Below are 72,089 nucleotides of genomic sequence, written 5' to 3'. Positions count from 1 at the left end.
ATTTTGCAGTGAATTTGCAGAGGATCCACGAATCCATGGTAAAATTGAAAAAAACATCAAGACCGGTCACCCATACTTGTTTATATTTTAGCCTCTGGATGGGCTAGGTCTAGAGGGCATACAGGATTAAAAAATGTATGGAGGGGGTGCATGCGGTCTAGACCTGGGTGGAGCTTGCAGAGTTCTGCTATGTAGCACTCTGCAAATTGACCAAAAACTCTGCTGTGCTACATGGAGTTCCGCAAAGTGGAGGAGTGTGTTAGGTCACACCATTCGCACTGATTTTTAGTGGCAGGTGTCCTGCACTATAAAATCAGTGAGCACAGCAGCACATGCAGTGCAAGAGGGTGCTGTTTCTTTTCTGCCGCCCAAGTAGTCTTTCTACGTGAGTAGAAGCTTCCTCAATACGAACGGAAAGTTTCTTAACATGAACGGTAGCGACCAGACCGCCCACGTTGAGAAATATCACCGGGTGGTGGTCTTGCGTAAGATTTTCCTTGCTGATGCTCGCAAACTTAAAATTGCCGTGTGCAAGCAAGGAAAAAACTTCACTACACAAACTCTGTGAGTGGAGCAGAGTTCACTGCCCACCCCAGTGCAGACCCCTTCTTAAGGCTCTTTTGAGCCCCAGGGACAGCACCTCCACAGGGCTTTATTTAAATATTGGTGGGGGTCCATGGAGACCCCCTTCCATAGGCTCTTTAGAGCCCCAGGGACCACCACCTCCTTGGGGCTTGATTTAAAAAATTGGAGGGGGCGCACAAACCCCCATCCTTAGCACTTAGGGACCCAGGGACCAGTACGTCACTGGCACCCAAAATCAGAATAAAGGGGGAGGAAGGCCACACTTTGACAGCTCCCACCAAGACAGAGAAAACTGTGAGTCTGCTCCCAGCGGGAGGGAGCAGGAAAGCTACTCCCACTCACTGGGAGCTGACTTTCATCTGTTTTCCTGGCCGCTGTCAAGGGGGCTGGAAAACAGATGAAAGGATTGCTCACGCAAGCATCGAAGTGGTACTTCTAGCTGCTTCCTACATGCTGTAACGGTGCCAGCTCCCACTGAAGGAGGAGAATCCAGCAGGGACCATTGGGGCCATTAGGCTCCCCACAGGGTTCCCATCTGAAATCTATAATGGAGGAGTTTGCATAGTGGCTCTTTTGCACATAATATTTTATGTAGCGACTGTAACGAGTGGGTTCCTTCTTGTAACCTTCTGTTAAGAGGAGGGATGGTAGTTCTCACTTTTAACAACTAAAAATATGTAAAATAACCTAGAAACCCCACCTTTTTGTCCATGCCACATATTCCTTAGACACTATTTTAAGAGTCTTGTCTTAATTATTTATGAAACTTTTTATGTAGTTTTATGAACCCTTTTTTTATATAAGCAGTGTACTAATTGCTAATGTCTCTTTTTACCTGATGGTCTGTGGTTTTTATCCTTCTGTATGTATGATTATTTTTTAATTTCTCAAATGGTCCAAACCTGGACCGAATAAACTATTGATTGATTATTCCTTAGTTGCATGCAGTGTCTTCCTGCTTTTTGCCAGGATGACAGACAGCTTACTAGCAAGCCCTCGAACACATTTCCCACTGATTATGGAGATGCATTCCTGATGCAGAGGAATATGAGCACAACTCCACCAAAGAAAGAAACACTTACTACATATAATTAAGAGGAAGTACCCTTGTTTGATGGAGATTCAACTCTTTTTTGTCTTTCTGTATGATGACGCTCTGAGAACAATCATCTTGCCAAGATTACAGACACACAAGGTCACTAGAGACATTACCTCATTGTCCTTACCACAGCTGTAGTGCTGAATTTGCACTATACATTTAGCCAACAAGGTAGCACTTACTAATTAGGCAGTAGAAAGTACTCAAGTTGGGTAGACTTTTTGCGCAAAGCTGTGACCTCTTCTTGGATAAATAAGCAGGTCATTTTGGCACCAATGCCCATTTCACAGAAATTAAACCTTAAGTCGCCCCCTAGGGTGCCAAGGGGGGCAGGGGTTGGACACAGGGCCTGGCTGCAGACCAGATCCTGCAGCCAATCCCTGCTGTGGATGGCCAGTGTTTGATGCATAGAGGTGGTTAGCTGCATGCAACTTCTGCCATGCATGACATGGGTATTGGGTGCCCTCATGGGGTTGGACGCAGGTTTGGCTGCAGGCCAGGCCCTATGGGCAACCTCCACTGTGCATGGCTTTTGGCATTGGGTTGGATGCATGTGGGGGTTGGCCACAAGACCAAGCTACAGAACAGGCCCTGCAGTTAACCCCCACCATGCATGGCCAAATCTGATGCGAGGTGCAGGGTTGGATGCCTACGAGGGTTTGGCTGCAGGACCTGGTCACAGGCCAGGCCCTGCATCCAACCCCTGCCATGCACAGCCAAAGGCTGCTTGTGGCACGGGGATTGGATGCCTATGGGAGGGTTGACTTTAGGGCCTCGCTGCAGGCTATGCCTTGTGACCAACTCCCACCTCAGCTTTCAGCGAGTAGTTGGATGCACGCTGGGGTTTGGTCGCAGAGCCAGGCCCTGCAGTCAACCCCCGCTCCATTAAAAAAAATAGAAATTCACTGAAACTACCAAAGGTTACATGGATGTTATCGTTAGGAATCAGCTTTTGAAAAAAAACAGAGGTTTGAGAGACATTACAGTTAGGTTCTTAATTTACAAGGAAAGTACCATAGAAATTCAACTGTTAAAGTTAGAGTTATTTCAAGTAACAATAACTCATGCCGTATGATAACCATAACTCATGCCCTCGCTAGGTACAGCTAATTGCCCCACACATCACATCATTCGTTACATCTTCTATCGCATCATTGATATTATTGCTGCAACATTTGCAATAAAATTATTGATGAGAAAACTGTACATGGCAGGGGCTCAAGTTGTGGGTATGTTAGGGTACAATTTGTGGTTACTTGAAATAACTAACCTTTGATTAGATGGTGCTGCTGCTCAGTTAAAAAAAAATAACTGGAAACAGCAGACCCTAATTATTACTGTTCTAAAGCAGACAGGCATTACTCTGAAGATCAAAAGAAACAGCTGCTTCCTCCCAAATATCAAACTTCTTGGAAATAAACAATCTATCATCAGACCAACATTTTGGCTTCCATCCAAGAAAAGGCATTGAATCTGCATTTATATCAATCTGGTATGATCTGAAAATTACATGGACAGAAACAGAGAAGCTGCTTCATTTCTCCTACACCTAGTTGCAGCATTTGACAATGTGCACCGTGATACACTAAACACAAGACTAACGAAAATCAGCATTATTATAAAAGTTCTGAACTAAAACTCCTGATATCTTATGGACAGGCAAAGAATCATTTAAATAACACTATTCACCTCCACTTCTAACAGCAAAAACAGAAGATTCTGAAGGTTCCAACATCTCCCCTTTTTAACATCTCCAAAAGGCACATCCAAGAAATAATTGAATCCTTTCTACTCATATGTTATAAGTGCAAGGGTGACACCCAGATAATCCTTGAACTGGGAAAAAGTCAAATAAGCTTGGAAATGCCAAGTTAAGTTACTGCCTGAAAGTTTCTGACCACTGAATGTTAATAAAACACCTCAAACTCAACCCCTCAAAAGCCTTGAATCCAGTGTGTGGAGACTGTAAAGCTTATGATCAATTATAGCCTGACCTGAGGGACTAAGAACACCACCAATAACCTCGAAGGAAGTAAAAAAAACTAGGAATCATAATGAACTCTGTCTCAGCTGCGATCCTGAAAGTAAACCAAGTGCCAAAATTAGCATTCCATAAATGAGTATTCTGTGATGTATTTTCATACACCTCTGCTGAAAGCCTTCCACTAGCCCCAGGCAACCAAAAGGCCAACTTTAAAAACCTTCCACATTACACAACACAACAAGTGGTGTGCAAGCAATTGTCCTGCAAATGAAACTAAAGAAATGCTTTCAAAGAATGATTCCACCCTCCAGGTTAGTACTGCAATTTACCAACCACAGTCAAATAAATAAAACAATGTATTGTCATCCTCCTTGGTGCAAGCAGTTTAATTATGGAATTCACTTCCATTAAAGAAACAAACCCTTGAGGAGCCCTTAGAATTCAGAAGGATGTGAAGTTATGACCTTTCCACACCTGAATATATCAGAGGTAATCAATCGGTCTGTCAAACAGCCATCAGTGATACCTGATGAACAAAAGTATGCTACTGTTTCAATCACAACTGATAATCTATAACAAAATAAAACATTTTGGATCATTATTCAGTAATGTACACCAGCATGGCAAAAGAATGTCGATAAACCCCAATGGCCTACTAATACATTACACTTTACATCTACATCGCATTATATTTTCCACTTTAAATACCATTATACAAAACTGACCTCCAGATATGAATACCAGTGACTGCTCAAAAGCATAAAAGATACTTGCTTAAGCGTCACTCACCTAAATTGAAATAACATGAATAAGCCCCTTTCTTCTATGTGACTAGAAACTAACTTTGGGTATCCATGGGCTGCATGCATATTGTTCGGGAAGAGTAGCCTTCACAAAGTTCCTCACATAATATTTAACCTAACTAACATTGATACATTAATAATACTAATTGCAAAAACCTCCATGAGAAATCTCTTTAAATTGCATGCCTCTAACTGGAATAACATAATTAACCCTATCTCTGTATGTAACTAACAATGGGCACCCATAAGTGCTAGTTCCTTGCAAAAACTCTCCAGTGCCTCGTCAGGAGTAATAAACACTATATAAAAGCCAGTACAGGACAATACGTTAAACTGGAGCCTATGCTCGACCTTCGCTTGGTAGTATATTTAGTAGTACTAACATAGAACTACTCCTGTACCACAAAATGCTATTCACAAAGCTACATGCGGAGACCTCCGTCTCCACTTCACATATTTTCTCTACGTGAAGATCGCCACCCAATTGCAGAACTCTCCACACATTTAAGTTATGGTTTAGTGGTAAATGTTCGCAGAACTGCGTGAAGAGGCTGGAAAATGGTGAATTCCAACTTCTAAATAGGAGCGGCTCGGCAGGACTAAAGAGAGATTTATGAAGAATTGTTTATCCCTCAGTTGATTAAAGGTGACTCTATATATTAAAAATACAGCAGTCACAGCTCATCATCTCATTGTGGTGTACGGCTGCAGCCTCTCTTATTGGAAGACATTTGATCACATGTGCTTATCAAGTTTAAAACAAGTGATTCACAAGTATCAATAACATCATTTTTCATCACATTTGTTTAAAACAAGCTTGTAAGAAAAAAAAACTTTTGTTGTGGCTCCCGCTTTTTCCTGTTTTTTGTTGTTGGCTTTAGGACAAAAAGGCAATGTCAATTTAAAGCTGAAAGAGTGGTCCTCTTACACATGTATACCATGTGGAAGACAAATGCAGATCTCCTTGGTATCTAAGTAAACAAATGTGAGTTTCTTGCCCCCTTTCCTTCCCTTATTCCAAGACCTGGTTAATTGCCTGTCATTATGGCACAAGCTTATAAATGGGGAATGCAGTGATTCATTGTCTAGAAATTAGAAGACATGGTTTGATCCTCACCAGGGCCCAATGATAGGTATGAAAGAGCAATTTCTGCTATCTTATGACATACTAAAATTTTTCAGTGTTTTAGACCCAAAGTTACATGGCCAAGAGACACCAAATCTGATTCTACAGGGTGTGATTTGGCATCTGATTAAAGTACAAAAGACGTGGAGGTAGGGCAGGAGCACTACCTGGCTCCATCCATCCCCTGCAACACAGCCCATGTATTGGTGGACTTTGTCACTGACAACTGGCTTTGACTCATCCCAGACCAATGAGCAGCTGTGCACTTAGGCTCAGAAAACCTAGGTCTCCACATGCAGATAGGATAGAATGTGGGAGCAGAGAATGCAATCCCTGGCAGAGCTCCATCCTGCTAAGTATCTCCTATGAGTTGCTTTACAGCCCCTACACCTCTTTACCACCTGCTAAAACAGGTGCTTATGTGAGGATTTAGTTCAGTATTATATATGGAAGAGGAAGACATGATGTCAGCTTGTGGTGTGGTGTGGCAACAAGGGCAGTCCAAAAGCATCATAGGGTAGATTTTATGAATGCCAACTGGGGTCAGATAGGCTCTGCATAGTGTGTTATATTGTATATATTGAAAGTGTGCTTTGATGAGACCTTGTGCTGGTGTGCTAATGCTTTGTTCTACTCTTTTTGTAATATAGGTCGACCTATGTCAAGTTCCCATTTCTAAATCATCAAATACCACAGCACTCATAACAAAAGTTCAAATGCATAGTGTTCAAATGTAGATGAATAGACCAGAGTCCATAAATTCATATATCCAAGAAACAAGGTATATTGTTTAGCAGTACAATCCTTTATGTATTCCCAGATGATGTATGACAAAAGAACAAAGCAGCCAACACTTGTTTCATCACCAAGCGTGACTTTTTCAAGGCTAACACACAGTATGTAGATTTTGTAACCATATGCGAGAGGACTATTAAATCACAGTAACGATACGTATCAAAACTATATATAATAAATTTGGTCAGCAGATCACATCCAGCGTAAAGATGGCCTGGAAAATTCCTCCATAGAAAGTAAATATTATTGATTGTACAAAATCTTCAGCACTCAGTAACGTATAACTCATAAAGGTGGGTAGAAGTCGAGGCATAAGTTAGATTAAATGGCCATGATAAGCCACCCCTAGTGTGAGGGAGAAGAATTTATGTCCCTGCGGAGGTAGCTTCCCACTTCCAGTTTCTATTTCTGGTGTACTTCCACTAAGAGATCAGAGGTTCTGGCAGACAAGCCTTAGACCAGTTCCTATGACAAACAGCACTTGGAGTAAGACTTCCCATAGTCTCTCCAAGTCTGCAACTAAATGCAGGCTGTTAAAAACTGTCCCTGTTGTAGGGTGGTTCACTCAAATAAGAGATCAAAAGGAATTCGGGCTTTATCCTGAAATAGATCCCGTTTGGTGGCTAACCCTGCATTCTCCCGTGCCTCAGCTGCATATGTGAAAGCTCTAGAGAGGAATCTGAGGAGCAGAAGACATTGCTTCAGGAAAGACTCGCATGGCTTTTCCATTCCAATTATATGTAGTAGCTTGTTTGTGGGTTTCAGCAGGCTAGATTTTAGAAGAATTATCTTGTGGACATCAGTCAGAGTATTCCAATTAGAACAGATGACTTCCAGCCAGCCAATAGGCCAACCACTGGAGCTGCACAACCAGAAAGTGTTGTCCAGGCTCTAGTGTTCCGTGGGTAGCTCTATACCATCTGGTATTACAAAATAGAACATGCAAATTGGTTTTCAATGTGTGGAATATGCTCTAGGAACCTGGATCAGTAAGTTATAAAAATAGTAAAGAAGTGTTGGCAGCATGATTATCTTGGAGAGAGACTCGACCCTGCACCATCAAGGGAAGAGAGTGACAAAATGCAATTTGTGTTCTCAAGGAAGATATTTCCCTCACTAGGTGGTCATTCAGCAAATCTCAGCTGGTGTGATATATTTTGATGCCCAGATACCAGAGTTGAGGTCTCTCATTAAATCCTGTGGGTCTGTACCGCTATTTCATACAAAAGGCAATCTGGGCATAGGGGCAACAGGTACATTTTAGTCAAGTTGAGTCCGAACCCCATGACAGCCCTGAAAGTCTCCAGTATATGCACAATGTCGGACACTGTGCGGATATCCTTAATGTAGAGCAAGACACTATCTTTGTAGCGAGACACTGCATGGATTTTTTCTCCAATCAGAATGTCCCAATCATTCCCCAACTATTGAAAGTGATGCACCAGGGGTTCGATCGCGAGCATAAATAGCAGCAGTAAAAGTTGTCACCCCCCACGCATACCACAATGCACTAGAAAAGGGTCTGAGATCAGCTGGCCTTTTGTTACCCTCCCAGATCGCTCATTATAAAGGAGCTTAATTAGAACATTAACTTTGTCTCCTAACATTATCATGTGCAGATCCAATCGACCATAAGCACAGGACCAAGCAGGCTGAGTAAGGCCAGCATGTTGGGGCCGCTTCCATAGGCCTGTGCAATCTACGAATGTTAGGGAAGTGGACCTACCGAGGATGAATCTGTTTTGGTTGGGGTGAACTAGGGCAGGCAATGCCTTCACCAGGCTCCTCACTAGTATTTTGGTGAGGATCTTGTAGTCACTGCCCAGCATGGTTAGCAGGTTATAAAAAGTGACCTTGAGTCGATTGTACCCTGCATTAGGAAGGAGACTAAAAGGGCTTTAAGCATTGATTGTGGGAGTGTCCCAACAGCCAGGGCAGAGCTGTTCACCTCTGCCAATTTTAAGATCAATAGAGTCTCATACGCCTTGTAGAACTCAGTCGGTAAGCCATCTAGATCCAGAGTTTTTCACGTTGATGAGTTGCGTACAACACTGCATATTTGTTGTTTCTTCATTGAGCTGTTTAGGAATTTCCGGTGTATGGTGGCCACCGCGGGCAGGGTGAGTGGATGGAGAAAGTCAACAGAGTGGGTCACAGTTAGTGGTCTATTAAGCTGTACAGTGAACAATAGTAAGTATAGAATGCTGTGTGTATCGCATCTTTGGAGTATACTACAGTGTCCGGGGAGAAGCGAATACCTGTTGCGGGGGTAATGGAATCCTGCCAAATCAACCAGGTGGCTAAGCGCCCTGACTTGTCTCCTTCAGTGTATACTTTTGTGTGGTATGCCTTATAATCTACATAATGCAAGGATTCAGTCAGCTGTATATGAGGTTCCCCGTGAAGCAAGCAAATTGCCCTGAGTGAGTTCATCCTCCACAATGGCTTGTCCTAGGCCACATAAGGACTGTTCTATGTGGGTCAGCTCTTGTGCCCTTATAAGTGTGTAGGGTAGGGTCTGGCAGAAGGCCTGGTCATCCAGGGCAGTTGGTTGAAGCTGCTAGGTCGAAACTCGTGGGAGGTGTCTCCCCCAGGTGAACTGCAGGAGTAAGGGTTTATGGTTGGGTATTATTAGAAACTAGGGCCCAGATTTACAAGAAATTGATGGAGCACAACGCTGCATCAAATTTGGCAGTGCCGTGCTACGTCATTTTCAAAATGCAGGGATGCGCTATATTAACAATATGGTGCACCCCTGTGTTTCCCCCGTGCCGGCGCTACATTTGCTGCTGAGCATCAACGCAGCCACCCTTGCACCATATGGTGCAAGCATGGCTGCTCTGAGGGGGAGATTGTTTTTGTGCAGGAAGGGACACCTTCCTGCACAAAAACAATCTTCAATGGGCTTTGCTCTTTCTAGGTGTGCTGCAGAATGCAACACACATAGAAAGAGCAAAAACAATTTGAAGAAATTAAAGCATTTCTCCTTGTTGCGCCATGTTAACGCCACCCCTGAGATGGTGTTAGATTTTGGCGCTGCCTTAGGTTTACAAAATGAGTCAAAATGCAATGGGTGTTGCTGTGGCATGCCCACAGCAACACCCATTACACTCCGCTTCCAGGCAAAGTGCTGCGTGTAAGGGGACAAATTTACAAGGTGGCATTAAGCCACAAAATGTGGCTTAATTCCACCTTGTAAATACAGCGCAGTGCACAGCGCCACCGGAGCATCACTAAAAGTGATGATCCAGTTGTGATAGGACCTTGTAAAACTGGCCATAGGTTTCTGTTTGGAAGATGTATGCACCCTGTCAAAGCAGGAACCACAATCCTGGTCACAATAAATCATATACACCCTTCAAATAAACCTGTGCTCACCCTCTGGTAGCTTGGCAAAGAGCAGGCAGGCTAAACTTAAGAGGCAATGTGTAACGTATATGTGCAACACTTCAAACAATAAAACTGTGAAAACACCACAGAAAAAGACACCACACCTGTTTAGAAAAATAGAGCTTAATTTTATGAGTAAAAGTAAGACCAAAACAACAAAAATCCAATAAGTTGAAGATGATGTATGAATTTTTTAAGAATAAAATGCAATATAGTGCATAAAAGCATAAGGCACCAAATGGAGCTATCTGGTCGCCGTAGACTGGGGTAAATCCAAAGGTTTAGGCTGACCACAATGGAGCATGGGTTGGACACAGCTCTTGATGAGTCCTGATGAAGTTTTACCTTCTCAGAATCACAGGGAAGAATTTTGCCGATTGCAAGGAGAGCGTCACTGGTGGTGGCCCGTGGGGGTGAGGAATCAGCCGGACAACGCGGATGGGCAAACTGGAGCCTTGAAGTCATGAGTGGTGATGCTAGTTGTGCGAAGAGATAAACTTGTGACAGCTTGGGCTGATTGTTTGTGTGAGTGGCCTGGTTCTGGTGCAAGTGGGCCTGTTTGCAATTGCGAACAGCCTAAAAGTTTGATTTCAGGAGCTACAAAACTACTTTTAAGGGCCCAGACCTGAAGAGGTGCCTTTCATGGGCCAGGTGATGGTTGAAACTGAATCCAGGAGCTCTAGCAAGAGTGTTGGAAGTCTTTGGTGTCCCTGAGACTTCAGAAAAAAGGAGGCGAGCCAGCAAGACTTTCGAGTCATTTTTGTTCTGGGATGGAGAGACGCTGGTCCAGTCCTCACTCCCAGGCAGAAGGGCAGCAGGCAGGAGGTCAGCTCAGCAAAGAGTCCAGCAGAATAGCAGCTCAGCAGTGTGGCAGTGTTTGTAGCAGCACAGCAGTCCTTCCTGGCAGAGTATCCAAAGGTCCATAAGTGTACTGATTTGTTGGGGTTTTGGGTCTAGTACTTATACCCAGTTGTGCCTTTGTGCCTCACTTATTACTGAGTGGGGTGACACCCATTGCTATAATATTTAGCTGATATCTAAAGCTGTTTGGGGTGTTATCAAGGGGGGATGATTGATGTGGAGCTCATCTGGGATGTCCCAGATACCTTGTCCAAGGAAGCAATGTTCGAGTCTTTAGTGGAGTGTTGAGTTTCCAAGATCTGTAGTTTGGACACAGTAGTCAGGTTTGATATCCTTTTGTGATACAACTGCAACGGCGAAGGTGCTCTAGGCACAGTTCATTCCGTGACACCTCGCCAATGCATGTCATGCCTGCTCTGAGCATGTTTTGGGGAAAAGTATGTGGAATCCCGCTCTACAAGTGACACAGCTTGCCGTTATTGTTCAATCGAGTCTTTTGGTCCATGATCACTTTTTGTCCTTCTAGTATGTCAGTCATTCCTGGCCTGCAAACCATCTGGAATACTTAGACTGTCTACTATCCCAGTCTGGATTATTTTACTCTTTCAACCAATCACATGCTCACACCAGTAGGGTTATCTGTTCTAATAATTTTAACACATTTTATTCATAAACATACAGAGTGGTGTATGCACATGCAAACACATTCATATTTCCTAATACCTGACAAATCAGCAGCAATACAAAAAGAGGATCCATGAGAGCTAATCACCTTTTTCTGACAATCTTTCCAACAACCACATCTACTGTCAATACCAACACAGAGCATACTTCTATCACCTGTAAATTCAGGTCATACTAGCGGTGCACATGGTGAATACAGCATACTTCACACAAGTACCTCCCAGATGCTGTTTCCTGGCTCAAATGTTGATTTGTTCTACTCCCCTCCATGCAGAACCCTGCCTCTAATGACCATTCTAGCACGTCTTTGTGCCAAATAGCCAATGAGGGTCAGCAGGATGCAGCCAGTGTGTACTAAGTTTTAAGGTTAAAACCAACAAAATAAGATGTTCCATTGCTAATACTCTGAGCAGAAGGAAGTCAGAGGGAGAATTAATGATTGAATTATCTCAGAAAAAAACATCATGAACCACCAACCTGTGACTGCCTGCAGTCCCACTTCCTCAAGTGCCTGTATCAGGATGGAATGATCAACTTTTGTTAAAAGCATTTGCTAGATCTAGCAGTATGAATCAGGTGGGCATAACTTCATTCAGCCCCCCTCTAAGTCCATCATCATTACTATCTCCATTGTTACCACCATGACCATCACCATTACCACCATGAACTACATTATCATTAGTGCCAAAAACATCACCAGCATTTCTATCACCATCGTCACCATTAAGACCACCACCAGTACAACATTACCATCACTACCACAACCACTATGTCCCAAACCACCATATCATTACCACCACCCTTACCATTACCAGAACAATCATTATCATCACCATTATCCAACCACCACCATTGCTAATATAACACAACCATTACGAACATCACCCCTGTTTCCACCCCATTATCACTACCGCCACCACAACCACTATTATCACCACAACCACCATTACTACCTACTCCCATTAGCACTTTCATTATTACCTCCATTATCACCACTGTCATTACCACCAGCCACACCACCATTACCACACCCTCATTACCATTATCACCATTGCAGCCATCATTAGCTATTACATCCCAACACCTATATGTTGCATGTCAAAATACTAACATAAATATTGTACTCTAAATATTGTTTGCAGAATTATCATCTAATTGGGTGTAGGTTTTATATTGCTAACTCCAATGAGGTGATATTTTTCTAAACAATATTTAGAAAACCACTATAATCACCATAAAAATTGCCACTGCTACAACACTCACCAACATTTTCACCAAAGCTATTACCACCATGTCACCACCACCACAATTAGCACTAGAATCTTACAACCACTACTACTATCATCCCTATCACAACCACAACCAAAACCTACTTCCACCATCATCTCTACCATAATGAATATCTTCACTATCAATGCCACAATTACATCACCACCATTATCATCACAAACATTTTTACCACTACTACAACAGTCACTAAAACCTTCATCGCCATTACCACCACCATTACCACCACTATCACATCTTTACTACCATCACAACCACTATCACCATAATCAACACCACAATTATCAGTACCACTATCACTACCACTTTTATCACTTCAACCAACACTTTCACCGCCATTCCTACACCATTTTCACACCACAATTATCACTACAATTACCATTACTACTACAATCCTCAGCACTACCACCACCAAAAACACTAGTACTACTACTATCACCTTACTACCAATACTATCAGCATGATCACTACTTCTACCATCACCACTACGTTCACTATCAATAGTTTTGCCACCATCATCACACTGTCACCACTCCCACCACCATCACCACCACGACTGATACCACTGCTATCACCAAAACTATCACCACCACCATCACCGCCATCAATACCACCACACTTCCACCACAACCATCAGCAACATTTCCATTAGCACAAACCACTGCCACAGCCATCACTATGTCCACCACCACCGTGACTACCATACTCATCACTATCACTATAAGAACTACAACCACAATTAATAGCACCAGAGCTCTGACCACATCAACAGCAACACTATTGTTGCAACTTTTACCAATACTACGACTAACTCCATCATCAGCTGTCACCACTATCAACAGTACTGCCACTATCACCACCATCAGTACCCCCACCATCATCTGTCACTATCCCTGCCACTGTCTCCACCTCTGCCACTGTTATCACAACCACCACTGCTACCACTACCACAGCTATTACCACTCCCAATACCATCATCACCAAAAGAACCACAATCACCAGCGCTATTACCATTGCCACTATCACCACCACAAGTATCACAGCCATCACCACTACTATCACCACGTCCAATCTCCCCACCACCATGATCACCGCCAGTATTGGCACCACCAGTGCCATCAGTGCCACTGCCACCACCAGTAAAACCATAAGACGAGGCGGAATAATTTCACAGGCAGAATTGGAGGAATTTGGTAATTCCACATTACTGTTGTACTGGGGAATTACTGATTAAATTCCACCACTCTCCTGGTGGAATTAATCTATAGTTGTTAATTTTTAACAGGACTGGAAGACAGAGCAACACACTATTTTTATAAAACACTGCAGATAAAGTTTAATCTGCAGTGGTTTTAACCCCTTCGCAGCCAAGGATGTAACGTTTACGTTCTTGGCTGCGGCGCTGAGGCACCAAGGACGTAACCGTTACGTCCTTGGACTGGCTCAAGAGCCTCGCCTCTGCACCCCCAGTGCAGGGATGGAAGGGAAATTGCTTCCCCTTCCACCCACGCCAACTGCCCCCGTGGCGTCTGATGATGTCAGAGCGCGATCGCACGCTGACCTCATCACAGGCCTCCCCCTCCGGCTGGAAGCTCAGCTTTCAGCACCGATCGGAGGAGAAATGCTCCTCCGATCATGTGGAGGGGCCGAGAAAGGCATCAAAGGAAATGAAAGCCCTTTCCTTTGATGTCTTTCTCAGCATTTCGGCTGCCCGATCGCGATGCGATCAGGCAGCAGAAATGCCCACTAGACACCAGGGAGGTTTTTTTCTTGTATTTTGGAATAAGGAGAGTGACCCTTGGGCAAGGGCTGCTTCCCGGGGGGGAAAGTATTTTTAGCCCATTTCTGCCCCCCGGGGGCAGATCAGCCTACTATAATTAGGCCGATCTGCCCCCAGGAGGAGCAGAAACCGCTAGACACCAGGGATACTTTTGTTTTTGTTTGGTTTATTTTTTCTCTATGTGGGGAGCGACCCCTTAGGCAAGATGGCTCCCCAGGGGATAAAATTACCTTTAGGCCATTTCTGCCCCCCTTGGGAGCAGATCAGCCTATTTTTATTAGGCCAATCTGCCCCCAAGAGGGGCAGAAACCACTAGACACCAGGGATTTTTTTTGCTTCAATTTCACGCAAGGGGAGAGATCCCTTAGGCAAGGGTCATTCCCCTGGTGGGGGGGTACATTTATTTTAGGCCATTTCTGCCCCCCTTGGGGGCAGATCGGCCTATTTTTATTAGGCCGATCTGCCCCTAAGGGGGGCAGAAACCTCTAGGTACCGGGGATTTTTTTTGCACCAATTTCATGAAAAGAGAGTGAGCCCCTTAGGCAAGGGTCTCTCCCCTGGGGGGCAAATTTATTTTAGGCCATTTCTGCTCCCCTTGGGGACAGAAGGACTATTTCTATTAAGTCGATCTGCCCCCGAGGGGGTAGAAACCACTTAGGCACGAAGGATTGGTGTGTGTGTACATATGTGTGTTTTGTTTTGGGGGGCAGCCCCTTGGGCAAGGGTCACTCCCCATGGGGTCACATTACTGTTGGCCATATCTGGCTCCAAAGGGGGCAGATCAGCCTATTTTTGAAAGGCCCATCTGTCCCCAAAGGGGGCAGAAAGGTCACCAGAGAACAGGGAAGATGTTTTTTTCCAAAATAGGAGGGTGGAGGTATTGCCATACCCCCACCCCAAATAAATGGGGCCGAAGTCATTCTGCCCACCAGTTGACAGATGGGGCAATTACCCCCGATCCACACACGGGGAGGCAGAAAGTCTACTAGATGCCAGTGAATTAAAAAAAAATAGTGTGGTGGTGGCTACCAACCAGAATGGCATGGTTATGCTCCCACCCCATCTGAAGGGGGTAACAGTCTTTTAGCTCTCCCCTCGCACACTAAAACATCTTATCCCACTGCAAGTAAGAGGCCATGTGATTATTTTGGGGTTTGGTTTTACATTTGGGCCATGAGAGCTTGGCTAACTCTCAATATCGTCCCACTTGGAATGGTGAGGGTTGCACTTTTTGGACTTTGTGACGCTGCCATTTAAAAAAATCCACAAGACCTAGACACATCTGGAAAGTAAACATCTGGGTGAGTCAAGGATGGTGTGCTTCACATGCACCCGCACCATCTTCTTACCAACAATGCCCTGCAAACCTCCAACTTTGCTGGAAATCAAACATTTTTCCTACATTTTTGTGATGGAATCTTCCGGAATCTGCAAGAATCCACAAAATTCCTACCACCCAGCATTGTCTCATCTATACCGATAAAAATGTTGCCCCACTTGTCAGCCTAAATATTTTCTTTTTCAAGCTGCCCTTTTGGACTCGCTTTGGTTCCCCCTCAATTTCAACATGTTTTGGCTCTTCCCTGTCACAGGCACGTGGCCCACCTACACAAGTGACGTATAATTTTTACCGGGAGACTGAGGAGGTGGTAGGAAATATGAACCGGTGTGGCCATCCCACACAGAAATGTGGGAAAATTTGATTTTTTCGCTAAATTTGAGGTTTGCTGAGGATTCTGGATAAGGAAACATTGGGGGATCCATGCAAGTCACACCTCCCTGGATTCCCTCGGGTGTCTAGTTTTCAGAAATGTTTGGGTTTGATAGGTTTCTGTATATGGCTGCTGAGCCCAGGACAAAAAACGCAGGTCCACCCACCCACGCAAAAACAGGTAGTTCAGTATTTGATGATTTTGATGTGTCCACATAGCGTTTTGGGGCATTTCCTTTCGCAGGCACTAGGCCTACCCACACAAGTGAGGTACCATTTTTATCTGGAGACTTGGGGGAATGTTGGGTGGAAGGAAATTTGTGGCTCCTCTCAGATTCCCGAACTTCGGTCACCGAAATGTGAGGAAAAAGTGGTTTTTGGCCACATTTTGATGTTTGCAAAGGATTCTGGGCAACAGAACCTCGTGAAAGCCCCACAAGTTACCTCATCTTGGATTCCCCTAGGTATCTAGTTTTCAAAAATATGTAGGTTTGGAAGGTTTCACTAGGTGCTGGCTGAGCTAGAGGCCAAAATCCACAACTAGGCATTTTGCAAAAAAAAGGTCTGTTTTCTTTGGGAAAATGTGATGTGTCCACATTGTGTTTTAGGGCATTTCCTGTCACGGGCGCTAGGCCTACCCGCACCAGTGAGCTACCATTTTTATCGGGAGACTTGGGGGAACGCTGGGTGGAAGAAAATTTGTGGCTCTTCTCAGATTTCAGAACTTTCTGTCACCGAAATGTGAGGAAAAAGTGTGTTTTGGGCCAAATTTTGAGGTGTGTAAAGGATTCTGGGTATCAGAACCTGGTGAGAGCCCCACAAGTCACCCCATCCTGGATTCCCCTACGTGTCTAGTTTTAAAAAATGCACAGGTTTGGTAGGTTTTCCTAGGTGCCGGCTGAGCTAGCGATCAAAATCCACAGCTATGGACTTTTAAAAAAACAGGTCTGTTTTCTTTGGGAAAATGTGATGTGTCCATGTTGTGTTTTAGGGCATTTCCTGTCACGGGCGCTAGGCCTACCCACACAAGTGAGGTACCATTTTTATCGAAAGACTTGGGGGAATGTTGGGTGGAAGGAAATTTGTGGCCCCTCTCAGATTCCAGAACTTTCTGTCACCGAAATGTGAGGAAAAATATTTTTTGGGCCACATTTTGAGGTTTGCAAAGGATTCTGGGCAACAGCACCTGGTGAAAGCCCCACAAGTTACCCCATCTTGGATTTCCCTAGGTGTCTAGTTTTCATAAATGTGCAGGTTTGGTATGTTTCACTGGGTGCTGGGTGAGCTAGAGATCAAAATTCACAGCTATGCACTTTCCAAAAAATAGGTCTGTTTTCTTTGGGAAAATGTGATGTGTCCACGTTATGTTTTGGGGCATTTCCTGTCACGGGAGCTAGTCCTACCCACACAAGTGAAGTACAATTTTTATCGGGAGACTTGGGGGAATGCTGGGTGGAAGGAAATTTGTGGCTCTTCTCAGATTCCAGAACTTTCTGTCACCGAAATGTGAGGAAATAGTGTGTTTTTGGCCAAATTTGGAGGTTTCCAAAGGATTCTGGGTAAAAGAACCTGGTGAGAGCCCCACAAGTCAACCCCATCCTGGATTCCCCTACGTGTCTAGTTTTAAAAAATGCACAGGTTTGGTAGGTTTTCCTAGGTGCCGGCTGAGCTAGAGATCAAAATTCACAGCTATGCACTTTCCAAAAAAAGGTCTGTTTTCTTTGGGAAAATGTGATGTGTCCACGTTGTGTTTTGGGACATTTCCTGTCACGGGCGCTAGGCCTACCCACACAAGTGAGGTAACATTTTTATCGGGAGACTTGAGGGAACGCTGGGTGGAAGGAAATGTGTGGTTCTTCTCAGATTCCAGAACTTTCTGTCACCGAAATGTGAGGAAAAAGTGTGTTTTTGGCAAAATTTTGAGGTTTGCCAAGGATTCTGGGTAACAGAACCTGGTGAGAGCCCCACAAGTCACTCCATCGTGGATTCCCCTAGGTGTCTCATTTTCAACAATGCGCATGTTTGATAGGTTTCCCTAGGTGCCCGCTGAGCTAGAGGCCAAAATCCACAGCTAAGCACTATGCAAAAACAGGTCTGTTTTCTTTGGGAAAATGTGATGTGTTCATGTTGTGCTTTGGGGCGTTTCCTGTCACGGGCGCTAGGTCTACCCACACAAGTGAAGTACCAATTTTATCAGGAGACTTGGGGGAACACTGGGTGAAAGGAAATTTGTGGCTCTTCTCAGATTCCAAATCTTTCTGTCACCGAAATGTGAGGAAAAAGTGTTTTTTAACCCAAATTTTGAGGTTGGCAAAGGATCCTGGGTAACAGAACCTGGTGAGAGTCCCACAAGCCACCCCATCCTGGATTCCCCTACGTGTCTAGTTTTAAAAAATGCACAGGTTTGGTAGGTTTTCCGAGGTGCCACATGAGCTAGAGATCAAAATCCACAGCTATGCACTTTCTAAAAAACACATCAGTTTTCAATGCAAAAATGGGATGTGTCCGTGTTGCGTTTCCTGTCGCAGGCATTAGGCCTACTCATGCACGTGAGGTATCATTTTTATCGGGAGACTTGGGGAACACAGAATAGCAAAACAAGTGTTATTGCCCCTTGTCTTTCTCTACATTTTTTCAATCTAAATGTAAGACAGTGTGTAAAAAAGACGTATATTTGAGAAATGACCTGTAATTCACATGCTAGTATGGGGACCCCAGAATTCAGAGATGTGCAAATAACCACTGCTTCTCAACACCTTATCTTGTGCCCATTGTGGAAATACAAAGGTTGTCTTGATACCTATTTTTCACTCTTTATATTTCACCAAATGAATTGCTGTATTCCCGGTATAGAATAGAAGCCTCAGCAAGGCCTACTAGTGCAAGGGGTTCGCCCTTTTCTGCACAAAGTCCTCAGACCATATAGGAAGAAGTTGGCACAGAAACTGAAATAAAAGACAAAGGGGGTCATTCTGACCCTGGCGGTCATTGACCGCCAGGGTCAACGACCACGAGAGCACCGCCAACAGGCTGGCGGTGCTCTCAAGGGCATTCTGACCGCGGCGGTTTGGCCGCGGTCAGAAAGGGAAAACCGGCGGTCTCCCGCCGGTTTTCTGCTGCCCTCAGGAATCCTCCATCTGCGCCGCCATGGGGATTCCGACACCCCATACCACCATCCTGTTCCTGGCGGTTCGCCCACCAGGAATAGGATGGCGGTATGGGGTGTCGTGGGGCCCCTGGGGGCCCCTGCAGTGCCCATGCCATTGGCATGGGCACTGCAGGGGACTCCGTAAGAGGGCCCCACAAAGAATTTCAGTGTCTGCTTAGCAGACACTGAAATTCGCGACGGGTGCAACTGCACCCGTCGCACCTTCCCACTCCGCCGGCTCCATTCGGAGCCGGCTTCCTCGTGGGAAGGGGTTTCCCACTGGGCTGGCGGGCGGCCTTCTGGCGGTCGCCCGCCAGCCCAGCGGGAAAGCCAGAATGGCCTCCGCGGTCTTTAGACCGCTGTGCGGCCATATGGCGGTTCCCGCCAGGCGGGCGGCTCCTGCCGCCCGCCGGCCTCAGAATGAGGCCCAAAGTTCATTAAACCTCAAGAGGTGGTACTACAGTTCAAACAGCACCCTTCGTCAATGTTTGAAGTAGCACACTGAACTAAGAGAGCATTGTCCTTTTATACCCACGCAGGGGCTAAAAAGAAGGTGGTACAATTATAGCAGCAAGACCTATATACATATAAGGTCATATGATAATGCACAGTCAACAGGTAGGAGGGGCTAACAGTTTTCAAGGACTAGTAGACACATTACTGTCTGTTACTAATTACTAACAGCTGCAGACCTTACTGGGCATGTGCGAAAGTGGGAGATGCTAAATATAACTTGTCACTAGACAGATTTTCAAGAGTAGTTAACAGGAAGGTAGGACAGAGCACATGGCGAGCACATGGCAGCATGTGGCAGAGATAATGGCTGCCATGAATACAAATGGATTCCGCGAAATGTTCACAATAGTTGCTAAACACAGGATGTCTTCTGCTAATGCTTAATCTAATCGCTTCTAAATTACAACATGGGTACCTAGGGTTCTTGATGAACCTACAAGCTCCAGCCAGAAGAGTCCAGCAAACATAACAGTATTTTGTTTTCAAAAATCTGACATCTCAGGAAAAAGTTAGAGAGTAAAACGTGGAGAAAAAATGCTGTTTTTTTACCTCAATTTTAATATTTTGTTATTTCAGCTGTTTTTTTCTGTAGGAAAACCTTGTAGGATCTACACAAATTACCCCTTGCTGAATTCAGAATTTTGTCTACTTTTCAGAAATGTTTAGCTTTCTGGGATCCAGGATTGGTTTCACACCCATTTCTGTCACTAATTGGAAGGAGGCTGAAAGCATAAAAAATAGTAAAAATGGGGTATGTCCCAGTAAAATGACAAAATTGTGTTGAAAAATTGGGTTTTCTGATTCACGTCTGCATGTTCGTGAAAGCTGGGAAGATGGTGATTTTAGAACCGCAAACCCTTTGTTAATGCTCTTTTCAGGGAAAAAAACACAAGCCTTCTTCTGCAGCACTTTGTTCCATTTTTTTTAAAAAAAAACGAAATGTTTGCTGTATTTTGGCTAATTTCTTGGTCTCCTTCAGGGGAACCCACAAAGTCTGGGTACCTCTAGAATACCAAGGATGTTGAAAAAAAGGACGCAAATTTGTCTTCCGTGGCTTATGTGGACAAAAAGTTATGAGAGCCTAAGCACGAACTGCCCCAAACAGCCAAAAAAAAGCTTAGCACCTGAGGGAGAAAAGGCCTGGCATAATGGCACTTCTCCCTTTCCCCCTCTCCCCCTGGTTTAAAGACCACTGCATAGAAGTGCATACCCCTCAGCCCCGTACATATTTATGTAAGGGCTCCAAGAGGTATGTATTGAAGTGCAGAGCATATGAGGGGTATGCAATGAAGTGCACAGCATACTGCACTGCATACAAGTAGGTGCCGTTACATAAGTTTGTAAGGCCAGAGGGGGATGCACTAGATGTGTGGATAACCCTCGGTGTCCTTACATAGTTGTGCAAGGGCACCAAGGGGTATACACTGAAATGCACTGCACTGCACTGCCTACCCCTCAGTGACCTTATATCCTTCTACATGGGCCAATATTGTGTAGGGTAAAACTGAAGGTGATAAATACCAATATAGTGTGTGTGGTATTACTTCCCATTCCTAAATTCTTTACTTCGGACTTGGAGATAACCCAGCATTACAAAATATTTTCTCCACTTCCCATGTGCAGCATTCAGAATGTGCCATATTTTCTCACAGATTTAACCTGGAAAACGTATCTAAAAGAAAATGCAGCATTACTTCATGCTTTGCAATCCTGATTCGGGCACAAACCTGTTTCTAAGTCCTCGTGGAATTTAGAACTAGGGCCTTAATCTGTTACATAATTTATATTTGCTTTTGAAATTAAATGTTCTATTTCTCTTGTGTAAACTCTGTAAACTTTGCGGGTATCCTCAGAATTTAGGGCCTGCTTTACAAAGTCAATTGATGGGCGCAAAGTCACGTCTGTCACCGAAACATATTTTTTTTCCAGCATTGGACTGGGACAGAAAATAGTCCCAGGCACCAAAAATAAAAGCGGCCCCCATTAGTGAATTGGAATGCTAAAAAAATGGCTCGTGTTTGCATGCTTTATAACTTCTGAAGGCAGTGTGTTTTATATCAGAGAAATCCACAGCAAAAACCCAAGCAGGCCATAAAATAGGCCCACAAATAGCCAAAAAGCGGAGCCACACACTGACCTGTTAGACCAGCATGTTGTGCACCGCCTGATTGCTCTATAGGCCAGTCTAACCCTGGTTTACTGTTATGTACTGAACCCATTTTGTGGTTATTTCTTACATCAGACCATGGTGTGGATCAAAAACGAAATTTAAATGGAAAGCGGTCTGTAATATTTCCAGCCAGAGATGCCTGATTTTGTTTATAATGCCTGGCGGCAGTTCCCTCTTTCTGCTTTCTTACCTTTAAACACTTGCCGATTATGTAAATCCCGCCTTTTCTATTAGAGAATTGCTCTCCTTAACAGAACCCAATGACAGGTAAATAATGCTTTACTTGGTGGGTGCTTGCACATTACTTTGCACATTAAATAAACTTAATGGGATGGGAAAATACGTAGTAGAAGCAAAACAATCACCGGATGAGACTATTGGTTTTAATGGGGAACCATTTGGAATTGCCTATGTTACTATAAGTCATCATCATAACCAATTTGAGCTTCACAGAGAAGAATTGCTCTGCTTCTCACGGCGGGCATCCGCAGCCCCAGTGCAGAGCTAATACCGTGAACGAGGTTCGTATAAAACTTGGCAAGTTGAATGTAATTTTCTGCAAATCTGGAAGTGCACAGGCAATATTTTACTGCTGGGCTGAATCAATTAAATGCTAATGTGGCATTACTTTACTTCCACACAGTTCCATGACTCTAAAAGGTAGGCGTTAATATGGATTGATTCTGTTTCAGGGGAACATCATTATGTATGTAAAAGTATTAGCTTTAGCAAATTCTAAAAATCCATGTAGTGTACAGTACTTCATATAAATCTTCTTTAAATCTTAGATGGTGTCCAGGGCTATAATAGTATTCATGCTACGAAGTCCACTGTCCACAAGAATAGCAATCGAAACTTTTAATGCACTGTACAGTAGATACGAAAAAAGTTATGTATGTTGTGCTTCTACATCGTGACCCTAATCAAAAAGGCAGCGGAGTACTATACAGGGCCAAGGACAAGCATACATTCTATGTATTGATAAGAGAGGTACCTTGTTTGTGGCCAGTTAATGCTTTGTGATACAGTGTTCTTTAAAGGGGTACCTCTTCATGTTTTTCCTTAATTGTAGCAGAATTGTAGCTGTCCTGATGGATATGGAGATGTTGTTCCAAATCCTGGGTGCATAGATGGAAAAGGCCTACTGCATTTTTTACCTTTTAAACTTTCTAGTCTGCAGTCTCATGGTTTTTAGAAAAGTTATACCTTATGAGTATCTGCATGACACGTTTGAATGTACACCAGGGCATTATCTTTGTTAGACCTGGCATCCTTTGCGTGGTTTCGCCTGTCTGTTTTTTTTTTGCCTCTTCCCATGTTTTGACTGTGTGCTGGACTCTGCTTTTTTTTTGGTACTTCTTTACCCTCTGACCAGTGCTAAAGTGCAAGGGCTCCCTGTGTAAATTGTATGTGTAATTGGCTTTTCCATGGTTAACACATTTGATTTACTAGTAACTCCATAGTAAAATGGACTAGAGGTGCCCAAGGCCTGTAAATCAAATACTACTAGTGGGCCTGCAGCACGGATTGTGCCATCCACAAGAGTAGCCCTGTAAACGTGGCTCAGACCTGCCAGTGCAGTGTTTGTGTATGCAGTTTTAAACTGCCCATTTGACCTGGCAAGTGTACCCACTTACCAAGCCCAAACCTTCCCTTTTTATACATGTAAGGGAACTTTAAAAGAACTCTGAACACTCTGCACCTGCAGATGTGAGTCAGCCCCAGGGGGATTTGCTTGCTAGATAGTGCTTCGGAGCTGGAACACCTTTGACTTTAACAGAGTCCGAGTGGGCTCTTGAGACTCATACTACTAGTGGGTCTTAACCTGGATGTTGCCTAACGTGAATGGAGAATAACCATGATCACTAGATTGAGGAAGGAGTCAGGCACAGGGAGATGCCTATGAAACAGCACATCCTGACCACTGCACTTGGGGGAATTGCTTGCTAGGTAGCACTTCAGCGCTGGAACACTTTTGACTTTTCCATAGAGTCAGAGTGGACTTTTCAGATTAAGACTGCTAGTGTGGCTTACCATGGACGTTGGATAAAGTGAATGTGGAGTAAGCATGATTGCTAGAACAAGGAGGAAGTGGGACACAGGGAACTGCCTACACAACACTAAAGCCCTGGCCTCAGGGGGACTGTGTAGTTGATTATGAATGTTGTATTTACCTTTGTGTTAATAGCGGTAAAATCGAATACTTTTCTTTTTTATAAAAGTGTTCATTTGGCTGGACAATAATTTACTGTTGCTGCTGCACAGCTTTTTAGTTGTGAGCCTGTGATCACTATCTGCATCTAGCCCCCCCGAGGGAGCCTTTGACTGCTAGAACATGGTAACCCTGAGAGTAGAGTGCCCAAGGGGTACTTGACCCAGCTGCTCTGAATCCATAGTGGGTCGGTCCATGGAGCATCAAAAGTACAAGGCCTCTTCCTCCATGGTTGGGCCCAGTAGCTCCTGCTTGTCCTGTGACCCTCTAAGTAGGGTTTTGATAACAAGAGTCTTATGAAGCACCATAAAAACAAGTTATGATAAATACAATGTTTCTCTATTGTGTCCTGTTTTCTACTTTTACAGGTTTTTACTGCTAAGTAAAGAAAGAAAATGATCTATTTTGGTGTCTTTATTCATTTTTAAATTTCGATAAAAACAGAAATTAGGTAGGTTATTGTGGGATCATAAATATTGTCACTCATTACTACCTGTGAATTAACAGGCAAGTGAGTTAGACATTAGAGAAACCTTCCTAATGGGGCTTAATCAGCAGTAGATGTGCAAGAGATTGATACTAATATGTGCATATTTTCATAAGGTGTACTGATTCAGCTTCTATAGATATTAATATTGAAACATGTCAGGGAGTCATGTATGAGTGAATGTTTATCAGTTAAATAAATGTGGAAACATGCTCGTTTTAGCTTACGTTTTCAACAAACCCAAAATAAATATGGATAAACACAGTAAAATAAATTGCGAAAAATACATATAGTTAAACACAGACAGGAATGTCAAATAAACACCATAACAATAGGAGCACTATTTATAGGACAACAGCTTGGCAACCTGCAACAATAAGCTTCTTCCAATTTGCTCTTTGTGACTTGTTCTCAGTCCAATTGACAAGAGCTAGCTATAAAGTTTACCCTCATGCCACTATCATAAGTGATACATATGTCAAAACATTTCAGCTGTATAATCAGAGAGAACTGAAATTATTGAGCCAGGAAGGTGATTTAATTTACCTGATTAGGTTTGACCTACCCCAATGAACAATGGGCAAACGTTTGAACTTCTGTGGAGATTTCCTTGTTTAGAGTGATCCACCACTGCCTTACACAAGCACACAGATTCACATTCTAAAATTATATAGGTGCCTATATGTCACTCAGTATGTCCTATGGAAAACAAATGTGATGGATATCCTGTCTGCCGCATTACTATCCCATTATAACCTATAGGGATCATAATACAGTAACTGGTATAGCCATCACGTTTGTGAAGGAGTAACTTCACCACCAGGATTTAAATCAGGCCCTCAGTCTTGATAAAATTAAATTTCTATATAGCCAGTACTCTATCTTTTCACCATACTCCTTGGAGGCCCAATTGAACACGAAAAACAATTGCCCTAGAGGTGTTAAAGTAACTTGAAAAAGGAAAGTTATTAAATTGTAGAGCACTAAGAAGGTAAGTAAATGAGATCAAGAGAAAGAGGCATGTACTAAAAATGGGCATGTGGAAATTTGCCACAATTAGGATAAAAACTATAGGTGATTAAAAGTTCAGAAACTTGTCATGGGGGCCCTCCAAGCATATTATCAGTGTGGACATGCCCCTTAGGTAGACCGCACACGGGCAGTCGTTCATACCCAAGTAACCCTCTACCTTTCAACATAGTCACAGCAGTGCCCCATATTGCCTTGGTTAGAAAGGGAAAGCACTGATGCAAATGATCGAATTTCAAATATTAACAATCCCTTTCACCAGAAAAAGTAATCAATTGCACTTCTAATAGCACATCTACATACAATTGAAATTTTAGTACCTATTGCAATTTACCAACATTCCCAGCATTCCCAGTCCCATTCAGGGGGCTCTCACCAGATACATGTTTCTGGGTGTACTTATAAGGAATGTCATGTGACATGTCCATAGGGTTTATTCTTCCCTAAAGATTGCAGAACTCCACATAGCTGAGAATTTCACACATTTTTTTTAGTTCTCCACAGGGAAAACATTTTTGGAGAAAGGTATTGCCCTTCACCTCAACTGATCTTGGGGTCATCCTTTACCCTTCCCCTCCAAGAAGGGGGGTTATTGCATCATGAGCTGTAGTACATCTCCGACAATTTCCATGGAGGGAAGTAGTTGGATAGGAGTTTAGGAATGCCCACAAACGTACACGTTGTGGCCATTTCTAAACTTCCAAGAAAAAACGCATCTTGAATGCCTACTTCCCACCTTTTTAGTGCAGGTTTCTGAAACACTCATTGGAGAAAAATCCACAAAAGTACATTTAGGACTGAAAATACCTGCATGAAAATGTCCCTCACAGGGTGCAAAAATTGAAGACTCTGGGGGTCACCGCCCGCCATGCGGTTACCGCCGAATGACCGCACCGCGGTCAAAAGACCGCGGCGGTCATTCCAACTTTCCCGCTGGGCCGGCGGGCGACCGCCAAAAGCCCGTCCGCCGGCCCAGCGGGAAAGCCCCTGCAACGAGGAAGCCGGCTCCGAATGGAGCCGGCGGAGTTGCAGGTGTGCGACGGGTGCAGTGGCACCCGTCGCGATTTTCACTGTCTGCAAAGCCAGTTGCATGGGCAGAGCAGGGGCCCCCAGGGGCCCCACGACACCCGTTCCCGCCATCCTGGTTCTGGTGGTGGACACCGCCAGAAACAGGCTGGCGGGAAGGGGGTCGGAATCCCCATGGCGGTGCTGCAAGCAGCGCCGCCATGGCGGATTCCCTGGGCCAGGGGAAAACCGGCGGGAAACCGCCGGTTCCCCTTTTCTGACCACGGCTTTACCGCCACGGTCAGAATAGCCCAGGAAGCACCGCCAGCCTGTTGGCGGTGCTTCCGCCGCCCTCCGCCATGGCGGTCATGGACCGCCAGGGTCAGAATGACCCCCTCTGTCTTCTAGACCACATTACAAAGTGAGTGGAGACATAATAATCAATATACACAAGAGATGAAAATTAATATTACTATTTTTCACATGCTTTATGAAGCATATTGACTTGGAAGGCAAGGTAGTTAATGAGGTGGAGGCATGACAAGAATTCCATAAGACACTTAAGCAGCTCATCACAGAGGCTAATGCAACCTACTACAAGAATGTCATTGTGACAGCTACAACAGACTGTTAGACTTTTCATCCTTGGCGTGGTCTCCCTTAACTTTTTGCCTCTGTTTCCCAGGTTGTTGATGAGTGCTGGACTCGGATTTTGCTGTTTTTGTTACTCTGGGCACTTTACCGCTGCTAACCAGTGCTAAAGTACAAGTGCTCCTTTACAAAATGTGTATGTAATTGGCTTATCCATGATTGGCATATTTGGTTTACTAGTAAGTCCCTAGTAACGTGCACTAGAGGTGCCAGAGCCTGTAAATCAAATGCTACTAGTGGGCCTGCAGCACTGGTTGTGCCACCCACATGAGTAGCTCTGTAATCATGCCTCAGACCTGCCACTGCAGTGTCTGTGTGTGTAGTTTTAACTGTAAATTCGACTTGGCAAGTGTACCCATTTCCCACGCCCAAACCTTCCCTTTTCTTACATGTAAGGCACCCCTAAGGTAGGCCCTAGGTAGCCCCCTCGGCAGGGTGCAGTGTATGGTTAAGGTAGACATATAGTAATGTGTTTTATATGTCCTGACAGTGAAATATTGCAAAATTAGTTTTTCACTGTTGCAAGGCCTGTCCCTCTCATAGGTTAACATGGGGGCTACTTTTACATCTGATTAAAGTGTAGATTCCCTTTGGGAGTGGATGGACCTGTGGAGTTTGGGGTCTCTCAGCTCACAATTTAAAAATACATCTTTTAGTAAAGTTGATTTTAAGATTGTGTGTTTGAAAATGCCACTTTTAGAAAGTGAGCATTTTCTTTTGTTGGACCTGGCCTTTTTATAGGGTCATTCCTCAGACTTTTTGCTTTTTGCCTCCTTATTTTTGTGACCTTTGTTGGCTGACGTTTTGACTCTGAGCACTTTTTCACTGCTAACCAGTGCTAAAGTGCATGTGCTTTCCCTTGCAAAATTGGTATGATTGGATTATACCTAATTGGCATATTTAATTTACCTATAAGTCCTTTGTAAAGTGGTATCCCTATACCCAGGGCCTATAAATTAAATGCTACTAGTGGGGCAGCAGCGCTGCTTGCACTACCCACTGAAGTAGCCTGTCAAAAATATCTAAGGCCTGCTAGCGCAAAGCCTGTGTGCGCAGTTTCCTGCCACAGGGACCTGGCATCTAAATTTACTTGCCAGGCCCAGAACTCCCCTTTTACTACATGTAAGTCACCCCTTAGGTACGCCCTAGCTAGCCCTTTGGGCAGGGTGCCATGTATGTAGAAGGCAAGACATGTGCCATGCTGCATGGCCTCTCCTGGTAGTGACAAACAGCCTAACTGGGTGTCTCACTGCTGTAAGTGCTGCCTCCTCATAGGATAGCATTGGAAATGCCCTACCTTATGTGTAAGGGGTATTGTCGGATTTATGAGGGGTAGCGTAGGCATGTTCGGTATGGTTGTGATAGTGGTGAGAAATGCTGCTTACTGGTGTAGGTGTATTTTTTATTACTATCACAGAAATGCCACTTCTAGAAAGTATGCATTTATCTGTGCTTATGACTTTAGGGTTTTGCAGCTTGTCTCCAATCCACGTCTGGGCAGACTGACAGCTGGGGGGCTTTGTGCATACTTCTCAGACAGCCTGAACACAGGGAGGGTGGAGGTGACACAGATGTGCATCTACATATTGTCAAGCCTTCCTGGGCTGATAGAAGGGAGAGGCGGGGCACACCTGCATTTGTAAAGGCTGTGCCCTGGCCTCACACAATAGGGTTGTTAACCCCCCACAGATGTTGGGAGCCTGTGCTGAAAGGAGAGAGGGGGCACTCCCAGAACCAGTTGAAACTGGCTGGAACCTCCTCTCCCTACCATTGTGAAACACACTGTAAACCCAGTATAAGTACAGGGGAATTTTCCCCACAATTTGAACATTCTTGGAACTTGAAACTGGACACAGAACGCTGATGAATGGACTCACCAGGAAACCACCTTGGACTGCTGCTTCTGTGCTGACCTGTGACCTGCCTGGTCACTAGAAGGAACTGCCACCATCTGCACCCCTTATGCTGGCCTGTAGCTGGGCCCACTAGCCCTGTGCTTCCTCTTGTCCTACTTGCTCACAGGGGCAGGGTGCTGTGGCCCCTGAAACCTGCACCAATCTCTGCAGTTTTGCCTTATCGCTTGGGAAAAGCGCTCTCTTCTGACTTGCTGCAAAAGATCCCCGACGTAGCCCAGGCTTAAGATCTGCCCTACCGCTTTGAAAAGCCCTTTATTTCTGCATAAAGTCACCGCCGCAGCCCGGGTTTGTAAAAGAGCCCCTAGCGCTCTCCACGGCGCCTCTTCTTTGTTTATATCACCGCCGCAGCCCGGGCGCCGCATTTTGTCTTTAGCGCGAGGACTAGTGCCCCCGGGGCACTTCCAGGAGTGAAGGAAGGAGCTAGCATGCTCCTATCGTGTCCCCGGGTGACGCGCGCTTTTCGGAGCGCCCCCGTGGCACACCTGGTCTCCCAAACTCCACGCTACCTCCCTCGCAGACGAGGTAAGGCAGAAAAGTGGCCCGCGCACAGGATCGGGTGCGGCCGCCTTCGGAAGCAGGTGTAGGGCCTCAACGGAGGCCCCTGCTTCCTTCACTACACTGGTGGCAGCCGCACCGCGGACAAGGGTGGCTGCCTCACTGCAAGCAGGACACGGGGGAGAAAGGGAGTTCCCTTTCCCCCGGTCACTGCGCTAGGGGCACGATCGCCCCTACGACTCTAATCTTTGGCACTTTGGGCCCCCCCTTTGGAGAGGGCCATCAGAGGCCAGGGGGGCCCCCCAAGGATCACGGGTCCCCGGAGGGGCCCGTTCTTTTCATTGTAGAGGGGGTGCAGACCGCCCCTCTCTACCAAGAGACCTCAGAGGCCCCCATTTTGTGCATAGGAGCGCCGGGGGCCCCATTGTTCATCTTCTAGACACTGGAAGTGCCTCTTCATCACAAACAGGTACTTTTTAGGGAATATGGGCTCCAGGAGCCTAGTATAGACCTTTGGAGGTTTTTATATGTTCCTATCTGCTTTCATGACATTACGTATATGTGCTGATGTTTCTTTTATGAGCGTGACAAGCTGATATGTATTCTTATGACTTGTGATCTGTTTTCTAAGGTTCCTTTTATGGGTATTTAGGGCTTATTCATGACAAGTGCATATAACTCTCATTGTAATTCCTGACTACTGCTTATGTTGCAGACTCCTGAGTACTTACGTGTTCTAATGTGACAACTGCGTATTCTTGCAGAGTATTAGTAACTTGTGTAACATTCTGACAACTGCCAAGGTAGCAGGGTATTACTTACGTGTAATGTTGGTCTAATTATGTTTTGTGCAATACAGATTATTTTTACATAGCTCCGTGTTGTGTTTACTTTGTGGTGTACATTTTGCGTCACGTGTGTTGTGTGTGTTGTGCAAATGCTTTGCACATTGCCTCGGGGATAGGCCTGACTGCTCGTGCCAAGCTACCAAGGGGGTGAGCAGGGGTTATCTTGGACGTGTAACTCCCTTGCCCTGACTAGAGTGGGTAGGTTCTGCGTGGCTGAGGTGCATACCCTAGCCAACCAGAAACCCCATTTCTAACATCTTGCTTATACCATTTCTGTGACTCTGCCTGTTTGTGGATTCCCTGTCTGGGTCAGTTTGACAGTTGGGCTGGTTGCACCTCACACTAGACAGTGACACAAAAGGAGCTGGGGTGTAGTCTGCATTTCCTGATGAGCCATCTGTGCTAGGAGGGAGGGGAGGAGTGGTCACTTACACCTGAAAGGGCTGTGCCTGTCCTCACACAATGCAGTCTCTGACCCCCTGGTGAGTGTCTGGGGCCTGGCCTGGGCAAGGCAGGATTTTGCATTCAAAAGAGACTTTACTTTGAAGTAGGCCTGCTTCAAAGGACAAATTGGGTATAAGAAGGGCACCCAAAACCACAGGCTTTAGAACACGTCTGGAAACAAGAGGAACCTCTGCCTGGAGAAGAGCTGATGAGCTGAGGAAGAAGAGCTGCCCTGCCTGTGACTGTGCTTTCTGGAGCTATCCTGCAGTTGCTGCTTCTGCCAGAGTAAGAGGGCAAAGACTGGACTTTGTGTGCCTTCCATCTTGTGAAGAAATCTCCAAGGGCTTGATTTAGAGCTTGCCTTCTGTTGTTTGAAGTCTCAGGGACAGCAAAGACTTCTCTCTGCCAGCACCTGGAGTCTCTGGAGAGACTCCTGCTCTGACAAGTGGTGCCCTATCCAGTCCCTGGGCCCTTGAAAGGAAAGCTGGTGGAAATCCAAGGAAATCGACTTTGGACGACTTCGGACTGACCCCGCGGCTGAATCCGGTGACGCCACCTGCAACCGACTCTGTGATCTTTGCTGGAACGTGACGACATTCGCAGGCCTGACGCCGCTGCAGTCCTGCTGAAGTCCGCGACTCCGTGGAAGTCGCAGTGCCATGTCGTGACCAACGCTGCTCGAAGTGCGCGGATTCAAAGTTTCGCACAGACGCCACGATCCCCGACTTTGCGCATCTCCCTGTTTTCACTCTTCACCAAAGGTACTGTACTTGGGGGTCTATGCGACTCCGTGTCCGGCGCCTCTGGTGTGGGATTGTTGGGAACAACTCCGTAACAACGCTGTGTTAACACCTCATCGAAGCATTTTGTGTTTCTAAGCGCTATTTTTGAGTTTAATCTTTAAAAATTCATAACTTGACTTGTGTATGTCGGATTTTTGTCGTTTTGATCTTGTTTTCTTTAGATAAATATTTCCTATTTTTCTAAACTGGTGTTGTCATTTTTGTAGTGTTTTCATTAAGTTACTGGGTGTGTTGGTACTAATACTTTTCACCTTGCACTCTAAAGTTAAGCCTACTGCTCTGCCAAGCTACCAAGGGGGTAAGCAGGGGTTAGCTGAGGGTGATTCTCTCTTACCCTGACTAGAGTGAGGGTCCTTGCTTGAACAGTGGGTAACCTGACTGTCAACCAAGGACCCCATTTCTAACATTGGTGGCAGCGGTGGGATTTGGACTTTTATTTGTACTTGACACAGAGTGATTAAGTGTACACTACTGTTTTGATCTCAGACCACTATGTGACCACACACTATTTGTCTTGTGATTTTTGCTTTTTCTCTTTGGGACTGTTTTTGTTTGTCTTCCATTTTTGCTGATCCCTTGATTGACTTTTCTTGAACTTTATTTGGGAACTTGTTTTTCTGCCTTTGGAACTTTTCACTTAAACCTCTCATCATGTCTCAATCTGGAGATGCACCAGTTGAAGCTGTTTTTGACCTAGAGAAATTAGAGAGCTATACAAAGGCTCAGTTGAAGCAGTTTTGTAAAAGTTTTGACTGTCCCATTAAGAGCTCATCCAAGAAGGAGGAGCTGCAAAAGGCGCTGAGGGCCTGGGTGAAAGCCACAGAAGCTGAGGAGCACACAGAGGATGAGGAGGATGAGGAGGGAGAGGAGCAATCTATTCACAATGGTATAGTGGATGGACCTGTTATACGCAGGGAGAGAGTCTCTAGTGCAGGGAGCAGTGTGTCTTCCAAGGGTCTGACCCCTGAAGAGTTACAGGACAGACAGGGAGTACCAGTTGGAGCTGAAAAAGCTCAGTCTAAAGATGGAGTGGGAAAGGGAGAGGGAAAGGGAGGAGAGGAAAGCAGCCCTTGAGGAAAAGAAGATGCAGCTGGCTCATGAGCTTAACTTAAAGGAGTTAGATCAGATGAGCCAGTCTAGTAGAGATGGTGGCAGCATTACTACAGTGCAGCCTGAAAGAAGAGTACACATACCAAAGGATCTTGTGAAGGATTACACAAGGGAGGATGACATATACTTGTGGTTCAAGGGCTATGAGTCTGCTCTCCACATGAATCTGGTCCCTGAAGCTCATTGGGGGGCGGGTCTGTGGAAGCACTTTGAGGTAGAGGGGAGGGATACACTGACGGCCTTAGGGGATGCTCAGAATCTCACCTACACTATCATGAAGGATGCCCTACTCACAAGGGATGGTCTCACCCCTGAGCAGTATAAGGATAAGTTTAGATCCTACAAGAAAAAGGAATCCCAAACATGGTTGGAATGTGTAGATTCTTTTTGCAGGTCACTGGATGGTTGGGTGAAGGGCAGTAAGGTAACTACGTATGAGGGGCTTTACAATCTAATTGCTTGGGAGCACTTGTACCGTTTATGTTTTCCAGAGCTGCACCAGCACCTGATTGACAGCAAGCTGACTGATCCCAGGAAGCTTGCGCAGGAAGCTGACCGCTGGGAGAGCACCAGGGTCCAAAAGAGCTATGGGGAGACCACGTCAAGGGTGGGCAGGGTCCCTCTCAGAAGAAGGGGGGCTAAAGGTAAACGGGGGGAGTTCTCTAAAGGGCCCCAAACTGATTCCCAGGGTAAGGATTCCCAACCCTCCAGTGAGAAGAAGCCATGGTTCTCCAAAGGGAAGCCAGTGGCAGGTGGTCCCCCACGTAAGTGCTATGCATGTGACCAGGTGGGTCATGTGAGAGTGGACCCCAAATGCCCCAAAAGTACACCGGCACCAACTGGTGCGCCGTCCCAGGGTTTGGCCAGTGTAGCGCTTGGGGAGGAGTTGGTTTCAGGTGGGTGGGAACCATCTGAAATGACCCTTGTCTCACTAGGGGACAGTGAGATGGTCCAGAGAACCCTAGTGTCTGAAAACACTAATAAGTACAGGCAGTGGGTGTCCATTAATGGACAGAGGGTGGAGGCTCTGAGAGACACAGGAGCCAGTGTGACTAAAGTGAGGAGTCAGCTGGTGTCTGAAGAGCAGATAGATCCCCGGGTACTTCACCATGTAGTTGCAGTGAACAACTCAGAGCGCCTGTGCAGAGTGGCGCAGGTTCCCTTTAAATGGGGGGGGTCTCAGGTTCCTTGAAAGTAGCTGTGAGTCCAACCATGCCTGTTGATTGTTTGCTAGGCAATGACCTGGAGGATTCCCCTTGGAAGGAGGTGGAACACAGGTCTTACTTGGAGATATTGGGTCTGCCTGGGTGGGTATCACAGACACTGGCTACTTCTTAGGGGCTATCAAGCACTGAGTTCACCCAGCAACAGAAATTAATCACTTGCATTTTCTCCAAGGAGAACTGCTGAGTATCAGCACTTCTGAAGCACAAGATAGACTCGATTCAACAACACATTGAAAGCCTGCCAGTGCCACACACCACAGGACAATACCATCAAACAATGCACTGGAAAGGACAAACTTCCACACCCTTTCCACTGAAGATATGTCAACCCTAAAATAGAGCCTCAATAGTACATCATAGGAAAATTATACAGTCTAATTATCAATCATGAAGGACATATCTAAATAAGTACTAAACTTGTGTGTGTTCCATCTGTTAAACACTTTCGGGGTTGTTGTCCATACCAACCAAATCCTGCCATAAATTGAACTGAATCATGAATCTGATTACCTTATGTTCTACTGCCGGATTACACAATGGCACTTTCCTTGGAAAATCATCAAGAAGGCTGTTGAAAAACAACTCTGTGGTTTATTCAATGCTCTCCTGCAGCACTACCAGTCTGGTGTTAGGCTTCAAAGTAGCAGAGAAGGGGCAGTCATTCAAGTGGTTGGCAACTCTCAGATCACAATGGTAAGTCTAAAATTGGGGGGGAGTGCTGTTTGTGATGGGTCTTTAGTGTTAAATGCTTTCATTAATGAAACAATTTGAAAGAATACAGTATAGTTAGCAGCTTCCAGACCCAGCTCTCCCTGGTGCTGTCAGCCCCCATCGCTACCTTGCCAATCCAGCTCCTCTACTCTTGTGCTCTTGTCTGACTGTGTTTTTCTCTTTCTCTTTGCTTAACTTTAACTCATTCCCCTATTTCTTTTGCTTTTCTCTTTCTCTTTGCTTAATTCCTTTGCCTACATCTTAAGCTTTTCTCTTTACCTAATTTCTTTGCCTATTTTTTCAGCCTTTCTTCCTTGCAATTTGTGTACTTCTGTCTGATTGCACTTTTCTCTTGCTTAATTCCTTTGTCTATTTATTGTGCTATTTCTGCTGTTTAAATTTGGTGCTTTTTGCTGCCCCTTTCGTCACCCACCAGGACAGCACCACCAACCCGGGAGGAGGAACAGCCATCATCCAGAAAGAGACCACACAGTTCACCACCACCAACAACAATACCATTACCCCCATGGGACACCTGAACTTCAAGCACCACACTGATGCCAAGGTGGCCATCAGAGGCACCCTCGCATGCCGACACCCAGCCCTCACGCTCCAGCTTCTGCAACATCATTGCAGACTTCATTGCACCTTTAGTCCTGGACTCCAAGGACTACATCTTCCTCTGGAACCTCAACTTCCACATTGGTGACCCCAATGACAACAACACCGCACATCTCTTTGACAATATGAGGAGCCTCAGACTGACCTATATCATCTGTGATGCCATGCACTCTGCTGGACACATGATGGACCCCATCTTCACCTCCAGCAACTGTATCAAGTACAGCCGCATCACCGAACTCACATGGACTGATGATTCCATCGTCCACTTCAGCCTCTCCAGCCACCACACAGCCAGCTCAAGTTGGTCAGAGCCCAGCACCACAGCTGGAAAAACACCCTTAATACCTGTAACCCAGCTGCTGCCACAAAACTGGAAGAGGGAATTAAGACATTCAACGCATGGATCACCAACTGCACTGACAACATATCCCCATCAAGAGCAACAATCAGAGAAGATCATCCAGAATGGCCAGCTGGTACACCCAAAAACTAAGAACAGCGAAACATGACAGTAAACAACTAGAAAGGAGATGGAGTGTCAGCAAAGAAACCTCCAATAGGGCAGCTTTCAAGACCTCCCTCAACCTGTACCACTCCCAGCTCAAGGCAAAAAAAAAAAGAAAGCCCTAGCTTCACGCATCAAATCCAGCACCAACAACAGCAAAGAACCTTTCAACATCATTAAGGAATTCTCCAGCCCAGCTGCCAGTAAAAACAACATCACACCCTCACAAGAGCTGTGCGACAACCTTGCTGGCTTCTTCCATGACAAGATCATCATGTTCATAAACTTTGAGCCCAAATCTACACCTACGGACTTCTGCAACAGATCTGCCTCCACCACAACCAACATGAACCAAAGACTGACCATCTGGAACCACATCTCCATGCATCACACCACATCCATCATGAAATCCATCCAGTCGGGAGCTCCCAGAGACTCATGCCCACACCTCATTTTCAGCCTCAAAAACAAACCATCAGCCAGGAACTCAACACCCTGCTCAACTCCTCAATCACTACCACAAACTTTCCAGATGCTTGGAAACATGCCAAAGTCAGACCACTACACAAAAAATCCTCTGCCAATCTGAGCAAGCTAAAAAACTACGAGCCCATATCCTCACTGCCTTTCCCAGCTAATGTACTGGAAAATCTATCAACAAGTTTCTCATGACACACCTAGAGCAGAACCAGCTATTCAACACCTCCCAATCCGGCTTCTGCAGCAATCAAAGCACTGAAACTGCCCTGATAGCAGCCATCCACAACATCCGAATCCTCCTCGACCAAGGAGAAACAGCAGCTCTAATCGTTTTTGACTTCTTGGCAGCATTCAACACCATATCCCACACACGCTGATCAAAAGACTCCACAAAATCAACATCCAAGGGGACACACTTAGATTGATCACCTTATTCATCACTCAGAGAGTCCGCCTACCACTTTCACCTCTGAACCCAAGGACATAATCTCTGGTGTCCCTGAGGGCTCATCTTTCAACCCCATGATCTTCAATGCATTTATGACCCTGCTGTCCAACATCATCACATCTCAAGGTCTGAACATAATATTCCACACAGATGACACCCAACTGATCCTCTTACTCACTGACAAACCTACCACCACCAGGACCAACTTCCACAATGCATGACAAGCATCGCTGACTGGATAAAGAACAACTGCCTGAAGCTGAACAGGGGACAAGGTCGACTGTTGGAAAGTGGATTATTGGTAAGGATAGGTAAATACCTACACTTAGTGATAGGCCACAACTCCCCACTTAGGTCCAATCAGGGTCACAATAAGTTAACCCAGGCTCTACCATTGGTAGCTTGGCAATGAGCAGCAAGGCTTAACCTAGGAGACAAAGGAGGTCATTACAACCCTGGCGGACGGTGTTAAAGGTGCGGTAATACCGCAAACAGTCCGGGAGACAAAAAAAGGTAATTATGACCGTGGCGGAAACCGCCAACAAAGACAGCCACTTTAACACTCCGACCGCCACAATGGTACAGACAAGCAGCGAGGCGGTAACCGCCAACAGACAGGCGGAAGACATTGTACCGCCCATAGTATTACAACAGGCCAATCCGCCACCTTTTCCGGGGCGGATTCACCGTGGATAAAAACACGGCGGAAACAGTTTCTGCAATGGGAAAACGCTCACTTGAACACATCCCACGAGGAAGGAGGTCACCATGGAGCCGGAATTACAAATCCTACCTGCCCTTCTCTTCCTACTCATCTACGAAGACCAGCGGCAGCGGCGGCGAAGACAACGGTGAGTACTGCACCTACGACATAGACACCCCCACCCTCACCCACTACAGCACACACACCAATGCATTTACAAACATCACAGTAACAAACCCCAACCCCCCTGGAAGAATGCAAAGACAAAACAAAATCATTTCAAACATTGTAATGTATCAATATACATGTGTCAATTATATACAGATATATGTAAACTCATACAAAGGTATATACAGTACGAGAAGTAGTGCAGATATGCACATCTCAATGTCCGTGCACCACTAGTCAAAAAATGCATGGGCGAGGCCCACAAAAGATACCTGTCCACAAACGGAGAGAACACTGCCGGGGCATCAGAGAGAAAAACAACAGGCACCTCAGGGGGAAGGGAAGGGGGGGGGCACCTCAGCCGGATTACAGCACCACGCCAGATCCACTACGGGGCTCCATACCCATTGATGTATCCTGGGGAGTGCAAAGCCACAGTCTCACAAGTCTCTACAGTGGGTGGGTTGCCCACTTTTACATCCTGGGGAGTGCAAAGCCACAGTCTCTCAAGTCTCTACAGTGGGTGGGTTGCCCACTGTTCAATCCTGGGGAGTGCAAAGCCACAGTCTCTCAAGTCTCTACAGTGGGTGGGTTGCCCACTGTTACATCCTGGGGAGTGCAAAGCCACAGTCTCTCAAGTCTCTACAGTGGGTGGGTTGCCCACTTTTACATCCTGGGGAGTGCAAAGCCACAGTCTCTCAAGTCTCTACAGTGGGTGGGTTGCCCACTTTTACATCCTGGGAAGTGCAAAGCCACAGTCTCTCAAGTCTCTCCAGTGGGTGGGTTGCCCACTGTTACATCCTGGGGAGTGCAAAGCCACAGTCTCACAAGTCTCTACAGTGGGTGGTTTGCCCACTTTTACATCCTGGGAAGTGCAAAGCCACAGTCTCTCAAGTCTCTACAGTGGGTGGGTTGCCCACTGTTACATCCTGGGGAGTGCAAAGCCACAGTCTCTCAAGTGTCTCCAGTGGGTGGGTTGCCCACTGTTCAATCCTGGGGAGTGCCAAGCCACAGTCTCTCAAGTCTCTACAGTGGGTGGGTTGCCCACTGTTCAATCCTGGGGAGTGCAAAGCCACAGTCCCTCAAGTGGATAACAGTCTCCACTGGTTCTGGAGGGGGCTTGGTGCCCAGAGTGCTTTATCCTGCCAAGGACAGAGGTAGTGGATGCTTTTCTCCACTGGTTCTGGAGGGGGCTTGGTGCCCAGAGTGCTTCATCCTGCCAAGAACTGAGGTAGTGGATGCTTTTCTCCACTGGTTCTGGAGGGGGCTTGGTGCCCAGAGTGCTTCATCCTGCCAAGGACTGAGGTAGTGGATGCTTTTCTCCACTGGTTCTGGAGGGGGCTTAGTGCCCAGAGTGCTTCATCCTGCCAAGGAATGAGGCAGTGGATGCTTTTCTCCACTGGTTCTGGAGGGGGACTGGTGCCCAGAGTGCTTCATCCTGTGAAGGACTGAGGTAGTGGATGGATCTCTCCACTGGTTCTGCAGGGGGCTTTGTGCCCAGAGTGCTTCATCCTGCCAAGGAATGAGGCAGTGGATGCTTTTCTCAAATGGTTCTGGAGGGGGACTGGTGCCCAGAGTGCTTCATCCTGTGAAGGACTGAGGTAGTGGATGGATCTCTCCACTGGTTCTGGAGGGGGAATGGTGCCCAGACTGGATTAGTCTCCCCGTGACAGTTCCTGTTCCGTCACAGTCCCAGCTGCACATGGGATAACGATGCTTGATGTGGCGGTCTTTTCCTTCTTCTGCGGTGCATGCCCTGTTCAGCGGTGCTTGCCCTGTTCAGCGGTGCATGCCCTGTTCAGCGGTGCTTTGCCATGGCGGTCTCTGGACTGTTCAGCGGTGCTTTGCCATGGCGGTCTCTGGACTGTTCAGCGGTGCTTGCCCTGTTCAGCGGTGCATGCCATGTTCAGCGGTGCTTTGCCATGGCGGTCTCTGGACTGTTCAGCGGTGCTTTGCCATGGCGGTCTCTGGACTGGGCATTGGTGTGTGGCATGTCGGTCCCTCATTGCCCAGCGGGGCTGTGGCTGGCGGGGCCCTCCTGGGCAATGCCTATGGTGGTGGTCTCCTGACCAGTGACGATACTTGTGCCCTCCTGGGCAATGACTCTGGCGGTGATCTCCTGACCAGTGTCGATACTTGGGCCCTCCTGGGCAATGACTCTGGCGGTGGTCTCCTGACCAGTGACGATACTTGGGCCCTCCTGGGCAATGACTCTGGCGGTGGTCTCCTGACTAGTGACGATACTTGGGCCCTCCTGGGCAATGACTCTGGCGGTGGTCTCCTGGCCAGTGACGATGGTGCTGGCGGTGGCGTCCCGGCCGCCGGGAAGGATGCCGCCCTTCTCTGCCGTGATGCTCACACCAGCCTGTGCAGACTTCTTCTGGCCCTTCACCACCTTTGGAGGAGTCACAGCTGACTCTGCAATCCCCCTGGGACCCCTGTGAGTTGTTTTGCCTCCAGGAGTCTTCATCCGGTCCCGTCGGCCACTTTCCAACTTCAGAGCCTTTACAGGGGGTGGACTGGCAGTGCCTTGGCTCCGTGTCACACTGCCTGCCCTGGTGGCCGGTGCAATCCACACACCTTGAACACGCACCACTGGTACTGGAGGCATTTTGGCTGAGGCGCTACGATGGGACTGATGAATTGGAGGGGTTGGGGTGGGGGCAAAAAGGTCAACTTTGCAGAGGGACAGTTTCTGACGAACACTGGGATGGGTAGCTGGAGGGGGTCTGGGAGTGGAGGAAGAGGAGGTGGTTGTAGGAGGTGTCACTTTAGGTGTTTTGGCTGTCGTGAGGTGGATGGATGTTGGGTGTGTGGGTGCCCGCGTTTGTGTACTTTGGGAGGGGGTGTCACAGACACACTGGGAGAGGACACAGGGGACGTGTAAATGGTAGTGGGGGTGGTGAGTGCAGGTGAGCGGGGTGTGGTGCTGGGTGTTCTGGTGCAAGTCCTAGTGCCTGTAGATGTAGTGCATGCAGGTGAGAGTGTAGACGACACTGGGAGGGAGGAGGGAGACGATGAGGAGGGAGACACAGTGGAGGCAGTGGATGTTGCTGTGTCTGTATGTGTGTGATGCTTGTGTGAGTGCCTGTGGGATGTGTGGTGCCTATGTTTGCCTGAGCTACTTTTGTGTGTTGAGGTGTGTGCATGCTTGTCCGATGGTGTGCTTGGGATGGGCTGGGGTACAGGGGATTGGGTCTGGGTGGAGGAAGTTGGAGGGGGGAGGCTAGACACAGGGACAATGGCTGCCATCAGTGCTGAGGCCAGAGATTGCAGGGTTCGCTGAAGGGCACCCTGACCAGAATGAATGCCCTCCAGGAATGCATTACCGTGATGCAACTCCCTTTCTACACCCTGGATGGCATTCACAATGGTAGACTGCCCAACAGTGAGTGACCTGAGGAGGTCAATGGCCTCCTCACTGAGGGCAGCAGGGGTGACTGGAGCAGGGCCTGAGGTGCCTGGGGCGAAGGTGATGCCCACCCTCCTGGGTGAGCGGGCACGGGGCGAACGCTGAGGGGCTGCTGGGATGGCGGTGCTGGTAGGGGAGGTGGCGGCTGTACCTGTAGAAGTGGGGGGCACAGATGGTGCCGCCACCACAAGGGAGCTCCCATCGGCGGACGAGTCCGTGTCGCTGGTTGGTGATCCGGTGGCCGACGTGAAGCTCCCCTCGCCCTCCGTCCCACTGGTGCATTCTGAGTCCGTGGTGTGGCCCTCCATGGCCATGTGGGATGCAGCCCCCTCGTGCTCCGGTGCCACTGTACCTCTGCCTGATGATGCTGATGCACAAAAGAACAGGGAGAGCACAAAAAGGGGTGGGGAAACAGAAGAAAGACAGGTTGAGTGTATGGCTTACCGCTACCGTTGGCGGACAATACAGACACAGCAGCCCCCTGCACTACGCCGTGCTCCTGGCCTCTATATGGCTATGGTGGACATCTGCACACATGGATGCCACAGGGGCATGTATACCTGTACTTGGCACTCTACTGCGGTGGGGTGGAGTGCCACATGGCCTGCATTATGGAGGGGCCTAGCCTATGGAAGTCACCCTGGCCTAGGGAAACCCACAGCCCTCCTCCCCCACCCAGACCCCTCAACTGCGCGCAAAGTCCCCAGAATGATACTGTACTCACCCCTTGTGTCTGCTGTGATGCCCTCAAGCGCCCATCCAACTCAGGGTAGGCCACCGCCAGGATCTGGAACATCAGGGGGGTCATGGTGCGACGGGCACCCCTCCCACGTTGGGAGGCCATCCCCAGCTGAGCCTCTGCCGTCTTCTTGCAGCAGCGGTGAATGTCCTCCCATCTTTTCCGGCAGTGGGTGCCCCGTCTCTGGTGGCCCCCCAGGGTCCGGACTTCCTTGGCGATGGCACGCCAAATGTCCTTCTTCTGGTGGTTGCTGACCTACATGACATGCACAAGGGAAGAGGAGAAGTCATTACCAACTGCACCGTCGATTTAAGTGTCCCCCCTCCCTACCCTTGCCATGTGGCACATGCATTCACATGCATCCATGTTCCCTGAACTCTGCCCCCTTCCCTCTTACAACCAGCCCTCTCCACCCAGGCATAGCCCATACAACGTGCTCCCAGTGTACTTACCTGTTGGTCTGGAGGACTGTAGAGTAGCGTGTACTGGGGGAGGACCCAGTCTACTAGTTTCTCCAACTCCTGAGCAGTGAAGGCAGGGGCCCTTTCCCCAGACGCAGCAGCCATCGTTGCTTCCAGACCGAGGTCACAGCAGCACTTGCAGTGTAGGTCCTCTCCTGTCGAAGATCAGGTATCGAGTGATTGAAGTGATAGAAAATGGCGGTCACGTCCGCGGCGGTGAAGTCCGCAGCGGTGCGTATCATCACCGTCGGCGCACTTCGTCATTGGCTCCTGGGACCCATAGGGTCCAATGTCAACCAATGCAGCATTGCACCGCGGTCTACCACCGCCTACCGCGACGGGGTACAACGCCAGTGCAGTGACCTCACATTCCCATTTGTCCCAGTTTAGAGGTCAGGCATCCGCCATTTCAGGGGCCCACATGGCTTCATTTACTTCTGCGTCACACATAGCTAGGCCTACACTCAACACACATACAGGAATGGTTTTGTGTTTGGTGTAGTGTTCTGTGTATCTGTGGGTACATACCTGGAAATTTGTTGACTCTGTGGTCGCTGTTGTCCTTCCTAGGCACCGTCAGCTGGGACAATTGAGAAGATGGCGGGATCCTCCGGTGTACCAACCGCTGGTGGACCTGTTGACAATGGAGGAGCGACATTTAATCATCACCTACAGGTTTGACCGTGCCACAATCCAGGAACAATGTACCCAGTTGGAGCCTGACCTGATGTCACCAATCCGCCAGCCCACTGGAATACCCCCTGATGTTCAGGTGCTGTCAGTGCTCCATTTCCTTGCAAGTGGGTCTTTTCAGACAACAGTGGCCATGGCATCAGGGATGTCCCAGCCTATGTTTTCCAACGTGTTGTCCAGAGTGTTGGCTGCCCTGCTGAAACACGTAAGGAGATACATTATTTCCCCTGAGGTGGAGGATCTGGCTACAGTGAAAGGTGACTTCTATGCCCTTGGACATATCCCCAACATCATAGGTGCTATTGATGGGACCCATGTAGCTCTGGTCCCCCCCCAAGGAGTGAACAGGTGTACAGGAACCGGAAGAGTTATCATTCGATGAATGTACAGATGGTATGTTTGGCAGACCAGTACATCTCGCAGGTAAATGCTATGTTCCCTGGCTCTGTGAATGACGCCTACATCCTGCGGAATAGCAGCATCCCTTATATGATGGGTCAACTCCAGAGGCACCGTGTGTGGCTATTAGGGGACTCTGGTTACCCCAACCTGTCCTGGCTATTGACCCCAGTGAGGAATCCTAGGACCAGGGCAGAGGAACGCTACAATGATGCCCATGGGCGGACTAGGAGGGTGATCGAACGCACCTTCGGCCTCCTGAAGGCCAGATTCAGGTGCCTCCATATGACAGGTGGTTCCCTATTCTACTCACCAAGGAAGGTGTGCCAGATCATCATCGCCTGCTCGATGCTTCACAATCTAGCTTAGCGACGCCAGGTGCCTTTTCTGCAGGAGGATGGTCCAGATGACGGTGTTGTGCCAGCTGTGGAGCCTGTGGAGGAAGCTGAGGAAGAAGACAACAGGGAGTCAGTCATACAGCAATATTTCCAGTGACACACAGGTGAGAACATTTTCATTTTTACCATTACATTCACTGTCACATGTCTTCCTCTATCCTGTGTGTAATTTCATAGCATTATTTGGTAACTGAGTTGTACCTTTCCATTACGGTTTCACAGGTGTGGTTACCAACGTGTGTTATCTGCTTGCATCCTTCAAGGACTTGTGATGTGTGACATAGGTATGTTGGCTTTACAACTACAAATGCATTTTGACACTGTCATTGATAATACATTTTACCAAATCACAGACTGACTCCAGATTGTTTTGTGTTTCAAGGGTGTTTATTGAAGTGCTCAAAAATGGAGGGGGGTTGTACTATGGTGATGGGGGACGGTGGAGGAATGTCCATGGCAGAGTCCAGTCCATTGGTCACACAGGTGCACTGCCCATATGGGCATAGGAAGTGGAGCTGGGGCAGTTAAAGTAATGACAGGGTAACAAAGTGGGACAGTGGGAGGACAATCAGGGTGGTCTCATTTCCTGGCGGGGGTCTTGCCATCTTGCTCTGTCCTGTCCCTGGATCTCAGGGACGGCTTGCGGGGTGGTTCTCCGTCTGCAGGGGGTGGGGTGCTGGTGTGGTGGTCCTGTGGCGGGGCGTCCTGTCCACTAGCGCCGGTGGAGGTGGTGGGCAGTTCATCGTCCAGGCTAGTGTCAGGGGCCCCTTGGAGTGCCACGGTGTCCCTCAAGGTCTGCTGTATGTCCTTCAGCACCCCTACGATGGTGCCCAGGGCAGAGCTGATGGTCCTGAGCTCCTCCCTGAATCCCAAATACTGCTCCTCCTGCATGCGCTGGGTCTCCTGAAACTTGGCCAGGACCGTCGCCATCGTCTCCTGGGAGTGGTGGTATGCTCCCATGATGGAGGATAGGGCCTCGTGGAGAGTGGGTTCCCTTGGCCTGTCCGCCCCCTGTCGCACAGCAGCCCTCCCAGTTCCCCTGTGTTCCTGTGCCTCCGTCCCCTGGACCGTGTGCCCACTACCACTGCCCCCAGGTCCCTGTTGTTGTTGGGGTGGTGGGTTATCCTGGGTTCCCTGTAGTGGTGAACACACCGCTGATTGACGTGTCCTGGGTAGGGAGGTATGGGCCCGCTGGGTGGGTGCTGTACTGGTGTTACCAGAGGGTGGAAGGTCAATGTTGGGCTGTGCCTGTGCAAGGGGAACCGACTGTCCCGAGGCCCACGATGGTCCGGGCTGGTCATCAGGATCCAGTAGGGCAGAGCTGCTATCGTCACTGTGGGCCTCTTCTGTGGGTGGAGTGGAGTTGTCTGGACCCTCCGGTGTGGTGACGGTCCTTCGTGATCCTGCAGGGGCATAAGTGCTTGATTATTGCATGTGTGTGTCATGGTGTGCAATGGGTGGGTGAGCGTGTACCCCAGTGCTAGCATTCCAGTGTGGGGGCTTGTGTGATGATGGGTGGGGGGGTGTTATGGGTATGTGCTGTGGGCATGCTTTAGTGAGGGGTGACCATGCTTTGTTGTGTCATGCAGGGCTTGGTGTTGGGATGTGTGGTTTGTGTTATTAGTACATTAGTGAGGAGTTCGAGTGATAGGGGAGGGTGTGAGGGTGGGGGTTTGTGATAGCATGCAGGTAGGGTGGGGTATGTAATAGTTAAGATTTGACTTACCAGTGTCCATTCCTCCACCGACTCCTCCGAGGCCCTCTGGATGCATGATGGTCAAGACTTGCTCCTCCCATGTTGTTAGTTGTGGGGGAGGAGGTGGGGGTCCACCGCCAGTCCGCTGAACCACGATGTTGTGCCAGGAGACCGCTGAAAGCACCTTCCCCCGTAGGTCGTTCCACCTCTTCCTGACGTCCTCCCGATTTCTTGGAGGCTGTCCCACTGCGTTGACCCTGTCGACTATTCTGCGCCATAGCTCCATCTTCCTGGCTATGGATGTGTGCTGCACCTGTGAGCCAAATAGTTGTGGCTCTACCCGTAGGATTTCCTCCACCATGACCCTGAGCTCCTCCTCGGAAAACCGGGGGTGTCTTTGGCGTGACATGGGGTGGTGTAGGTGATGTGTGGGGTGGTGTATGTGTTGATGAGTGTGGTGATGTGTAGTGGTGTGTGGTGTTTTGTGCGTGGATGTTGTGTGGGTGATGGTGATTGTGCCTCTGTGTGGTGGGGTTGTCTATTCTGTCCTCTCTCTCTGGCCTTCGTCTCTATTTTTTGGTTGTAGGGGTTTGTGGGTGATGTGGCTGTGTGTTTTATATTGTGTTGGGTGTGTGGGAGTGATGTGTGTATGAGTATCAGGTGTGTGTATTTTGAATTGTCCAATGTGGCGGTGTATTGGAGATGTGTGTGTATTGTGAGCGCGGCGGTGTGTACCGCCAATGGAATACCGCGGCTGAAAGACCGCTGCGAAGATTCGTGGGTCGTAATAGCATGGGCGTGTTTCTGTTGGTGTGGAGGTGGAGGTTTTGTTTTCGCCAGTTTAACACTGACCTTTGGTGTGGCGGAGTTGTGTGGGTGTCTGAATTTTGGCAGATTCCGAAATGTGGGTCATAATAGCTGTGGCGGGATTCCGCGGTCGCGGCGGTGTATTGGCGGTCTTCTGCACGGCGGTAAGCGCCTTTTACCGCCAATGTTGTAATGACCTCCTAAATGTTTTTTAACGCATAGAAACTAAAAGTGTCAATCTGGACATCTGGTCGCACTCAACTAGGGCAAAGTCAAAATTTGAGGTGATTTGAGGCGATGAAACCCTGCTTGGCTACAGTGAGCAGGAGGCCTCGGTCAAAGATTTACCTTCGGAGTAAGTCTTTTTTTAGGACTAGTTTCTTACCGGCAAAAGTCGTCGTTTGGATCCAACCTCCCTGGAGCCCTCTTCGGATACACAGGGGACATCAGTGAAGAATTCTACCTTCGGACTCAGACGATTTTTTGTGATGGAAATCTTTGTAAGGACCGAAATTGAAATTGGATCCGACCTCCCTGGAGCCCTCGTCGGATACACTGCACGGGAAGCCTTGGTCAACTTTTTACCTTTAGACTTTGTCACTTTTTTAAAGCTTTTTCTCTCCGACATCTGACGGCCCTCCACAGCAAGGGAATTTTGAGTCAACATCATCCGATTGCCTTTACAGGAGCCCCTGGTGAAATCCTAGAAGCCTGGGGCTCTGGAGCTTTTCAGTGGGATAAACCTGCAAGTCATGCCAGGTCGCAGTCGATGTAAGCCAGCTTGACTCACAACTTCATCTCAGTCTCTTTATGGAACGTCTTTCCAAAAGTTCTCCAATCTTCTCCAAACTTCTGAATCTTCTTCTGGAAGGTCTTTGAAGGTTCTTTAGGAGTCCACAACTCACCCCAAGGTTCCAGAAGCTCTGAGCTGCTCCTTGTGGGTTAGAACTGCAACTCCCAGAATGCACCTGGCTTAAATCCAAAAATGACTTCTGGGCAGTAGTCATCTAGTCAGTTTCTTCACGGCTTCATGCAGGGGACTGTGATCAGCTAGTGGGAGCAATATTCCTCAAAAATTGAAAATTGTAGAAATTCAATCTTAGAGGTTAGGTCTGGTTGAGCCCACCCACTAGTGTGGCTAAGTTCTCTTAACATACCCCTTTCCAGCCCTCTCCTAATCTAGTCAGGGGGGCACCTGGCTGTCTGGCTTTGCAGGAAATGGGAGAGGTCCACTTTTGGGAAAAACTTCCTTTCCTCCTTCGAAGTCCAATTTGGCTGCTCTCCCCACCCTGCTTCACAATCTGTCGAGGCAGTTCTCCTCCCCAGGCACTTCCTTTGTGTTCAGTCCAGCGCACTTCACACCTCATCAAGGCAGCCTGGCCAGTCTGCCAGAGGCTAGCCAATCAGAGAAGTGCACCGCAGAGCTGAAGCTGGCAATTTTCAGGTAGAGTTTTAAAACTCTTTCCCTGAGTTAGTTATATTAAATTCAACAGTGGCAAGTGGTTGGAATTAATAACAATGAGTTTGATACCAAACTTGAAATATTTAGCTCCTTCTGTGATTTTATTAATTAAAAATAAAGTCTCCCCATGTTAGCCTATGTAGCCCACTCACTACAATGGGTTAAAATGAATTTCGCTATTTTTCCCTCAACAGGGCTTATAAAACATATTTTATAAGGTCCCTGCTCATAGTTGCATTGCATCCAACCCTGGAGGCACCTAGGACAGGGGTTACTTATATGTAAAAATAACATAGTTTAAGACTTTAGAAGTACTTTTAATTTCAAAGTCGATTTTGGGGTTAACTGTAACTTAAAAGCAGACACCAAAAAAGCCCTCACCATGAAATCACAGATCAACACCGTCTCTCCTGCCTGCTTCCTCCTTCTGCACATGCCATGCAAGATATTCAAGTGGCTTCCCCTACACATGAGACGCAGCATGACACAAGCCCTCATCACCAGCCGACTGGACTATGGCAACACTCTCTACATAAGAATCACCACAGACCTTCTAGAGAGACTTCAAATCATACAGAATGCCACAGCCAGACTTATCTTCGACCTCCTCCTATGTACCCACATCCCACCTCCCCTCAATTCAAGCTACTGACCCACGCACACAAGTCTTTACATAAACAAGGACCTGCCTATATTAACCACCACCTGAACTTCCATCAACCGTCAAGAAGATAATGCTCTGCCTCCCTAACATTTGCCCACAGTCCCACCATCTAACAAAGCAGAAGTTAAGGACACTTCTTCTATATTGAAGCAAACACCTGGAACAGCTTCCCCACAAAGATTCAGGCATCACCTCACTTCCAGAATTCTAAAGGGCCTTCAAAATCTGGCTTTTTTATTGTGCCCTTTCTGAGACCTGTAAGTGCCTGGATACCCTTTGGGTGATTAGCAGGGCTTTATAAATCCTGATTGATTGATTGATCCAAATTGTTCTAAAGAGCACCCTTTCACATCATTGACTGTCAAGGCTTCCTAACCATACTTGTGCTTGAAATGAGCTTCTACATCACTGTAATACAACAGTTTGAGTTATACTTTAAAAATATAGCCCATCTGGAACAGATGAGTTTCTCCAGGTCACATATTACCACCCTCCACTACAAGACTCAATTGCCTTGCCACTGATTTTTGCATAAGGTGCCCGTGGTAGTTCAGGTAGATAGCATGGTAATCAGCATTCACCATTAAACAGGTGCCATTCAGCTCAAATTGGCACTCGCATCTAGCCAGAACATCTATCTCCTGAAGAATTACAGGCATTCAAGTAAGAATGTAGGTCTTTCTCAAGCTGAACCTGGGCGAGGTGTAGTGAGCTCTCATTGCCAATGACAATAAAAAATGTCAGGCCTGAGAATAGCTTAACAAATCAATAAATCAATCTGAATGTCTTTGCATCACAGCTCATCTGCAGAACCACCATAGCTTGCCAATGATAAAAGCCACAGCTTAAGTATACATGCTGCACACATGGCAATGACCCATTCAAACTACCTGTACCAGATAATGACTAAATGAATGGCTGTTAAGGCAGTGGTTCTCTCTAATCTTTGTAGCAGAAGACTTGCTAGAATCTCTGAGACTCACCAGACACACCTGAAGAGGGTTCTTCTTGTAGCAGCATGTCTCATCAATAGTCATTGAATATTCAGGAGGGTAACACCAACTTTTAGAAAACTTCACTGACTCATAATGCATGACAACATAATCTTCAAAGTGCACTGAGTCATTGTTGCTTCACCCACCTGCACCTGATAACAAAGCTCAAGCTATCCATCGGGCTTCAACAAATACACAGCGTCATCAGCAAAATAAAATCCAGGAGTGGAAAACACCAGATGCTAGGCATTTCCTACTACTATCTGAAAGTTTGAAACTCCTTCTTAGGTGAATCCGTTAAGCACACCACTCCTTTACTTTAGAAACAGCTCAGAAATCCTCATTTCAAGCAATTCCATGCTGCAGTATAATCTCCAGATTACTTGGTAGTCTGGAAAGAAGTCCTCCTTGAATTTCCTAGTGTAACCTTACCTTCCGTCTCCCAAACCACCAGTGCCCAGCCCAGAGCATACCCTAACCAAATGATTGCTTCTCCTGCAGTCTTCTCTTTTTCCCCCATTGTATATGCTAACCCTCTCCCTTATATTTGCCCTACCTCCTTTTGCTGTCTCTTAATGCAATGTACCCCGCCTTCTCCAGCGCAGTGTTGTTTTGTATCTCAGTTTGGGCAGCATGAATCCACGTTCATGCAGGCATAGAGTAACAAAACAAAATTAGAAAATACCAGTAGTACAGGAGGCTGTATTGTCTCAACATTAGGATGCATGCAACTAACACATAACTGTGTAACGAGCAGCACATGAATGCAGACCTTACTTTCAGATTTCAACATATAGCATTTAACATACATAGCGCTGAATTAGCCTCATTTTTTTACACTAATTCAGCGCAAACTTAACTCCACATTTATATTTTGATGCTAGATCAGTCTAGCATCAAAATATTGGAGTTAAGGTCATCTTTTGGATACGTGAACCCACCTTGCGTCAATGAGATGCAGTATGGACATTCCCATCCAAAAAATGACTCTAAGGCCCTAGCGCCTTATTTATCCTCCTGTGCAAAAATGGTGCACGGGATAGAGGCGGGCCTAAATAATGGCACTAAGCCTGCTTAGCACCATTATTTAACGCCTGGGTCAGGGCAGGCATTAGGGGACCTGTGGACCAATTTCCATGGTCAAACCCCATGGAAAAGCCCACAGGTATCTTCCCCAAGCTCCAGGAACGCCCCCACCTACACCAGAGGGACACCACAGGATGGGGGACCCCATCGCAGGTATGTATAGGTAAGTATTTTTTTAAAATAATTTAAAGTGCCATTGGGGGCCCTGAAGTGGGCCGCCCTACATGGCACTGGGTGCAATGACCATGCCCGGGGGACCCTTGTCCCCTGTGCTGGCCATTGGAGTGGTGGGCATGGCTCCTGTCTTTTCTAAGACAGGTGTCATGTGGTATGGATGGTTTTGCATCAGGAAATGATGCTAGGCTGGTTAGAGTCATTTTGTTTTATTCTAACCAGCTTAATGTCATTTTTTGATGCAAAACCCACTTCTCCCATACCACATCCCCCACCCGGCTAACATTAGTTTTACGCTAGCCCACCCTTTGCGCCAGATTGCGCCATTCCATTAATATGGTGCCCGGCTAGTGTCCTGGAATGGCGCAAGCACAAAGGCAGTTTTGTGTCAAAAAGTATAAATCTGGGCCATAGTGCATAAAGGCCTTTTCAGTAGTAAACCAAGTTGCACATCAAGGTGCACATAAATGCAGGTAAGACAGTGAGCGCGCATATCATATCCCCATTGCTTCCACGGTTTCCCCTTGCAGGGGCACATAGACCTCCTAAAAAGCCCAAGAAGAGTTGACCTTAAGGGCCCATATTTATACTTTTTTAGCACTGCATTTGCAATGCTTTTTGATGCAAAAACGGCGCAAACTTACAAAATACAATTGTATTTTGCAACTTTGCGCCGCTTTAGTGTCAAAATTTGACACAAATGCGGTGCTAAAAAAGTATAAATATGGGCCTAGATGTGAAATAAAGTAGGAAGATGCTCTCAGTTTCGAAATCACATTTGCAGACTGGCAGGCAAATGCACACATGGTAATGATACGTAATATTTGTTTTAAATAACAGTAAATGGAAAGGAGCTATTTAGACCCACAGAACTGTTGAAATAACTTTCAAGGCATTTCCTTATTAGATTTGAGCAATTACAAATGTGTAACTCATTCAGGGACCTCTCAAAAATCTACCTCCAACATCCTACCCCCTTCTTTTCTCTAAAAATCAAAAAGAGTCCCGATTTTGGAAGACTCTCCGACTATCTCTCCACCAATAAATTTTAAAGCACTGTTGCCAGGCTTAGTCGGCTGGCACTCCGCTGAGGCAACATATGCCTACATCTCAAACTTCGGGCATCTTCTGCAAAAAACAACAAGATGATGCAAGGATAACTAAATTTAATCTTAGCCACTGACAATTGCTGAGGTCGATCGTTTTTCCTCCACTGGGCCATTTTAGACAGAGGCACACCTTATGATAATCAGTGTTTCAATATGAACAGTCGAGCCCAAAAGGCGAGTCCAGTGGAACTCAGCCACACCCGACTGAAGAAGCCCAAATAGGACGAAACAATCCTTGAGTTGCTTGTGTTTCAATTCAGAGAGGACATGGCTTGGGTGTTCAGGCTGAATGTTTCCTACTGAAGCCAGTCCAAGACTGATTTGCACATTGCTGGCTCTAATCTGAAGTGCCATGGTGAGCTAAAACATAATGGACTGGAATTCAGCCTGCGTAATTACCTGTGGCTTAAATGAATTCAGGTATTCGTGCATTTCATTTCTATATTCCTCAGTGCGACATCCCAAATTTAGCCTCCATTCCTGCCACAACCATTGCTCAGTCTTCCTGCATACCCTTTATGCCTCCTTGGATTCAGTGGATCGTGCCTACTTGTAGCATCACATGCACTGCATTTTTCTGGTGTACCTCTTACCTCACAGGCTGATTCTTTCCAATGGCACATTGCTCCTCTAATCCAATACTCACCCCTTACTCCTGTCAGCAGTCCTTATTTTAGGCTCTTTTTAGCACCTGTTAAGATAGCATAATCCCCACATTTGGCTTCTCCTAACAACTTTTCTGATGACCTCTGATTCATCTTGTCCTTCTCCTCTGTCATCCCACATCCAGATATGAAATTTACATTTTAGCCACAAATTGTTAATGTTGAGCATTGGCAAAATAGAAATTGAATAGTATCCGTACCAGATCCATGTCACAAGTTACCTTTCCATTTCAGATAATAATAAGAAATTCAAGTTCTTTACTCATGGTTACATATTTTACCTTCACTCCAACAATCAAGACCAGCTGCCCACATTTTTCATCTGTATTTCCACCTCTACAGAACACAAGCCATTCAACTTACTTGGGATTTATCCATACCTTGTATTCAACTTAGCCATTACAATTCACTCTTAAGCCCGTCCTACTACTCCGTTTCACACCAAACTCTTCTTCCTCTATCAAGGAGCCTTGCATACAGTCAACAACAACTCACTTGCACACATTCCTCACTGTAATATTTAAATATGCCGGAGGCTTAAAAACAATCCCACAAGACACTTTTCTTGAAAAATATTAAGTATACCCTTGCTATGTCATCGGCTCAAAAAGACACACTTCACCCAATTCACAAAGGTAAATACACATGCATGTATAGATCTTCTCCAACACCTAAGTGTAACTCTCTAACCTTTTGCTATTCACAATTTCAGAGTGGAGAGTTACATCAACATATAGACAAGATGTCAACAAATGATGATGTGGAGCCTCCTACTAAGGAAGTTACTAGTTTAAAGTTACCACTGGTAACTTTTCACTGTTGCTGGAGATCTCTAGCACTGAGGTGTAGATCTCCCTATGTGAAAGAATAGGTAATTTAATAAAGTCTAATATTTAAAAAAACATTAACTATATTGTGATGTATAACTCAAATGTAAAAGAGTTCAAAAACACTATTAGCCTGGAACTAATAAAATAAAATGTTACAGCACATTAACTCATCAAAGTAAATGTGTAATAATTAATACAATAATTAAAATATAATACATTATTTTAAAAATATTAGGTTTGTAAAAAAAATTAAGAAAGGACCCACCTTCACCAACAATTTTACTTTTACTATGATTAAAAAACCTGGCTAAAATCTATGTATTTTGTTAGTTTAAATACTTTTTTAAACAATGTTTAAAAGTTTAATTTAATATTTTATTGAGTTTATAAAAATGGATCAATAACCACACATATTTTAGTACATATAATATGTACATCTAGTTTTCGGCATGCCACTTTTTGTTAAGATCTGTCACTGAGAAAAAAGGGGAGTGAAAACATGTATCATTTCCCATTTTAGCTGTCGTGGGATAACTTGGCAAACGATAGGGCAGCAACCACAGAACAGATTTCCTCAAACCTTGGCATGAAAGTACAACTTTAAAAAAGTGTGCTGTTTCAATTTGGTGTAAATGCATTCAGAAGGTTTTGAGATATTCATGTTTTAAAAACAATGCCAGATGGAATTTAAAGAGTTACCATTTTTGTAAATTTTTACAATTAAAAAGTCATTTTTTTATTTGACTGTAACTTCAGCACCATTTGTCTAATATGCCTGAAATTCAAGAGCCACCGGGGCCCATTCACAAACTGCATTTTGTAATATATTTAGAAGTACTACTAACATACCAGAACATGCCATTCACAAACGTAAATGCAGAGGTCTCCCTCTCTGCCTCTCCTATCTTTTATAGGCTGAGATCTCTGCCTCAACTCCAGACATCTCCACACATATATGCATTTGTTGTAGTAGTAAATGTGGGAAGGGCAGGAGGACTGGCTGGAAATGGGGAATATTATTAAATGGGAGTTGTTAAGTTAGAAGTAAAGAGGGGTTATGAGGGTTAGGAAGGGGGGTTAGGGAGTGACATGCACCCACCACCAAATGACAAGCCCATTGCCATTTAATGACTGTCTTTGCTACTATGGCCAAAAGAGACCCAGACCAGTAATAAATGTACTCCAGCTCATGCTGGTGTAAATAGAGTACCACACAACCACTGGTACTGCAACACCCAACCATAGCAAATAACAAAACCAAAACCCCACATTAAATAACATTACAAAGAGTTAAATTATTTAAACCATTTAATAATGTGAACACATTTTTTTAATGTTTAAAAGGTGTCTACAAGACATAATTAATACATTATTTTAATATATATTATTCACTGTCTTAAATTTAAAATTTGATGTAATAAACAATAAAATTATCTAAATAATGTAAATAAGGGAATTACATTTAGTTGTAAGCATCACTTTACCGTAGGGAGATCTCCATCCCAAATGTGGAGGTCTCCGCTAAAAGTGCAGAACATCATATATAGTCTTAAAGTCACTAATAGTTGTAACTTTAAATGTGTGTGACATTTTACTCACACTACCCACTATATCAAGGGAAGGGGACATGTAAGTCAACACTTTGAGTGACTTTACATTTGAAAGGTAAGTTGCTCAGAAGTGTAAGACTAAATATACTTGTAGTTAATCTACATGTGCATATTTCCCTTTCTCGATAGGCCCCCGAGTACATTGAGATTACTACTGCTATAGTTAAAGTTGTGTATATATGCATAAAGGGGGCACTTAAAATGGGGAGGGGTCAAAAAGTGTTCATTTGCTACTGTGAAAAGAACCTGCATTAAATGCAGTAGAAGCTAGAAAGGATTAGGTTTCTATTCGTATGTCAAATATCATGCCTATATATACACAGAATGCATAGTTAAAAGTTGGGTGTCAATAAGTGTTCATTTGCTTATAGCTTCAGCATTGCTTGGTTGATCTCTATCAAGTGTGGCAGGTTAGCAAGTGATTCCCTGTGGAGGTATATTAGATTTTGCGAAGATCAAATGGGGGGCACGGTTAATGTGGGGGTATATTTATTTTTGATTTTCTAATTTGGCACCAGGTGATGGATCTGCATAACATTTGGCACAGTCTTAACATGTTCCAAGTTCTTTTTGTATTTCTAACTTGATACTGATTTTCCAAAGTGGGGGATGGGGTTCAACTTAAATTAGGGGGGCCAAAGGGGTAGAAAAATGCTGGTTTTCTAATAAAATCATCATTGTGTGATAAATGCGCACATAATTTGACATAAGCTTGGAAAAATTTGTTTTTGAATCAAGTTTTGTTTCAATCCATCAAGGGGAGCAAAGTAAAAGTGGATGATAAAAAGTTCAGTTGCTCATAACTATTGCACTGTTTTATGAATCTGCATCATGGAGCAGATAGTTACCATGTTAGCAGGTCTTTCAGGTTTTGTGCAGATCCAATGAAGGGAGCAGTTAAAGACATAAATTTGATTTACAAGTATCTGCAGCATTGTTTGATGGAACTGCACATAATTTGGCAGGGGCCTAACATGTTTATCCTACTCTTAGCTCTCCATATTTTATGCAGGTCCATTAAGAGTGAGGGAAGATTTCTGGGGGGCAAAGTTAAAGGAGGTGAAAGAAGTGTTCACATGCTAATAAATTTGGCACGGTTTGATTAATCCACAATTAATTCAGCAAAAAATGAAGCAGGGTTACTTTATTGTTGGTTAGGTCAAGTTTTGTGCAGATCCGCCAGTGGTGGCAAAGATAATTGAAACTGCAATTATAATTTCATTCACTAAAACCTTTGGAGTTTTTCAACTTATCTGCATGAAATTTGGCAGCTAGCAAATTAAGCTCTGGACAAGACCAGACAAGCATTGCATTCAAACCCCACTGCACACAGCAAAAGGTAGTTGGGCACAGGGCCTGGCTGAAAGCTGTGCACAGCACCTGTGGTGGGCAGAACTTGCAGAGTTCTACTCCACGAAATTACACAAAGTTATCTAAAAACTCTGTGAAATTCTGTGGAGTTCAGCGTGTTGCAGAATGCCACTCGGTCCTGGTAAAACATGTTCCGCATGGAGCACAAAGTTACTATGTACATTTAGGTGTACTTGTGGGCATTAACAAAGGTCAAAGTATATATTTACTTCAATTGGAGATAAATATTTAATATATAGTGTTGAAAATCTATGCAGTAATGTAACACTCTAATGCATACAGTGCTGTAATACTTAAGGTTTATTTAGTTAATTACTCAGTTAATTACAAACATGAATTTGTGTTACCACTAGGAGCATCCCCAGCCTCTCTCCTCCATTCTTTGATGCTCCAATAAGTGCCCCCGGACTCAACTCTATTGTGAAGTCCAGCAGGCTGAAGGCAGTGTGAAAGAGGGAGCAAAAGTGTGCGATACCAGTTACTCGCTACCATGAATATTCTCCAGCATGGGAGTCGGTGGGGACCTGAGCTCCTCTTGGGACATGTTTCCTCAGCGGTCCTGTTCTGGTGTGCACATAGGTATGGTCGTCTCATCCTCCAGCGCGCATGCTGCTGGGGAGGGTGGCTGGCAAACTCCGTGTGCTGCACGCAGAAAACATTCAAACAGCAGCCTGTGTTTCCAACCAAACATTCCAATTAATCCCCAGTGCAAGCTCCTGGTGAGCAACTCTAGGGCATTAGTGGGGAGGGCATAGCTTAGCAAGTAGAAAGAGAGAGGCTAGAGGGGGGTGGGACCACCAAAGCAACAAGCTGGGGGTGTGACTGCCTGTCATACTAAACAACAAGTGTAATTGCTGCAAATGCCCCCGTGCGTGTAATCTTCTTATCTGTAAGGAAAGGAAGCCCATCCACCCGCTGCATGTGGGAGTTGGACCCAGTCATTCTGTAGGATGGTAGGGGTTCATCGGGTTAGTTTACGTTAACAAGGATACGTGTTCAGACGCTGGGCATCAGCAGAGGGCCCCTCCCTGAAATAGTTGTGCCCGTTTAAGGGGACCACATGAAGATGGTGAGGGTTGTACATGAAAGAATCGAAGAGGGGGTGGGTCGGAGGTTTAGTCCCTCAGTCTCGTTCAAGGCTGTTGCTTGTGCATGGGATGGCAGAGTTGGTCAACTATCAATGGTGTACACAGTGCTCTGGTGCATTCTATCCATTGTTGGATCAGCCAGTGTTCTTGGGGTCTGTATATAGAAAGAACGCATTAACTTTTCTAAACTCTGTGCTTGTGTGACATGAGGATATTGTGTATTATTAATTCACTAACAATCCCACCTTTCCACCACGAACAGAGGAGCATGCAAAAGAGAAGCAGAAGCTGTAGGGACATGTTTCTACCCCATGGAATTAACTTTAGCAACGATGGCACATAATGTGAGAAGAGCATCAAAGTGCATGTGTATTATAGCTTTGAGTTTCCTTGAAGATAGGGGTGGGCGGGCTCCAGTAAACTCTGCCACTCAGCGGTTGCATAGATTTTGCCAAACTCAATGCTCCATGCAGAGCACGGAGTGTCAAAATTTGACAAAGCCCGCAAGCGGAGCAGAGTTTACTGCCCACCTCTAGTACATGGCAGGCCACTCTCAGTGGGGGTTGGGTGTCCACAGAGACCTGAGCATATGACCTGGTCATGCAGCTAACCCCGAAGCACAAAGGTAAAAGCAGTGCGCAATGTGGGTTGAATGGTCAAGATGATTCTGGAGAAAGGCCTAACCACAGGCCCCACTGCACATGCAGGGGTTGAAAATGAACTAAATCACAAAATAAAAACCCTCTCCATCCTGAAAACATCAATTTTGTAAAGTTACAGAAACAACCAAAAGAGCAATCAAGAGAAGAACATGGTGCCTTGGCACAGAAATGAACTGTGCTGTGTGTTCTTCTATAATTTCAGTGCCATGGCCCACCTGCAATGCATAGTTTCCCCATCTATAATTTTATTGCAAATGTTGCAGTGATAATTTCAATGACGCCATAGAAGATTTCATGTCTGATGTAATATATGGGGTAATTAGCAGTGCATGGTGAGGATACGAGTTATAGTTACCTTAAGGCACAAGTTATAGTTTTTTTTAAATAACTCTAACTACTGAATTTCTATGGTTTTGTACATTTGAAATGAGAGCCTAACTATAACATTACTGTAACTTTTGGTTTTTAAGTGAATGTCTATGTTTTTTATAACTCTATTTTCCAACTATAACATCTGCATAACCTTTGGTTTCTTCAGTGAATGTCTATGGTTTTTTAACATTAAGTAATTGTAATTACTTTACATTAATCCAACCCCACACCACACACAGCCCTTGGCTGTGCACAAGGGGGGTTGACATGCAGGGCCTGTTCTGTGGCCAGACCACTCGGCCAACCCCACATAAGCACCCAATCCATGCCATGCACGGCATGCGGCCAGGCCCTGCAGCCTACCCCCATAACCACACTACGCCATGCCACTCACGGCCTTCGGCCTGTAAGCACCAAACCCCAGGCCACAGCTAACATTTCAAGTTGGAACTGCAGAGAAAACACTCTTGCTTTAAGTTGGCATGTGAAAGAATATAACCACTCTCTGTGTAGCGATCCAGAAGAGGGCTTTTAGTAAGTTGTCCATCACCCTGGAAAAAGGCAGGAAGGCCTTGCATACACTAATGTAATCATACACTAATGTATATTGGATGGTGCCAAATGGGTAGGGCTTCTAGGCCATTTTACCTGCTCATAGTATCTCTACATATGATATTGTGTTCAAAAGAACAAGAATGCAAACATCTCATCGAGGATTACAGATAACTTTCAAGGTGGAACCGCAAAGAAAACACACTTGCTTTGCCTTGACAATGTGCAAGACGTTAGGATGATTTATATTTCACAGGTGCCTCTTTGTTTGGTGGAGATGTGATCATATTTCTGTGCATAAAGAATGAGTTTCCAAAATCAGGGGGAAACGTGCTCAGGGGGCCTTCTAGTAAACTGTACATCAACTTGGGAAAACAGGAAAATTTTGAATACCACTAATGTATATGTGGCGGACCCTCTAGGACATTTTACATGCTCACAGTATCACTACATAAGATATTGGGCCCAAAAGATATCAGTATGTAGCAGTGTAATATTTGCAATAAAATCATTTAGCAGGAAACTGTGCACGGCGAGAACATGAGTTATAGTTGTCCTAGGGCATGAGTTATAGTTACCTGAGCTAACCATAACCATAACTGCTGGATTTCTATGGTTTTGTGCGAGTAAATTCAGATCCTAACTATAACAACCTCAACTTCCACCTAGATTATACCACTGACACCAGCACCACCAACCTCCTGGAAAGATTGGACAGCATCAACCTCAAGCAGCTAGTCACCAGCCCCACGCACAAAGCGGGACACATGCCGGACCCCAATTTCACATCCAGCAACGGAATCAGATATAGCCACACCTTGGAGCTTACCTAGTCTGACCACTCCATTGTACACTTCACCCTCACCGGACCCCGGTGCATCACCCCAACCTCTACAGCTCTCTTTACTGCAGCTGCACCAAGGTCACCCGCCAACAATGGACCAACTCCTACAGCATCACAAAGTCCAAAACACCACCAACCTGGACCTGACAGTAGACAACTTCAACTTCAAGACAGCTGTTGTTTTTGAAGGAAGACCTCTCCTGAGTTACTGCATTCTCAGTGAATAATATTCAATTGAAGGGCACTGCTCGAACTTTTCATGGCTTTGGACGGATAAAAATTGTGCCCAATTTTAAGACTGTGCATACCACCAATTATCTATGCATTTGCCTTTGCTTCAATCATATTGTTTTTCTTTCCTGCATTGAATTGTTGATACATCACCGGATTCCTAGTGGTAGCCTAACCTTAAAATATAACAGTCCACCTTATCTCAATGGATAAATAAATAAATAAATAAATATATTAATTGTTCACCTTGAAATATTAGGTAAATGTAATCAACTTAAAATATTCTAGAAGTTTGTTTTGAGTTGCACCTGTAAGTGTATCAGAGTAGTATTAGGGAGTGGCTATTTTTCCTGTGGATGATACCAGATCACATTGTAGGCTCTGGTAGTTTTACCTGCACCTGAGGTAGTGCACCCTGTCTGGATGGGAATGCTTGTGGGAGGAGCATTGACTTCTTCCTGTTCCTCACTTTCTGCTTAGCCAGAACATCCACACCTATGACCCTGATATTACCATAGGTAGCACTACTGCCATTGATGGGTAGCATTTGTGCTAGTATGCGGGTTGGACAGCAGGGAGGGTAAGAGGTAGACACATATGAAAGGTGAAACATGGGTGTGCTCAATATTTGTCCACCTTTAGGAAACAGTTCGGGTCACAGGAATGATTTGAGCATGTTTTGCCTAATTCTTGAGGGGTGCCATTGGTAAACTCGCCCTATCGAAGACGACCTGCATTGCCTGTTATTTCTGATGCACTCCACCCTGAATGTTGTGGTTGTTTAAGAGAAGAAGGAAGAACTCAGAGAAGAGCAACAGCAGATCTCTAACAAACATGAGTCAAAAGATAAGGGGCATTTGATATCAAAAGTTAGATGTATGTGTAACCTGTCTGTGACAGGCTTTTTTTTAATCCATTCTGTGTGTTTGCCACTGACTCACCACAAATGGCTAGTGGATTATAAATGTTGTCATGGTTGTTGAACTGTCTATTTGTTTGTATACTTCCAGCTAGCAGCCTACAGTTTTATTTGCATTCAGCCTTCTGGTTTTGTAAGTGGTAAAAAACATTACAAACATTCTACAATATTGGCAATTTCTAAAAGATGAAATTGAGCTGTAGGGAACAATTTGGAGATGGGTATTGACAAAAAGAAAAAAAAGAAAATTATGAGCAGGCAGGTATTAAAAAATATGTAGAGTTCTTCACTGTGTACACATCTGTTAAAGCCTGGGGTTCATAATTTTCTATGACATTTAACTTTTATCTGAATATGTTGTCTAAGATGCCATGAACATATGAGTGAGTGACTGCCTTCTGGTTGGTTCCTGGTGTCTTTTTTAGACATCAGCCGGCTCACTGTTTTCAGAATTAGGGATTTTTCTTGATGTTGTTTGTTACAGAACTGCATGGAGTAATGGTTCAGTCCACAACAGCCATTGCCCTGTGAATCCTGACATTTTCTCATCACATTTGTACATCCATATGAAATTACGAGAGCTTCAGTTTCATGGCTGGTTTGCCATCCTTCAGTTTTAAATTCTACCTCTTTTTATTTGATTTTTTCTTAAAAGGAGCTACAGTTCTGCAGGCAGTGCTAAGGGGTCACTGCTTGCAGTTCCTCTGCAGTACGCCGCATCACACATGGCTACTTACTCTAAATCCAAATCATGGATTGCTATTGCCTTTAGTGTATCATTGATTTACAATTTCAACATGGTCAACATGTTGGTTCTAAATGTGGTGGCCATACTTGAACTTTAAAACAAATCTAAACAACGTACAATACCTTTGCAAGAGAGACAACAGCTGGTATGTTTAGTTTTGTTATTGTGAGTATATGCCCACCGTGTTTAGATGGCAGCATGTTTTCTTTTTTCTACCAGTTTTTTTTTTTAATGTATCTTGCGTATGGTGAGTTTGTATGTGTTTTGTTGCAATGGTGTCGGAAGGAGAATGCAAGAATGAGTCAATGAATGGATGAATGGATGCACGAGTGTCTCAACCCATTATTGACAAAAAAGGCACTTTCATTCAAAAGCCAGAGTTATTGCCATTGCCAATGCTTCTCTGTCCTAGAACTTCTCCAGTGAATTGCACCTGCCTCTAGAATGGTAGGTTACTATTTCCCCGCATATACCTAATACCTCTTAAAATTACGTTTACCGAGGTGTTAACAACTGCTACAGATTTGCAGCCCAAAGCCCTAATACCTACATGAACCACTTTGAATAAGCTGTAAGTCTCATTTCTAAATATGTCCAGTAAAACATTCACATCAGCTTTTTGCGAGAACAAGCACGCTGCGCCACTTATCTTTTCACCCCTAAAGGAGAGAAAATGGACAGGAGGAATGAAAACTCACAGAAGACCTGTGAACATAGGTACAAAGTACTTGTTTATTGACAGTAGAAATGTTGGTGGGTGTGACGTTGATGAAGCTGAAATGAAGGTTTTTCATTTATTGACGCTTAAACGTAGTGCTGCAATAATCAAGAGTGACTTTAACCGAACTAATAAAGATTGTACGGGGACAAAATGTGCCCTCAGAGTAGTTTGCCAACATTTATAAGCGTGCTTTATATAACGTGATGTATTAGAATTGCACTAATCCGACATAATCATAAACGTGTGCTATGATTTGCTTGTTTGAAATGTTTTAGCTTAGCATTACTTTAGTGGAGGCTTCGGCCTAGTTGCCTGGTCTCACGGTTTAGATGCTCGTATTTTTCCAATGTGCTATTAAACGTTTATTTCTGCTTGAAGCTGTACTTTTCCACTGAGATCGTTCACATGCTTATCTTAAGGTTTCGTGCCAGCCTGGCATTTTTCTCTTTGCTCCAAGGTCAATCTGCAGGTGCGGACAATGGAAGCTCTGAAAGTGAGTTAATTGGTATAAAATGTTGCAAATTGCGTACCCGTCTCCAAAGATAATGTATGCTTAAGTAAAAGCTTGAGAACTGTTGTTTTTGATTGGACAATTTGAAGCCAACCTATGAACCCTCCAATGGAAGACCCTACTGGATTTTAACTGTTGTCTATTTAAACCAGGTGCACGAGAAGAAAGTAGCTATTACCCGACATTGCACCCATTTGCGCCATTTTGCAGCTATTATGGCCCACCTTGCTGCGACGCCATTTTGAAAGAGACTTTGATGCTTTCTCTAATCGAGAGAAAGAGACTTAAATGATTCTTACCCTAGAGACTTTAACTTTGATTTGTCCCTTTGCATGAAGTAGTAGTTTTATCTTGCCGCCGTGAGGCAAATTGCCCCGTCCACCCCTGCCCCTTTGCCCCGTCCCATGCTGATCGAGAAACGGTACCTGTGAGACGAAGACTTCCTTGAATGCTAATTGTAATTGGTAAATATGAAAGGAAATTGTACAACTGCATTGTGTTTCTTTTAGGTAACCAACTGCTGATTTTTTATAAGAGCCCTAGTTAGGAGTTTTCCAAATTAATGTTGCTAAATTGTTTTTGCATGAAGTCCCACATGCCAATGCTAATTTGAGGTAGATGAGGATTCCTTTTGTTGCACGATGCAATTTGAGACCTTGCTATGCTGACCAATGTATGCAATTAGCCCATTACAGATTATAGTTCTAGTGATTTGCATTGCTATTATCGAATGCCTTGTTATTCAAATGCTGCATAGATTGCATCTTTTCCGCCATTATGGACAGCTATTAATGTTCATTTATGTTTATCATTTGGTGTTGAGACACATCTATATTGTGCTAGCTTTGTTAATATAGGGAAATAAATTCACTAACTTTGAATAAACTGGTGTGGTTATTCCTGACTGAAAGGTCAGGGTCAGCGTCCAAATTGAGGTAAATTATTAGTACGGAACGCTCTATCAGTAGATGGTAGCAGAGGACGGTTTAGACTTTTGGGACCCCACTCGAGACATACATGGTGTTGAATTAACGGTTTCGACTTTTGGGATCCCACTCGAGAAGTTGAATTAGATTTTTCTTGGGTAAAACAGATTAACAGAATGATGATGGGCTAAGTCCACCGCGACTTTCCTGGGATCTCGGAGCTTGCGAATGAAGAGAATGGAGGTGTGAGATCAGCGCTGGCGGTACTAGTGATGGTATGAGTGAAGTTAGGATTTTGCGCTTGCACAGCTTATTGCCGCAGATTGTGTGAAAAGATTGCGAGGATTTTAGAGAATAGCGGAGGTGCGACTCCGAGTGTAGAAGTAGGGAAGTCGTCGAACTTCATAGAAATAGCGGAGGTGCGACTCCGAGTGTGAGAGTAGGGAAGTCGTCGAACTTCATGTGCATGTGGCGCTTCGTGCATAAAAAGGTCCACGTGGTTTTTGTTGTTGAGACGGGCCCTGCGAGGTCAAGAGACTCCGGAGTATGTTGAAAAGTGTATGAGACACTTGTTTATGTTGTGGTCTGGTCGGTTTAGTAGGTTGATCGGGCGTGGTCAACAAGTCGGTACGTGTGTTAAGGGAGTGAAAGAAACTTCGACTTCGGGCTTTGACAAAATTCTAAGTGCACTAGAATAGATCACTGACAAGTTGAGAGCAGTCTGCGGGTCAGATTTGCTTGCGAATGTGGGGACCGAGAAAGATGGAATAACTGCCGAGGCTAGTGAAAAATCCCTAAGGTCCTGAAGCGATTGTGTTACCCTTCCTGTAGTAAACCGACAGATCAGTTTTATTATTATTTTTTTGGTAGCTCGCGATACATGCAAGAAGTTGTTACGAGAGGAGCTGAGTGAAGGAGGACTAGCCCCGAGGCTTTGTCAGCCGCAGTGTGTGTGAGTGTGACGTCACTAGGAGCCGCGCTGGGATAGGTTGGTTGCAGAGGAGGGTCGCGCACGGATTGGACGCAGTCCGTGGGGCTCGATTGGAAGGGGAAAGGCAAGCGAAGAGTATTCCGGGAATTAAAGTCACTTATTGATTACAAACTTTGTGAAATAAAAGACGAGAAAATGAAATTTTTTAAAGCATTAAGGAGTGCGATGAAGGGGGAGTCTTACATTAAAGCGAGCGTAGGAGAGGAGACGCCGCCCGAAGGCACACCAGCTTACATTGTAATGGAGGAAAAGGGGGTAGCTCCGTGCCTTTGGCTAAAGCAATGGCACAAGCTGACAGAGAAACATGGGAGCGTAGCGTTCCCGATCCATGGGACATTCAATATAAGGATCTTAGAGAATTTGAGATTTGCGATGTACGACATGAAGATACCTCCAAGGCCAGCACAGTTTGAGGCTCTAGCGATTTGGGAAATGATGGCTAGACAGCAACAGCAAAATAAGTTCGAGACTAGGATAAGGAAGGTAGAAAAGACACTAGCGGACGCTAGGTGGGATAATGCACAGAAGGTGTGGAGGTCAGATGTATTGCAGGGGATAAAATTGTTTCCGGCAATTACTAAGGAAGAAGAGGAGACAGGTAAGAAAGCTACCTGTAAGACAAACAGGAGGTGTTCCAAGGATAGAGAGGACGGGGAAAAGTTGAGAAGAGAAGAGGAGTTAGAGGATGAGGAGTTAATCATGCAATTGCTGAACGACCGTCCACCACCTTATGCAGAGGGTTGACAAGGTCCAAGTACCAGTTCTGCCCCTCCGGCACCGGTACAGAACAGTGAAACTCAGAGTTCAGGAGCATCATCGGGATCTAAGGACCCGAGTTTACTGTTCACCCCGCAGATACCGCAGGTTAGGAGAATATATCCAGATGTGCCCATACTGAAACCGGCAGAAAATTATCAGCCGCAGGTCCCAAGGTACTACAGCAGTGACAACAGTACGGGAATGATTCTAGATCCAACCGCAATGGGAGGACAGAATGGTCACAACCCAACATTGGCACAAGCTGAATCCACCCAGTTTTTGATGCTTCAAAAGCAGATGCAGGGGGGAAACGCACATGCTCAGATGACGGGGAGTCAGATGGGCATGCCGGCAATGATGACCCATAGTGTGGGAATGAACATGTCTCAGAACATGGGAAATGGACAGAACCCAGACGCGATATCACTACCCATTACTGTAGGTCCACCGGTACCTTTGTACAGTCAGCCTAACTTAGGTATGAGCGGTCAGGGATCAATGCTGCAGAATGGGACAGAAAGGAGGTGCATAGAAAACACTCCAGGGATAACTCCGATAGCGGCTCAGCCAACTGGATCTGGGTCCTTGATGGAGTTTAGTCCCATATGTGCTCAGTCAACACTGGTGAGGTCGAGTCCCCCACTGATGATACCGCTATCATCGAACACTGAAAAGTTGCCGCAACCATCAATGGCAGTCGATGTGAATGCTACACTGATGGGGTTGAATGCGCAACAGCTGACACAGTGGTTCAACAGTCTGAATTCCACACAAAGCTCAGCCAGTGGGAAGGGAGAAGACTATCTGAATAGGGTCAGGTTGAACATGGAAGCACAAGAATTGGTGGAAGGGACTATGGGTGTGAATAGGTTAGAGTCCTACTCGGAAGAAGAGCTGAGGTATCTATGTCCCAGGATTACGAGAGAAGTGAACAAGGTACATAGAAGCTTGCAAGAAATAGCTGACAAAAACGGGGTTGACATAGACAAGACAAAACACTTGAGCAGGAGCTACAGGTTGGATTTCGGGACCACAGATTTTGAACACATGAGGTCAGCAGGTATGAAGGCACACCTTAGAGAATTGTTGCAGAGTGCACAAGTGTGGAGGTGCTTAGACAAATGGGAAAGCAGATGGGTAAAGAGAAAGGAAAAGAGGAAAGACAGTTTTCCAGAGCTCAACGAGAAAAGACCACAGAGTAGCGATGCGGTAACCATGTTACCAATGAGGGAGACAGCAGGGGGAAAATTAATACATGTACCATGGCACAGAAGCGACATTCAGTCTTTTACGGATGATTTTCCTAAACTGAGAGAGAAACCGATTGAATGGTATCAACAGACTGACAGGTTTGTGAAGCTTGCAAAATGTCTCTGGGAAGACCTGAACACTCTCTTTGAGATTGTGGTTCCGGCAGATTTGTGGGAGGATTGCAAAAGAGCTGTAGGTTGGCCGACAAGTGAACCAGAGAGAGACAGGGATACGGGTGCACCATCACCTATGGTGATGAGCCTGTACTATAAGGTGATTGAGCATTTGAAGACGAAGGTTGCCGCGAAAAATGTGGATTGGCAGAAGATCGATCGAACTGCCCAAGAGGCTAAAGAGTCGATTCATAGTTACTATGAGAGGTTGTTGAAGGCGTTCAAGAACTACAGTGGCACGGAAACAATAGAGGCGAAGGACATGCTTCATTTTGTGTTTAGATTTGTGGAAGGGCTGAGACCAGAGATAAGTCAGATGATAAAGTCGCATTTAATTTGTTGGCAGTCGAAACCTATTGATGAGGTGTTGAATTATGCGAAATACTGTAGCGACGAAATTGAGGTGAAACAGAAAAAGTTGAAAGAGAAAGTGATGATGGTGCAACTTAAAGCAGCTCAGACAGGTCTGCAAGGGTTGCAAGGGTTGCAAGGGTTCCAACAGCAGGTACCGCAGCCGCAGTTGCAGGGAAATATGATGTTTCAGCCACAGGCGAGAGGCAGAGGCAGAGGAGGTTTTGGAAATAATGGTCCGGATTTGAACACTGTTGTGACTCCGAATGGTGTGCAGGCATTGAAAAAGGTGATGCCATGTCACGTGTGTGGAATTGTCGGTCATTGGAAACGCGAGTGCCCGATGGTGGTGCAGGAAGGTGCAGGTGTTGGTCAGCAAAACAATGATGTCAATGCATTTCAGACAATGAGGGGACCGAAAATGAGAGGTCCAAACCCAAATTTTCAGACCATAAATCAGCTGCAGGGATTACAGCCCATGCAGCCGCAGCAAATGCAGATGCCCCGTATGCAGATGACGCAAATGCAGCCAATGCAACAGCAGTTTCCCATGGTACCTAATCAGCAAATGCAAATACCTTTGGCACCAATGAGTCAGCAGCAAGTGATGGTTCCTCCACAGGTCTCGGGTCAGGTAATGAATACAAATGGCACCGTACAACAGTTCCCATTACACAGTGAGGATGGAATAAACAATGTGTGGGAGAGTGAAAGTTCAGGAGAGGAGGGAGATTGTGTGCTTGCAGCATCCTTGGAAGTTGATCAAAAGGGTCCGTACGTGGAGGGAAGAGTAATGGGTCATCGTGTCTCATTCTTGGTTGACACAGGAGCCACACGTTCAACTGTTAAGAACATTGAAGTACCAAATTTGCCACTCTCAGGGAGAACAGTTCAAGTGGTGGGAGTAGCAAACAGGCACCTGACAAACCCAATTACAGATCCGGTACCAGTCAGCATTGGTAACTATCAAGGGTTACACAAATTTGTGGTATGTGACTCAAGCCCGATAGCACTGTTAGGAAGAGACCTATTGTGCAAATTGGGTTGTTCGATTATGTGTTCGAACGATGGAATTAAAATTCAGACGAGCAGTGATGGGGAAGAAGAGGACAGTGTAGAGGGGGATGAGATGGAAACTGTCGATGAAGAGTATCCTCTGATTTGTCTTTTCCCGATGATAACTGAAGAAGATATTCCAGCTGAATTACGGGAAACAGTCGGAAAGGAAGTGTGGGATATGACAGGGAAAGAGGTGGGATTGATGAAAGGAGTGGAACCAGTGAAAGTAACTGTAAAGCCCAATGCAACCTTTCCCCAGACCCCACAATACCACATGGCACAAGACACCCTCATGAAAGTTTCCCAACTCATTGACGAATTTGTAAAACAGGGACTACTGAAAGAAGTATTAAGCAGTCCATGTAATTCACCAATCATGGGACTAATAAAGCCGAGTGGAAAGGTCCGAATTGTACAGGACTTGAGGAAAATAAATGACATCATAATCAAATGTTGCCCTGTCGTACCAAATCCAGCTGTGATAATGTTTCAAGTCCCTTGCGTTGCGAATGGTTCTCAGTCATTGACTTGTCACAAGCATTCTTTTCGGTGCCTCTTCATGAGGACAGCCAATTTCTCTTTTGTTTCAAATTCTTAGACAGAGTGTACAGTTGGTGTCGAATTCCTCAAGGGTTTTCTGAGTCACCGTCAATATTCAATCAGATTCTAAAGAAAGACTTGGAAGCATTAGAATTGCCATTCGAGTCAACCCTAGTACAGTACATCGATGACTTACTGATTGCATCAAAGACAGAAAGTGGCTGCACAGCCGATACCATTGCTCTGTTGAACCATTTGGGAAGGAATGGACACAAGGTGTCTCCTTCCAAATTGAAGTTCTGTCAGAAGAAAGTGAAATACTTGGGTCACCAGATAGAGAAAGGGTCACAGAGAATAATGAAGGAAAGAATAACGAGTATACTTCAAATGAGTCCACCAAAGACAAGGAGGGAGGTGAGGAAGTTTTTGGGAATGGTGAGCTACTGTCGTCAGTGGATTCCCAACTTCTCGACTCTAGCAAAGCCTTTACTGAAGCTGACCCAGAAGGATGCCTTGGATCAAATTGAGCTGAAAGGAGATGAGATGGATGCTTTTATTGAATTGAAAGAATGCATGTGCAGGGCTCCAGCTTTAGGTATGCCTGATTACACAAAGCCTTTCACATTGTTTTGTCATGAACGTGATGCATGTTCTTTGTCTGTCTTGACTCAAGCCCATGGTGGCATAAACAGACCAGTAGCGTATTTTTCAGCTACTTTGGATCCGGTCGCAGCAGCACTTCCAGGGTGTTTGCGCGCCGTAGCAGCAGTTGGTATCAGCCTCACTCAGAGTGAAGGAATAGTGATGGGACACCCGTTGACAGTCATGGTCCCTCACTCAGTTGAGATACTTTTGACCCGCTCCCGAACGCAACACATGACTGGAGCAAGACTCACAAGGTATGAAACGATAATTCTGGGCTCACCGAATGTGCAGCTGAAAAGGTGCACTACTTTGAATCCAGCAACCTTGCTTCCCGGTGAAAATGCTGAAATTGAGAACGCTGAAGACGTCGAGCATGACTGCCTTCAGGTGACTGAATTTTGTACAAAACCTCGACCTGACATTAAGGATACTAAGCTTGATGAAAATGACCAAATTGTTTTCGTTGATGGTTCATGTCTAAGAGATGGGATGGGAATTTTGAAAGCAGGATATGCTGTATGTACTGTAACAGGTGTCTTGGAAGCATCCTGGCTCCAAGGAGTCTATTCTGCACAAGTAGCAGAACTTGTAGCCCTTACAAGAGCATGTCAACTGTCTGCATTGATGAAAGTCACCATTTACACTGATAGTCAGTACGGGTTTGGAATTGTGCACGACTTTGGACAACTATGGTCACAGAGAGGTTTCCTGACTTCTTCAGGGTCCCCAGTGAAAAACGGGGAGAGAATAAGGGAATTGTTACACGCCATCCAAATGCCAGCCGAAGTTGCAGTGGTGAAGTGTAGTGCTCATACAAAAGGACAGGACTATGTTTCTCTGGGAAATGCATATGCGGATCAAGTCGCAAGATTTTGTGCCTTGAACTGTATATTACTCAGGGATGAATGGAATTCGATAAGTGAACCAGAACTAGAACCAGCTGAAGCATTTGCCTTGAAGGTCGTAGATACAATGGATGAACTAAAAGCGTTACAGAATAACGTCAGGGAGGATGAAAGAGATTCCTGGATTAAGTCACAATGTATAAAGAGACCAGATGAGTTATGGGTTTCAAATGAGGGAAAATTTGTTTTGCCAAATAGTCTCTTATCGCAGCTTGCGCGGTTCTATCATGGGCAGGCTCACCAAGGGAGAGATGCCATGATAAGATTGTTCAAAACTGATTGGTTTAACCCCAGATTTCATCAAGCTGCAGAAGCAGTTTGCCATCGATGTGTCATTTGTCAGCAGATGAACCCAGGGAAAGGAACGGTTGTGAACGCGAGCCACATTGGTAGGGCAAGTGGCCCGTTTAGTAGAATGCAGATGGACTTCATTGAGATGCCTGTGCATGGAGGTCTGAAGTATGTGTTGGTGATTGTGTGCATTTTTAGTCACTGGATTGAAGCATACCCCACACGTAGAAATGACAGCCTTACAGTTGCAAAACTATTGTTGAGGGAGTTAATACCACGTTTCGGATTCCCGAACTCTTTAGAATCAGATAGGGGAAGTCACTTCAATAACGAGGTGATAAAGTTACTTTGCGCAGCGCTGAACATTGAGCAAAAACTGCATTGTAGCTATCGCCCTGAAGCCTCAGGACTGGTGGAACAAATGAATGGTACATTGAAATCAAGAATGGCGAAAATATGTGCATCGACAAATTTGAAATGGCCTGACGCATTGCCCTTGGTGTTAATGTCAATGAGAAACACCCCTGATAGAAAGACTGGATTGTCTCCGCACGAAATTCTCATGGGCAGGGCTATGAGACTTCCTGCAGTTCCCGCAAACGCGCTTTTGAATATTACAGATGATATGGTGTTAGACTACTGCAAAGGTCTGGCTGACGTGGTTCGCTCATTCTCTCACCAGGTGGAAGCAACCACCTTGCCACCGATCCAAGGTCCAGGACACACACTGAAAGCAGGTGACTGGGTCATGGTAAAGAAGCACGTGAGAAAGTCGTGTCTGGAACCCCGTTGGAAAGGCCCTTTCCAAGTGATCCTGACGACCACTACCGCTGTGAAGTGTGCGGGAGTTCCCAACTGGATTCATGCCAGTCACACAAAGAAAGTGTTGTGTCCCACAGATGAGGAAGTTGAAGCGCTGAAACTGCCAGTGCCTGATAAAACAGTGCTGAGCGCTGAGACAGAGCAAACACGAACTGAAAGTGAACAGGCAGAAACAGGAGAGAGAGAAATATTCTCTGGGGACGAAGCAACCGACTCACTTGGGGAAGACCAAGGAGAAACCTCAGACAGCGACGAAGCAGCTGAAGGTGACAAAGAGCCTGAAGCAGCTGAGGGTAGCAAAGAGCCTGAAGCAGCTGAAGGTGATAAAGAGCCTGAAGCAGCTGAAAGTGATA

This window comes from Pleurodeles waltl, chromosome 8, assembly GCF_031143425.1.
Source record: "Pleurodeles waltl isolate 20211129_DDA chromosome 8, aPleWal1.hap1.20221129, whole genome shotgun sequence".
Classification (NCBI taxonomy): domain Eukaryota; kingdom Metazoa; phylum Chordata; class Amphibia; order Caudata; family Salamandridae; genus Pleurodeles; species Pleurodeles waltl.
Note: the sequence above shows the minus strand (reverse complement) of the source record.